This window comes from Leucopleurus acutus, assembly GCF_964270905.1.
Source record: "Leucopleurus acutus genome assembly, chromosome: 8".
NCBI lineage: Eukaryota > Metazoa > Chordata > Mammalia > Artiodactyla > Delphinidae > Leucopleurus > Leucopleurus acutus.
Window position 1 is genome coordinate 108,896,706 of NC_139151.1, and position 62,677 is coordinate 108,959,382.

The window sequence follows — 62,677 nt, forward strand, 5'->3', positions numbered from 1 at the left end:
CTTTTACCCATTTTCTAATTGGATTGTTTGGTTTTTAATGTTGTTATGTTGAGAGTTTGTTATATATTCTAGATACCAACCCTTTGGTGAATGTGTGGTTTGCAAATATGTTCTCCCAGTCAGTCCCTTCTCTTTTTATCCCGCAACAGGGTCTTCCACGGAGCAGAAGTTTTTAATTTTGATAAAGTCAAATTTACCTTTTATTTCCTTCTACGGATCATGCTTTTAGTGTCAAGACTAAGAACTCTTTGCCTAATCCTAAATCCTGAAGATTTTCTCCCATTTTCCTAAAAGTTTTAGAGTTTTGCATTTTACCTTTAAGTGTGTGATCCATCCTGAGCTAATTTTTGCATAACATGTGAGTTAGGTCCACATTCTTTTTTTTTTTTTTTTTTATGTCCAAGGCCTCCAGCAACTTGTGGAAAAAACAACCCTTCATCCACTGAATTGCTTTGGCACCTTTGGGCGTATTTGTGTGGGTCTGTTTCTGGGTCTCTTTTCTGTCCCACGGATCTATCTCTACCCCTCTACCTATACCACATAGTTTTGGTTATCCAGCTACATGAGAAGTCCTGGAATCAGGTACATTGATGTCTCCCAATTTCTTCTTATTCACAGTTGCTTTGCCTACACTAGTTCCTTCATGTTTCCATACGAATTTTAGAATAATCTTGTCTATATCTACAAATATCCTTGCTGGGATTTTGATAGGAATTGTATTGCACTTGTATGTTGATTTGAGGAGAATTGACACTTTCACCATGTCAAGTCCTCCAGTGCATGAGCATGGTATGTCTTTATGCGAGTGGGACCCTGTGGGGCCTTCCTGGGACAGACCCTGCCCTGTCCTCCGTCTGCCTCTTGTTTATAGAAACCTAGCTTCCTAGGCCTTCCCTGAGTTCCAAAGAATAAATTTAATCAGAGAAGTGAGAAAATGAAAAAACAAAGGAAAACAGTCAAACAAGATGAAATAATAATAGTTTAGCCATTAAACAAAGTCAAGGACCTTTAGTTCCTCCTCCAGGGCTATAGATAATATCCTGAGCCATATCCTTTGAGCTGTTTTGCAGATACAGAAACTGGCACTGAATGGAAAAAGCTGACTGCGTGGTGACCAGACTGTAGCCATGACATAAGCTGCTCCGTACTGATGTACTGATGAACTCTGTGTGCCGTTACTTGGTAAAACATTTTTGTATCTATATTTACGAAAGATGTTAATCTGTAGTTGTTGGTTTTGGCTTTTAATTTTTTTTGTACTGTCTCTATAATTATGGTATCTGGGTAATACTAACTTCATAAAATGAATTGGGAAGTGTCCCCTCCTCTTCTCCTTTCTGGAAGAAATTGTGCAGACTTGGTGATAATTCTTCTTTAAAAGTTTGATAGAATTCTTCACTGAAACCATCTGAGCCTGGATTCTCTTTTTGGAGTTTAAAATTATGAATCTAATTTCCTTAATAGTTATAAGGCTACACAAATTATCTATATTGAGTGAGTTGTGGTAGTTTTTGCTTTTTGAGGAATTGGTTTATTTCATCTAAGTTGTCAAGTTTCTGTGTGTAGAGTTGTTCCTAGCATTTGCTCATTACCCTTTTGACGACTGTGGGTTCTGTAGTGATATCCCCTGTTCCATTCCTGATATCGGTAACTTGGGTCTTCTCTCTTTTTTCTTTTCAGCCTTTCTAGAGTTCTGTAAATTTTATTGATATTTTTCTTTCTTTCATTTCATTTCTTCCATTCGAATGAGTTAAAATTCATTCATTTCTTTCCCATTTTCCTGTTTTCAATTTCTCCGGTTTCTGCTGCTGTCTTTGCTTTCTCCTTCCTTCTGCTTTGAGTCCCTTTTTCCCTTCTTTTCTTATAGGTTCCTGAGGTGGGAGCTTCGTGTACTGATACGAGACATTTCCTCTTTCCTAGTGTACGCCTTTACTGATATAAAATCCCCCCAGCACTGCTTTAGGTTTGTCCCTCAATTTTTGATATGTTGAGTTTTCATTTCTATTCAGTTCAGGGTATCTTTGTGCTTCCTCGAGCCTTCCTCACTGGTCCATGGATTATTTAGAAATGTGTTTCTGAGTGTTTGGAGATCTTCTTGTTAACTTTTGGTTACTGGTTTCTAACTTGATTCTATTGTTGTCAGAGAACAAACTCTGTGTGGTTTCCGTTATGTTAAATCTGTTGAGATTTGTTTTGTGTCCCAGGATGTGGTCCGTCTTGGTATATTTTGTGGGCACTTGAAAAGTGTGTGTATTCTGCTACTGTTGGGTGGAGTGTTCTGTAAATGTTGATTAGATCCTGTTGGTTGATGGTGTTAAGTTCTTCTACATCCTTGATGATTTTCTGTCTAGTTGTTCTATCAGTTGTTGAGAGACGGGGGTTGACATCTCCAGCTGGAATTGTAAATTTATATATTTCCCCTTTCAGTTATATCAGTTTTCAGTTCACAAATTTCGCAGCTTTTAGGATATATCTTATGGTGACAGATTCTCTAATTTTTCCTTCATCTGAGAATGGCTTGTCTTCCCCTTCCTTTCTGGAGAATATTTCCACTGGGTTAAGCATTCTGGGCTGGCAGTCCTTTTCTTTCAACACGTGGAAGATGTCATGCTTTTTTGGCCTTCATGATTTCTAACGAGAAATCGGCCGTCATTCAAATTGGTTTTTACCCCTAAAGGTAAAGTGCTGTTTCTCTCATTGCTTTCATTTTTTAAAATTTTCTTGCCTTTAGGTTTCAGAAGTTTGACTATGATATGTCTTGGTATGGCTTTCTTTGGGTTTAACCTGTTTAGAGTTCACTCAGCTTTTTCAATCTGTGGGTCTCTTGCCAAATTTGGGATGTTTTAAAACTTTATTTCTTTGAGTACTTTTTCCAGGTCCCCTGTGGCACAGATCCCACAGGTTTCTGAGTCTCTGTTCATTTTTTTCCCATGTATTTTCTGTTGATCGGATCGGGTAATTTCCGTTGTTCTACAATCCAGTACAGTGATCCTTTCCCTCCATTGTGCTGGGTTGGCTTTTATTTCATTTATTGTAATTTTCGGTTCTCCTTTATATTTTCTCTTTCTTTGCTCGCACTTTACGTTTTTTATTCATTTCAATGTGTCCATAACTGAAACATTTTCTGGCAGCAGCTTTAAACTCTTTGCTGGATAATCTAACATCTGTGTCATCAGTGTTGGCCTCTGTTGACCGTCCTTTCTCATTCAGTTCGAGATCTTCCTGCTTCTGGTCATGATGAACAATATTTTTATTGAAACTTGGACATTTTGGGTACTGTCATGAGATTCTGGACCTTATTTAAGCCTGTTTAGTTGGCTTTCTCTAGCGCAGATTTACCAGGGGAAGGGGAGAACCAGATGGGGGTCCAGCCCTCTGTTGACACCCAAGAGGCCTTCTCATTACTGCTGGGTGGACTGGGAGTCTTGGCTCCCCATGAGGCCTCCCTGGCTGGGGGGGCAGGTGTTCCTCATTAGTGCTCCCCTGCACAACCTCCACTGACACTCTGGGGGAAGGTGTTGCCTTTCCCCTCTAACTCTCCTGTGGCATGATTTTTAGATATGTCTCTTATAAACATGTAGTCAGCCTGTAAGTGTTTTTCTCCCTTTCTCACCCCACCTCCAGCTTTGTGTTCAGGGAAGTTGGATGTGCCTTTATTCTCACAGGTAAGAGTGGGCTCTCCAGCCACCCTGTTGGGTGCATCCCTGCCTCTTTCTTTGGCCTCTGTCCTTCTCGTGCCGTTTGGCTTATGTTTACTTTGCCTTTTCTGCCCCGTGGATGTTCACTGAGTACTGTTACCATAGAGGCTATCTTTTTCTATCAGCAATATTGAGTCACCCCTGTGGATGGCAGAGAAACCACCACCCTTCCATTCTCCCAGGCCTGGTTGGGTTTAAGTCTATCATCTTGCAATTTGTTTTGTTTTACCCACCTGTTCTTTGTTCCTCTTTCCTGATTTCTTTTCAGTTAATCAGGTTTTTCTTTTCTTTTAGACTAAACTTTATTGAGATATAATTCACACACCAGAAGATTAATTCACTTCAAGTCAATAGTCAGTGAGTTTTAGCAAATGTTTACACTCAGGAAACCAGCATCACGATCAAGACACATTTCCATAACCTCAAAAAATTACTTCGTGCCCCTTTCCAGTCAACCCCACCCTTATTCCTGACCCAGGCAGCCGCTGGTCTGAGTGTTGTCCCTGTACCTTATTCGTGTGTGTTCTGGAATGTTCTGGAATGTCACACAGATGGAATCAGAAGGAGTAGCTCCTGGTGCCTGGATGTTTCCGAGACTCACCTGTGCTGTGGTGTGTACCCACCGATCGTTTCTTTTCAGTCTTTTTTTTAAAAAAACTAATTTATTTATTTATTTATTTTTGGCTGCATTGGGTCTCCGTTGCTGCAAGTGGGCTTTCTTTAGTTGTGTTGAGTGGGGGGCTACTCTTTGTTGCGGTATGTGGGCTTCTCACTGCAGTAGCTTCTCTTGTTGCGGAGCACGGGCTCTAGGCGCACAGGCTTCAGTAGCTGTGGCACGCGGGCTCACTAGTTATGGCTCGTGGGCTCTAGAGCGCAGACTCAGTAGTTGTGGCACACGGGCTCAGTAGTTGTAGCTCGCGGGCTCTATAGCGCAAACTCTGTAGTTGTGGTGCACGGGCTTAGTTGCTTCACGACATGTGGGATCTTCCCGGACCAGCGCTCGAACCCGTGTCCCGTGCATTGGCAGGCGGATTCTTAACCACTCCACCACCAGGGAAGTCCCCTTTTTAGCCGTCTTTAATTGTCCGTCTTTCCCTTCTTGTTTCAGAGTCAATGGTTTCTTGAATTAATAGATACTTTCTAAAATATACTTTATTTCCCTGTCGTAACTTTTTTTCTTACAAAACTATGTGTCTCTCCTGTCTCTCATACCAGCTAATGACTCTTTCCAAGGGCCCCACTTCAGCTGGTTTTATTTGTTTGTTGTTTGCTTGCCATGAAGTGGCTTCTCCAGGCCTCTGGTACTTTCCTGTTGAGGGGACCACAGGGTCTACTGGCCCTGGGCTCACCAGTTGGTCAGTGTATCAGTCAGTTACTTAAAAGTCTGAGGCTTAAACTAGCCAAGCCCCACTCGGGACCCACGTGACACGTCTGTCGTGGGCTCACTCTTCTCGCTGCAGGACCCGGGCTGCTGGAGCGTTGCCATGTGCTGTGGCAGAGGGCAAAGCCTGGCCCAACAGTTTTACTAAAGATGTTCCTTTTTCCATATCTTTATTGCCCAGAGGGGTAAAGTAATCCTGAATAAGTGGAGATCTGTGCATGAATGAGAAGGCTGGGGTGCCAGGGAGGAAATGGCCCTCAAAGGGTTAAATCCTGAGGGGGCTGAGGTGGGACCTGATGGAGTAAGCATGTGGGTGATAATGACGCGGGGTCTCCAGAAAGTCTAGAGATACGTAGCCAGCACGGTCGAGATGCAAGGGAAACGACGCCCTGTGGAAAAGGCAGACCTGGCCCGGAGGGCCACAGAGAATTTCCAACGGTGCGTGCACAGCTGGGCGAGGAAAGCATGGAAGGTGTTCCTTGTGCAACGCCGAGCAGATACCGGCACGGTGAGGACCTGGTGGGCTGGGATGCAGTGAGGACGTGAGGGCATGCAAGGAGGAGAGATCAGAAGCTGGTGCGGTGCGCGCCGGTTCCCATACCAGAGGGTCGGAATTGCCTGTGGCAGAGGCTGGGCACCACTGGAGCACAGGGAATGGCAGCCAGGCGCCTGGGCGGCTGCATCACCTCACAAGCCCTTAGCAGGCCCCGCAGACGCTCCCCCGTTGTGGCCCCACTGGAGGAGCTCTGAGGCTAGTGGGGGGTGGGAAGAGACAGGAGCGGGGCCACATCCTGCTGGCTTCCTGGAGGAGGTGACCGCGAGAGGAGGAAGGGCCAAGCAGGGGCAGGAGGATGGCGGCAGGTTGGGACCACGGCCTCGCCTCTCCCCCCTCTGGCCTCTCAGTGGGTTCCAGGCTCCCACAGCCTCTGTGTCTCTGCCCTCCCCTGTGGGTGGGCGGTCTAGACTGCAGGCTCCTCGGCGCACCCCCCCTCCCAGAGTGACACAGGGCTGCGGCAGTCTCCCGGGATGCACGCGCAGATGCGGAGCTCGGCTGGAGGACCTGGCCTGGGAGCTTGTCCTCAGAGCCTGTTGCCCATCTGTGGACGAGGGGCGGGTGGGGTGAGGACGGACAGGGGACATGGAAGGGCTTCATGGAGGGTGAGACTTCACTAGGTGGACGTGGGGCTGGGAGGAGGCAGAGGTCCCGGGGACAGATCCAGAACGGGACTTTCAGGGAGTGAAGAAGTGGGGGACGGGGCTCAGCCTGGCCGGGGTGGGCAGACGAGGAGGGCCCCAACGACTACAGGTCTGTGCCCACACCAGCCTCCTCTGCCCTCCTGCAAGCCCGCCCAGGGCTCGGCCCCTCCCCCGGGCCCCCCAGGCCACCCTGGCTCCCCCCTCCCTGTCCATGGCCCTTCTCCTCACATCCAGCCAGGAATGACAGGAAGGCTGGGTGCCAACACCCTGCCGCTTGCGAGCAGGGCCCACCTGAGCGGTACCGACTGTCCGGCCACCGGCCCGGCTCTGTCCAAGTCCCCGTGTCTGCGTTGCTTTCCCCCAGTTTCCTCTCTGGTTTATTATATTTCCAGCTCAGTAGGATGAGGTGAGGTTCAAACCACCGGCCAGTGACCTCAGGCCAGGCAGCCGAACTCCCGACACCGCCTCCTCATTTGCTGGTGGAGGTCCCCTCTTGAGAATCCATCCAGACGGCATGTGGGTGCTCTCGGTCGCCCCAGGTGCCCCCAATACCACTGCAGACACTGCCCCGCTGATGCCCGAGGCCCCTCCCCACTGGGTGCCCTGAGCAGGCCGGGCCCCCCCAAACCCCAGCATCCCCCTCCCGGTCTCTGTCGGTGCCCCTGACACAGGAGCTCAGGAGATGCACGAGTGGATGTTCTGTGAGGACGAGCCAGGAAGGGCAGGCCCGATGGGGACCAGAGGCCGGAACACCAAGCAGTGGGCTCCCTGCTCCCCTCCACACCCTGGCCCTCCAGGCTCCTGGCCCCGCCACCTCCCAGCCATGGGGTGGGGTAGGGAACGCCCTCCTCACCTGGGCCTGTCCAGCCCCACCTGAGACAACATCCCCACTTGATAAGGCTGACTTCACTGATTTCACACACTGGCGCACACAGCGCTAATCTGCTTATCTGCGGGCCACCAGGCCACACCTGAGAGGAGCTCCTGGGCCTGATAGGGGAAGGGGAAGGGGCTCTCTCCGCTGCCCCAGCTTGGCTATCCTGTCCAGCAAAGGCCAGAGACGAGGGTCCAGCATGTTCCCCTCCCCCCTTCCCTGCGCCCCACACCTGCAGTCACGTCCACCTGCACGACAGCTGGGCCAGGAAGTGGCCGCCGTCCATGGTAGTGACCAGAATCTGGGCCGGGGTGCCTGTTTGTGGGAGGGAAGGCTCGGGACGTCCTAACGCCCTCCTGTATGGCTGGACGGTGTCCGCACAGCTCGGGCTTGCGCCCCTCCCCATTGGGCAGCTCTGGGCGGGGCGTGCTCATGGGTGACTTGGCCTCAGGCCCCGGGTGCACACACACATCGGGGCGGGTGCACACACAGGTCCGGCTGGCATGGGCACTGGCCACCCAGAGGCAGAGAAGTGAAGGCTGCCTGCTGCGTGGAGAGGGCTGGGAGACTGAGGGCCAGCCCCTCCCGTGGGGACCAGCAGGATGGTGGGCAGCTGGAAGGGTCCTGGGGGCAGCTGTCGAGGGGGCAGCAGGGCCGCACTTGAGGGCTACGTGCAAGTGGGTAGAGGTCCTGAGAAGCTGGACCCCCGTGGCCGCAGTAGTCCTGCGTGGTGGCCTGCGGGGTGCCACCTGGGCCCCTCAAGGACCACGCCCTCTCCCCCTGCCCCTGGCCACTAGGAGTGCTGGCTGCAAGGACTCGGCCATCCGTCCCCGGGAACTGCCCCCCCGGAGACCCTCCCAGCCCAAGGCCGAAACACCCCCACCCCGGGCACAGACGGCCCACAGAGCTGCTCCGAGCGCAGCCGAGGTCTCCCCAGATGGCAGGATGCAGGGCTGTGGGTACGCCCGTCGGGGATTTACTCTGCAGGTGCAGAAGTGAAGGGGGGCCGGGGCTGAGTGGGGAAGTGGCTCCGTCTCCAGTGCTTGAAGGACCTTAGTGACCTGTCACACAGCTCAATGGCCCAGGGTCTTTGTCCCAAAGGGGCGGGGCCTGGGGACTTTGCGGAAAGTGCCCAGTGGCCCAGGGGAGCTGTGACGGTGACCTGGCGGGGTCAGGCCTTGGGGCAGCGGGGGCCTCTATTCACACCAGGCTGTGTGGGATGTTCTCCTAGAGGGTGGACCCTCCTGAGTCAGACCCAGCTCAGGGCCCGGCTCGGGGAGGATCTCTGCGCTCAGCACGGGCCAGCCTCGGGGAGCTGCCAGGATCCCCCACCTGGGAGTCAGGCGCACCCCGCCTGGCCTGGGCTCAGGGGCGTCCGTGGGCCAGGGCCCCGGTGGGCAATACCTGAGCTGCTCGGAGCAGAGCCTGCAGGTCCTCCGAGTGTGAAGCCTCACTGCCTGAGGGGCCGAGCCCCCGGGGGGGGTTCCCTCCCATCCTGCCTGTGGTTGGATCGGATGGACTGCCTGCCCTGCCCACCCCGGGGACTGTGCTGTCTGGCTGTGAGTCCTGAGGTGAAGCCAGGTGAATGGCGGCCCCCAAAGGACATGCCCCACCCGAGCCCCTAGAAGCCGTGAGTGTGTGTATTCGGGAAAAGGATCTTCACAGGTGTCATTAAGTGAAGGGCCTTGAGGGACCTTCATCCTGGGCCCCAACTCCACTGGCAAGGGTCCCAGTGAGATCTGAGAAGCAGAGACCACGCAGGGGACATGGCCATGAAGACAGGAGCAGAGACAGGAGGGAGGCGGCCACGAGCCCAGCAGCGCCGGAGCCCTCAGGCCTGGGAGAGAGGCCTGGAGCGACATCCTCGGGGGCTCCAGCTCCCTGACCTCTGACCCTGAGGGCCTCCACGGGCTCTCCCAGGCCCAGGACCCTCAGGGATGCACACCGTCCTCCAGGTGCACAGGCCGGGAGGGGCTGGTCCCATGCAAAGCAGCTGCAGGCGCCCTAACGGGGGACAGGCCATGGAAGGCCACACAGCCAGGGAGCTGGCCACGGTCTACCCCCCTTGCTGTCCCCCGTCACCTCAGCCAACCTGTGCTACCCCAGGTCAGTGCCGGGGGGCCCCCATCACCCAGGGCGGGCAGACCTGGCGGGGAGACACTCCTGCCGTAGCTTCCGTGGCTGACAGGCCCCCTGGAACCAGGAGGCTCTGTGGGACAGCCAGGGCCGTGTGCTTGGGGCGGGCTCACCTGCTCAGCAGACACCACTCGCTCCCCCGCGCGCACCTGTGCTCACCTGCACTCGTTCACCTTCTCTCACCCATTTATTGCACAGTGTTTATGGGACCCCTCCCTCCAGCGCACACTGCGATTTGGGGGACAGACCGTTCACAGGTCGTGACACAGCAGTGTGAAGGGGAGATGCGGGGTCAGAACGGAGGGGCAGCAGGGCCCCTGCCTCAGGTGAGTCCTTCAGAGGCATGAGCCCAAGTTCTAGACCCCCACTGGGTCAGAGAGCAGGGGCTCACACCTCTGCTTGGACACCACGACGTTGGGTCTCCAGGGCCGGGAAGTCCTCTGTCCCTGGGGCAGGGGTGTCTCCCACCCCCGGCACACGTATGTCCCGGTTGCCTTCCGGGAAGCTGTGAGGATTGCATCAGCCCAGCCCGGTGGGGGTGGCCCAACGCCGGGACCAGAGGGGATGGGGCCAGATCACCCCGTCTGCACTGAGAAGCCCCTGCAGGCCTCGCCGGCCCCTCTGTCCGCTCCCCTCGGCATCACTGCGCAGAGAGTTTAGAAATTCCAACCCGAGGACAAGCACCCAGCGGGAGGACTCGAGCGCCCCGCCCCTCCCCGCTGACTGGGCTCATGGGAGCTGAGGAAGGTTGCCCTGGAGGGTTAGAGCGGAAATCAGAGTTCTAGGAGTGGGGGTGGGTCAGCGGGGGGCTGGAGGATGCTGGCCTCGTAGGAGAGAAGGCAGTACCGTCTCCCCAGGCCAGCCCAGCCTGGCACGGAGAGCAGCCGGGCCTGGGGCGGCTCTGAGGACACACAGGGCTGTACACAGCCCCTCACACGCTGGTCAGCTCTCGGTCTCAGCCGCCTTCGGCCCCGGGGTCAGGCCGAGGTGCACTGCTGATCTGAGAGCGGAACCTGGGGTTTTCAGGGACCCTAAAGCCCGTCCCAAGACCGTTGGCGGCTGACGCTGCCCCGCCTAGCTGCCCGCCCCGAGCCCACTGGCAGCGCCTCACAAGGCAGCGGTCCCCAGGGTCTCTTCCCAAACTGGCAAGACGTCGCAGGCCGTGGCCCCGCCTGAGGGACCTGACCCTCTGCCAGTGGCTGTGCTCCCACTTCCCTGGGGTGCCTAGCAACATCTGGCAAGGTGCTTCCAGCAGGGCTGAGCACATCCAGCTGGGCCCACACTGGGGGCTGCAAGCCTGCTGCTGGGACCCTCTGTGTTTCTCGCGTGACCTTAGATCACGCCGGCCTGCTCGTTACAGAACGTCGGTCCCTTGCACACCTGTGTTCGCGGCAGTGCTACCGTCACCAAGAGGTGGAGGCAGTTCAGTGTCCGTCCGTGGATGAGTGCATCACAAAGTGTGGTCCGTCCACATAGTAGGACATTACTCAGCCTTAAGAAGGAAGGAGATCCGGACACAGGCTACGACAGGATGGCCCCTGGGGACACTACACTCAGCGAAATAAGCCAGACACAGAAGGACAAATCCTGTCTGATTCCACTCCCAGGAGGTCCCTAGAGGAGTCACATCCATAGAGACAGGACATAGACGGTGGGGCCCGGGGCTGGGGGAGGGGAGGGGAGTGTTTCACGGGGACGGAGTGTCCGTGTGGGAGGATGGAGAAGTTCCGGAGGTGGACGGGGGTGACGGTCACACAACGAGAACGTGTTAGCGCTGCTGACGTCTCACTTACAAGCGGTTAAGGAGGTAAGTTTATGTTGCGTGTATTTTGCCACAATTCAAAAAAATAATTTAAAAATAAATCAACGCCCCCCTCCCTAAGCAGCATAACTTATAGGAAGCAGGGGCTCCCCTGGCGGCCCAGTGGTTAGGACTCCGCGCTTTCACTGCGGTAGCCCGATTCAGTCCCTGGCCCGGGAACTAATATCCCACAAGGGAGGGAGGGAGGGAGGGAAGGAAGGAATTGTGTCCCGGCGCCCTGCTCCTGGCACAGACCTTGCCCCGTCCACACCGAAGGACTCGACCGTGTGGCTCTAGACCGGGAGGACTGAAGCCTTCCTGGGGGCTGCAGTGGACACAGGTCCAGGGAGCCATGCACTTGGCTCGGTGGCAGTGAAAGGCCCGTCAATTCACAGGAAAGGAAGGGTCCCCTCCTCCCAGGTAAATCAAAGGCCCCAGGAAGGAGAGGAAGGAGGGAAACGCGGCTCAGAACGCAGCCCAGCACCAGGCCGCCTGCGGGTCAACCGGACGTCTCTGCAGCCACTGCTCCGGCCCTGTAAGGGGGTGCTGGTGGCAGCGGGGGAGGAACAATGGGGTTGGGGGCCTCTAGGTGCCCCACTCTTAAAGATCCCTCCTGGCAAACCAGGCTCTTTGGCAGCAGCTCCCACGTCAAGCGAGGAGGCCAGGCTTCCCAGACGGTAGGGGTTCTCCTTACACACCAGCCCTGGGCGCGGGGCTACCCGGCGCAGGGTGTTCATCAGGGTTCCAAGGCCACTTCCAGGCCTGTGTGGTCAGGGGGAAGCCCTATCAATTAGCGACGCCGGCCCAGGCACCGGAGGACAGGGTGGCAGCCACCTGCAAGCTGGGGACGCGGCCTCCTCCAGCTGCCTGAGGCCCCCACTTCTGAGGGCCTCGGAGACCCTGTGCCTGGCCCGCTGCCCCATGGGGACACCTTCTTCTTGTTCCACAGCACATATCTGCGGGTAGGGCTCGAGGGCCATGAGATGGGCACGGTCTGCCCTCCCAGACCTCACGGCAAACAGGTAGTGACCAGAGCGGTCAGCACAGAGTCTCAGATGACAGCCGCCCAGTGCCGGTGGGACGCTGGGCTCAGGGTAGTGGTCCTGCAGTCCCCAAGCACTTCCAACAGCCGCCTGGCTGGCCCACCCGGAGTGGGTGTCTGTGAATGGGGGATCGGCCCCCCACGGCTTTGCTCCCTCTTTGCCTTCAAGGCACCTGTGGGGCAGGAGCGTGGCCGTCCGTTCCCCCCCGCAGGCAACATGCCTGCCCTCTCAGGGCCTCCTATGACAAGGCCCACAGGTAGGGCCTCAGCGAGCAGGACCTCTCCGGCCCCCCATCACCCTCAAGGATGCAGCATCGGCAGGACAGCTGGAGGCAGGGAGGCCGGAGGTTGCAAGATAGGGGTGTGCGGTTTGCAAGAGGGCTGAGGGAAGGGTTTGTATGCCCAGCCGGCTGTGCCTGCGCCCCACTGGGAGCACCGCGGGTCACGGCAGGTCCAAAAGCTGCGTGCCCTCTAAGGTCAGGTCACCTCCTCAGGGTCCCACGGGAGGGGGGTGCGAGCAGGCCTGCCGAGGCCGGGAGGTCCTCTCAGAGGAATGGCTCCTCCTGTCTGCACCCTCCCCGCCTTGCGGCCTTGCAGGAGGGCTCCACGGGTCAGCCGACGGGGTGACGTGGCACTGTGACCCTTCCTCCTGGCACCCGGCCCTTCCCAGCAAGCCGTGAGACTGAGAGGCCCCTGGAACGTGGTGGGCTTGGCCCTGCCCGGTCCGTCTCCGGGAGGCAAGGAGACGTGCAGGGACAGACCAAGGTCAGGACAAGGCACATTGTCCCCAGCGGCGCTGAACACGTTCCCACCCAAGTATCAAGGATGGAGGGTGGACATGGATGGACAAAGGCCATGCCCGTGGCCGAACACCCCGCTGGGCAGCGGGCAGCGGGCAGCTCATGGTGGACAGAAGTGCGGTAGCTCCCTGGCTCTGATAAGTGTCTGTGCTTTTCTGAAAAAGGCACCATCATAAAGGGAAGCTCGGAAACCTCAAGGACGTGCTACCTGAGGGTCAGCGTGGGCCACGAGGCCACTGTCCCCCAAGTCTCCACACCCGGCCATGCCAGGGGCCGGCCGGCGGGACAGGCCTCGTGGCCCTTCTGGGGGAGGAAGGTGGCTGAGCTCTCGACCACCAGCCCCGCTGCACGCGAGACCCTGGGCTTGGAATCCCACGTGGGTGCTGGGCGTGTGGGGGTGATTCCCAGGCATCTGGTCCTCGTCCTGCGCGTGCGCGACCCACGCAGCTGCCGCGCGGCGACTCTGCTACAAGCACCGGCCGGCGTCCCGAGCAGGCGCTGCAGGGCCCGGCAGGAGCAGGTGGCCAGGGCCCAGGTTCAGAACTGACTCAGAACCCGGGGCGGAGATGCAGAGGCTGCCCCTGAGAGCCCGGCCACTCTGCCTCCAGCACGTGACCCTCGTGACTCCCCAGGACTCCCCAGCCCAGGCTCGGCCCCTCCTCTCTGTGAATCACCGCACAGCCGCTGCCCCTTCTGCTTCGCAAGGCCTCTGAGCCAGGAGGCGTCGGCAGGCTTGGAGGGAAAGTGTCAGGACGACGGGGTCTGTCCCGCCCTCCTCAGTAGTGGGGCAGAGGCCACACAGGTGCTTCTTGTTTGCACACAGGGCTGGCCCAGCTGCCTTATTTAGCTTTGAGATTTATGGGGTTTTAACTAAGCCCTATCTAATGACGCAGTCACTGGTCAGCACCCAGAGTGGGAGACAGAGTGAGAGAGACACAGAGAGAGACAGGGAGAGAGAGGCAGAGACACAGAGATGCTGAGAGGGAGAGAGCTCGAGGCTGCCTTGCGAGGTGGGGGGCTGGGCGGGTAGGGAGGGGACAGTGGGAGGCCGTGGGAGGCGGACGGGATGAAGGCCTTCTGGCCGTCTCTGGTCTCAGCCCTCAGCAGGCCCCTGGGCTATGAGGTCGGAGTCAGAGGCTGGCAGCAGTGTCCCAGTCAGCCTAGGGTAATGGCAATGGCAGGCAGGCCCGTGGACCAGCCCACCCAGAATCTCTCCTCCTTCCCTCTCCTCCAAGCACCTGGGCTGGCCGGTCAAGCCTGTAATGGCTCCTCCCCCAGAGGGTTCAGGTGAGGGTCTGAGCAGGAGGGGTCTGGTCAAGGGGAATGCATCAAGGTGCGTCTGAGGGTCTGGGCCCATCCCTGCTTTCTCCTCAGGAAGACCCTGGAGAATCCCAGAGCGACTGACAGCAGGCTCGCAGGCACTCATACGCCACGTTCACAGCAGCCCAGAGACAGAGGCAGCCCAGGTGCCCGTCGAAGGGTGCGTGGATAGATGCACCAAATGTGGTCCACCCATAAATGGATGTCAGCCTTAAAAAGGAAGGACATCCTGCCACAGGCTACATCCTGGGTGAACCCTGAGGACACGATGCTCGGTGAGATAAGCCAGACACAGAGGACAAATCCCGTCTGATTCCACCCACATGAGGTCCCTGGAGGAGTCACACCCATAGAGACAGAAAGTGGACGGTGGGCTCGGGGCTGGGGGAGGGGAGGGGGTGAGCGTTTCATGGGGACAGGGTTTCGGTTTGGGAGGATGAACAACTTCTGGAGGTGGATGGTGGTGAAGGTTGCACAGCAATGAGAAAGTTCTTCATGCCCCTGAGCTGTGCACTTAGACTTGGCAAGATGGTAAATTCTATATTATATGTTTCGTACCACAAATAAAAATTTTTTTAAATTTTAATGGAGGTGGCTTCCCTGGGGGCCCAGTGGTTAAGAATCCGCCTGCCAATGCAGGGGACACGAGTTCGAGCCCTGGTCCGGGAAGATCCCACGTGCCGTGGAGCAACTAAGCCCATGTGCCACAACTACTGAGCCTGCGCTCTAGAGCCCGTGAGCCACAACTACTGAGGCCCAAGTGCCTACAGCCCGTGCGCCGCAACAAGAGAAGCCACCGCAATGAGAAGCCCGCGCACCGCAACGAAGAGCAGCCCCCGCTCGCCGCAACTGGAGAAAGTCCGCGTGCAGCAACGAAGGCCCAATGCAGCCATAAATAAATAATTTTTAAAAAATTTTTTTATGCAGAGGAAAAGTGTTAAAGTAATAATGGAACGTTTTTCCCACAGTGGAAAACAAAAGACCTCAGAAGGAAGGGACTCAAAGGCAGCCCAACAAGAGAGAAACGGAAAACAGCCCCTGGACATGACCCAGTGAACCGTCAGGAGGGCTGCTGGCGGAGACGGACCGTTCCAGGTGCTGGCCCAGCGCCGAGCTGGTGGAGCCCCCGTCCCGGCTGAGAGGACATGCCCATCGCCAGGACCACTCGGGAAACCGTTTGCCTGACGTGGGACGAAGCGTTTCCAAGAGAGACGGTGGCTGCACCACCCGAAACACTGTGCCAATGATTATCGCAACTTTATTAACAGTAGCCAAACACTGGGTACGGCCGCGAGCCCTGACTGCCCGAGGACAGGGCACCGGGCACAAGTGGCTCGATCAACAGAAGTCATTCACTCCGTCCTGGGGGCGGGTGTCCCAGATCAAGGGGAGTGCGGGGCTGCGCCCCGCCCCGAGGCTCTGAGGGTTTCTGTCGAGCGCTCCCCCCTCAGCTCTGGGGTGTTTGCTCCAGTCTTTGGTGTGCTTGGCGTCTGGAAGCATCACCCCGATCTCCACCTTCATCTTCACGTGGCATCCATCCTCCCTGGTGTGTGTCTGTCTACAAATCTCCCCTTTTAATAAACACCAACATACAGGATTAGGGTCCAGCCAAGTGACCTCATTTTAACTCAATCACCTCCAGAAAGACCCTACTTCCAACAAGTCACATTCCAAGGTACTTGGTGTTCGGACGCTGACATATGATTTTGGGAGGGATACAGTTCACCCCATGGCACTGGGAGGAACCAGACGTCCACCAGTAGTAGGGTGAATAAATAATTGTGGTAAAGCTGCAGCACAGTACCACTCAGTAATGAAAAGAATGAACTTCTGCTACTCACAGCACGCATAAATCTCACGGACAAAGGGTACCTACTTACAGTTCTGTGGGCGTGAATCCTAAGAACAGGGGAGACGGTGAGAGAAACCAGAAGGACCCTGCAAGGCACCCGAGGGGCTCCGGGTACCGGGTCGGGGGACGGCAAATTCCTCAGGCCTCTTGCTACCAAGCCTTCATCGACCCTCAGCTACCAGGGTGCAGGGGGTAGAAGACGGTAGGATTCTGAAAGAGATGCGGTCGGCCTTGAACTTCTCCATGCGCACTGGTTACGGGACCAAGGAGTGATATGTTTAGATGCTGAAAGAAAAGAACTCTGAACTTTATTTGATATTTGACCCAATTGTTGCTCCAACTCGAGGGCATTAAAGGACCCTCGGGGTCGGGGGTCCCGGGAGAGCTCGCCGCAGACGTGTGGGTGCTGAGAGCCCGCGTGAGGGGTGGGGGTTGTGACACCCCGGAAGCACTCACCACCATCCTGGACACCGCAGCCAAATGCAAGGAAGAGCTAGACTCACGTGAGCTGCAGTTGGAACTCCAGACCCTTGAGCATCGCGGCCAGCGGGCCGCTTGGGGCCCTAGGGGCCCTCACCCAGCACCACCCCCGGACACCCGACGGGCTCTGGGCAGTGGCTGGAGATGCCCCCGGCACAGCCACCCGGGGGAAGCGACAGAGGAGACAGCCGTCCCCCACCCCACCGAGCGCCGGCCCTCAGGTTCAAAGGTGAAGTCGGCACTGGCCCTCCCGGCGAGCCTCTGTCGGGCCTCTCAGTAAAATACGGCAACGCCTCACCGCCAGAAGGACCGGCAGAAGACCCCGCCCCTGGGTAAACTTCCGTGGTCTGGCGCTTGGCCCATCTCTGACCAACAGGCCAAAGGGCCCTGGAATGCCTGCAGTTTGGCCAAGGGCTGCTGCTTGGGGGCTGGGTTTGTGTGAGCCCTGATTTCACGACGGGAGGCCGCTGTGAACACTGGTGTCCTTACAGGACGCCTCCCCCGAGACCCCTGTCCAGGCGTCGTTCTCAGGAAGAGTCCTGAAAGCTGACACTAAGTAGGGAGCACCCGGGGCCCACTTTGTGGGGTTCCCCCTGCAAGTTCTCCGTGTGGGGCCCCATCCTCAAGCAGAGGCGGTAGAGGGCAGCCCAGGCAGTGCTGGGGGGCGGGCGGCATCCAGGCTCCCTGGGGTGGGGTCTGGCCGGGCACTAGAGGCACGGCCTGCCCTGCAGCCTGGCCCAGAGCCGCTGTCCCCCGAGCAGGAAGTGGGAAGATGACCGGCTCGCTCACTGCCCTGGAGATGCTGCGGAACGGCCGCTTCCTGGCCCTCGGGGCAGCCCAGGGACAGCCGAGAAGAGAGGACACCGCTGGCCCCATGCCACCGGTGGGGGGCAGGCCTCCGATGCCAGGTGGCAACGCCCCCGATCTCCCTGGGGCCTTGTTAACAGGCCTGCTGACGCCGAGGACGTTGGGGATGGAAAATGCCCAGCTACCCCCCGCCACCCCATAGCACAGGAGGAGGTGGCCTGGCTGCAAGGCCTGGGTACCCGTTTCTCAGCCACGTGGTGCAAGGATGGCCGCGGGTCCCAGCTCTGCGGCGGGCGGGTGGCATCCCGACCACGGGAAGAGCGGGAAATCAGGGCTTGGAAGCACTTCCAGCCAGGACAGAGCAGGCGTTTTCTGTGGCATGACTGGGCCGGGAGGGGAGCTGGGGAGGCCCTGGCCTTGTCCCCAGGGCCCCCTCCCTCGCCCAGCCCAACCAGGGTCTCCGGGGGATCAGCGTGGTGAGGTGCTGCCTACCCCAGCTGCGTGACCCCCAGGGTTGCTGGCCCACCTTGGCAGATTTTGCCGTCTGTTAAATGAAGTAATAGTCAACCCCCCCCCCCAACACCAAGATGTCCCCTAGAGGAAGCTGCTTCACCCTCGGCCGGGATCACTGAGCCAATGACACCTCCCCGTCACTCCCCTAGCTTGGCAGAGGGTGGACTCTCAGGGGGAACGCCAACAGGTGATGGCCCGAAAGCCCTATGTCCTCTCTGAGCGCCCATCCTGTCCACCTGGGTCCTCCCTCCGTGTAGCCGCAGGGTTGATCAGGGTGTGTTTCCTGGGGTGACTGGAGCAACATTGTTCGTTGTTTTTTGTCTTCAGTCCTGAGGCTGGAATCCCAGATCCAGGTGTGGGCAGGGCTGGGTCCTCCTGAGGCCTCTCTCCTCGGCGTGTAGACGGCCGTCTCCTCACTGTGTCCTCACGGGGTCGTCCCTCTGTGTGTGTCTGTGTCCTGACCTCCTCCTCTTTTAAGGACACCAGTCACACTGGGGCAGAGCCCACCCTCGTGACCTCATTTTACTTTCCACCTTTTTAAAGACCTCATCTCCAAATAGTCACATTCTGGGGTGCTGGGGGTCAGGACCCCTATGTATGAATTTGGGGGACACAGTTCAGCCCACGACAACCTATAAGAACAAAAGGAGAGAGAGTGAGTCAAAACTCACTGCACAGGGAGAAAATCCCAGGCTCCTTTCAGGGACCGGCAGGCAGGTGGGGTTCAGGGAGCAGCCAGCAGAACCCTAAACAGACAGGATCTGATTTGATGCCATCAGCAAACCCTGGCGGAGCTTCTCCTGAGGGTCCGAGGGCGCCATGAGGCTCTCAGAGCCCGGTGACGTCCGTGGGGCCCTGCTCTGGCCTCCTGGTCGCAGGCTGTGGGCTCGGCCTGGCTGGCTTGGGCAGGGAGGGACTGACCACACCACTGACGACCTCAGCAGCCTGAGACCTGGGACGCCCTCCCCCCACCGCAGCACGTTCCCTGTGCTCCTGCCGCGGCCCCAGGGGCTGCGCTGGACGTTGCAGGGCCCACTCACCAGCTCCCATCCTCCCACCAGTAAAGATTTCAAACGTACCATCGAGAAGAGACGGACACGTGGGCGCCGTGTACCCGCCATCCAGCTTCAACTAACATTAGCTCCTTGACCTTTGTGCTTCAGATATGTTTTCCATCGAGAAATAAAATATTACGGACAGAACCGGGTGCCTCTCCCCACCCACCCCCTCCCCAGAAGTGGCCACAATCCTGAATTCCATGGTTCTCAAAAGTTTTTATAGTTTTACCACGTTTGTAAATGTGCAAGTTATAAAGCAGGGATAACGCGTGAATCCCCAGTGATGGAATCAGGGTCTGCGTGAGCCTGCTGTGGCTCCGGTTCCTGCAGGTTTAGTGGCCGTGTTGCATTTTGGGGAAGGGTGGGGGTCTCACTCCTGCGAGAGGGCTGTGACACCCGGCTCGGCCAGCGGCGGGACGGCCCAGGCAGAAGCGCCGGCGGGCTGACGCGGGTCCCAAGGGCGGCTTCTCTCGCGTTTCCAGGATCCCTGTGGCCAAGCTTCTTGGCTTGCTGCTAATTTTCGTCATCTGTGCCTGAAAGGAGGTGAGCTGCCCTCGGCCCCGAGGCAGCAGGTGGGCGCCCTGGACTCTCCGTCTAGGCCGTGGGTGGGCTCAGCCTCCCCCGTCCTCCCCTTCCCCTTCCTTCTCCTCCCCTCACCCCATGAGGGTCCAGCAGGTGGTGGACATCACGGGCATTCCTTAGCTCTTTGGACACTGGTCCTCATGAGTCATCCTCACAGAAGCTTCCTTCCCTCTTTGGCCTGTATTTTCACTTTGTTAGGTTGTCTCTTTGCAAACAGGATATTACCAAGTGTCTCCATTGCAACATCGACGGCTTGGGATTTTACTGACTTGGTTAAGAAACCCTCCCCTCCCCTGAGGTCATAAACATCACACCTTTAATTTCTCCTGAAAGTTTAAAAGTTTTGCTTTTCACATCTAGCTATTTAAGCCACTTGGTATCTGATCTTAGTTTGGGGCGTGAGGTGGAGACCTCATTCCTACTTCCCCACTGAGAGAACGCTGTCCCAGCAGCTTCCACTGAAGGTCCCCCCTCCCCGCATATGAGGAGTCCCTCCCACCGCAGTCACTGTCCTGGCGTGTGGTCTGTTCCACCTGCCCACTTGCCTATCCCTGAGCAAGCCCACTCTGCTCGGTGAGAAGAGACCAGCCTTCCCACCTCGTGCTTCTTTGAAAACTCTCAGCTCTTCTTAGCTCTTTGGTCTCACGTGGGCTGTTTGAGCAGCCTGACAAGTCCATGAAAAACTCTACTGGGATCGTGAAAGGCATTTTGTTAGGTTTATACAGCTGCTTGCCAAGAAATGGTTTTATTTTTCAAAATTGAATCTTATCATTCGTGAGCAGGGTATCCCTCTCCATTTAATAAGTTCTTCCTATTTGCCTTCCAGTAACTATAGTAATTTTCTCTTAATAGCCTGGGACATATTCTGTTTGATTTATTCTTAGGAATCTGCGTGGGTTTGTGGCTGTGTTAATTATTATTTTTTCTACTTGGTTTTTACTGGCATAAATAAATGCTACTGGTTTTGTGTACTTGTTTTCATTAACCTTGTATCCAACAATGTTACTGAGTTCTGATTGGCTTTTCCATCTTGATAATCACAGTATCTTTAAATCAGGACAGTTTTATTTTTTCCAATCCTGATACTTTTTTTTTTCTTGTTTTGTTGCTTTGGCAAGAACTTCTAGACCCCATAGATTGATGGTAAAAGAATATGAAAAAGAACATATATGTATAACTGGGTCACTTTACTGTATAGCATAAATTAACACAACATTGTAAATCAACTATACATCAATAAATATTTTTTTAAAAAAGAAAGTACTCATTGTAGACAACCTCCGCGTCCCCTGACTTTCATGGAATGACCTAAAGCTCTAGCACTAAATCTGACGTTTGCTGCCGCTTTTTGACTGACACCCACTAACAGATGAGGAATGTTTCCTTCCAGTCTTAGTTTGCTTTAAAAAAAAAAAATGAAGACAAGCTGTTTGCTTTCATGGGGTGCTTTTTCTGCATCTCTTAATGGTTTTTCTCCTTTAATCTGTCCATGGAAATCGCCAAACGTTGCTGGCTCCCCTCCTGCTGGCAAAGCCACATCTCACGTCCCAGCCCTGGCAGCTGGGATGACCCAGGTGACCCTCTGTTCTGAGGGTTTAGACACCGGGCAAGAGGCTCCGTGTGACAGACGTGATCTCTGAGATGACAGCTGCTCCATCACTTGAGGTCCTGGAGAGAAGATGGGAGCAGAGCACCAGTCCAGGGTGCCTGGAAACCTCTGCTGTCACAGGCCACCAAGATCTGGGGGCTCTTGTTCCTGCAGCACAGCAGAGCTATCCTGACTGAGACATTACGTCAGTAGATCTTCTGCTGTTGAACGATACTTGACTTGCTGGGTAAGCCTCCTTGCTCACGGTTTCTGGGATCTTAGGGGAGCTTCATACACAGCCCTCCCCACCTGAAGGCTTGAACCAATTGAAAAGGAAGGAAGGGGAGCTGGTGCGTGCAGGACAAAGCCTCGTTGCGTAAATTATAAATTCTTGGCCGGAGACCGTGGATCGCGCTTGTGGGTAAGTCGGCTTCCTTACTCTGACCCCTCGAATTAAACAGACAACCCTCCAATGGCCGGCCCTGACAAGCCCCCTCCTTGGAGAAGCAAAGGAGAACAGGTCAGGCCCGGGAGGAAGGAAGAGAAGAGAGGAGGGATGCCCACGCCCTGTTTCTCTTTTCAGGTGTGGATTAAGCCTTTAAGCCACTGCGCTCTCCCCGAGATGGAGGACGTAAAGGACAAAGGGGCAGGAACAGAAGGACCAGCTCCTCATGGAAAGAGATGTGGCCGCAGAGAGAAAGGCAAGCCCCACAAGGACTAATACATGCTTCAGGGTGTCTGCAATTTCCTTTCCTTGGGCTGCTTTTGAGAGATTTTTGTATCACCGTTATCCTAGTTTCAGAAATGAGAGGCCTCGGCCTCCCACTTTTTCTGCCTTCTGGGAAAGTCTGTGTGACACGACGTGGTCCAAGGCCCAGCTGTTGACACCCCTGTATCCCATCCTCACCGATCTGGGCTTGCTGTGTCCATGGTAGTTATAGCCACTGGAACAGCAGTAAATCCAACACATGTGGAGGCACGGAAAAGAGCTTGTGCCCTCGGGTCTCTCGTGCCTCTTGGGAACGGTGACCGCCATGGGAATAGCCACCTTCTTCTGGAGAAGGAGCGACTCATGGATACAGGCGCCAGTGACCCAAGCTACTCCGACCATGTCCAGTCCTGCAGACCCACCAGCTGACAGCAGACACGTGACAAGCAGCCTGATAACTTTTAGTAACTGTGTGCAATCATGTACTCACCACCAAAATCCAGATGGAGGAACTCAGAAAGCTTATTTGTGCCGTTTTGCAGCTGGTCCCTTTCCACATCCTTGGTCCCAGGAAACCACCGCTGTGCTCTCCATTCCCCCCAGTTTTGTCATTTTTAGAATTCTGTGGTACAAAATCCTGCAGTCCTTTATACCTGACTACTTTCAATTAACACAATGCTTTTGATACTTATCCCAGTTGCATACAGCGATACTTGTCCATTTTTATTGGAGAGCAGTATCTCAACATACGGCTATATTGGGTTGGCCCAAAAGTTCGTTCGGGTTTTTCATGTTATAGAAAACCCGAACGAACTTTTTGGCCAAGCCAATATTTCCGTTTGTCTCTCCATTCAGCAGTGGACGGGCAAGTACATCACTTCTCGTTTTCAGAAATCTTGAATGATGGTGCCTCAAACGTTCACATACGTCTTCTTCAACCATGTGGTTTCTTTTGTCCTGGGTAAACATCTACGAGGGAAACTGGTGAGTCACATAGTAAGTATACATTTAACTTGGTAACGTTTTGTTTTCCAAAAGGCTGTACAATTTCACATTCCTTCCAGCAACGTCTGAGAGTTCCAGTTACTCCATGTTCTTGCCAACATTTTGTTCTGTCCATGTGTGAAGACCGACACATCTTTGTAGTTTGTGCGTTTATTGGAGGACCAGTGACGTTGAACGTCCTACTGGCCGATCCTATATCATATTTTGTGACGGATCCTATAAATCTTTTGCCTATTTTTAATTGAGTTAACTTATTTTTATTGAGTTGTAAGAGTTTTTTTATATATTCTGGATGTAAGTACCTTTTCAGACATATGTTTTGCAAAAATTTGGTAACCATGTCTTTCAAAAAGCAAAAGATTTTAATCTTAATAAAGTCTATTTTATTGGTTTTTTTCTTCTATATTTTGTGCTTTTTATGTCTGGTTTGAGAAATCTTTGCCTATTCCAATGTCATAAATATTTTCTTCTGTATTTCTCCTATAAATTTAATAGTTCTTGCTCTTGCACTTAGGTTATATTTGTATATGGTGTTGGCTAAGGGTCAAGGTTTATTTCTTTTCCACACAGATAGACATTTGGCATTATTTGTTAAAAAAGACTACCTTTATCCTATTAATTACCTTCGTGTTTTTGTTTTTGTTTGCGGTACGCGGGCGTCTCACTGTTGTGGCCTCTCCCGTTGCGGAGCACAGGCTCCGGACACGCAGGCTCAGCGACCATGGCTCACGGGCCCAGCCGCTCCGCGGCATGTGGGATCTTCCCGGACCGGGGCACGAACCCATGTCCCCTGCATCAGCAGGCGGAGTCTCAACCACTGCGCCACCATTCTTGGACTCTCTGTCTTGCTGCATTGATCTGTATGTCTATCTTTATGCCAATAGAACACTATTAATTATATAGGCTATATCTTTATAATAATATAATTAATATAATATAAATAATAAATAATATAAAACTGTATTTATACAACATTTTCCTGCAATCAGGTAATGCTAGCCCTCCAACTTTGTTCTTCAGAATTGTTTTGACTATACCAGATTGCCTTTCCATATGAATTTTAAATCATCTTGTCAATTTCTTCAACAAAGCCTGTTGGGGCTTTGATTGGTATTGCATTGAATCTTTAGATAAATTTGGGAAGGGCAGCCATGCTCCCGATATTAAATCCTCCACCATGAGCATGGTATAGTTTTCCATTTACTTCAGCCTTTATGTTTTGCTTTGTACTGTTTTGTAGTTTTTACTGTGCACATCTCATACAACTTTTGTTAAATCTATTCCTAAGTATTTTATTTATGATGCTATTGTAAATTGAGCTGTTTTCTTTAATTTCATTTCTAATTGTGCATTTATACTATATAGAAATGCCATTGGTTTTTGTACATTGCCTTATATCCTGCAATGTTGATAAATTCATTTATTCTTTCTAGTAGATATTTTGTAGGTTCCTTAGGGTTATCGCCATACATAACTATATCATCTGCAAATATAGACATCTTTATAAAATATACCATTCAGACCTTTCCAACCTGAACATCTTTCATTTCTTTTACTTGTCTTATTGCACTGGCAAGGGCCTCTAGTTCAATGCTAAACAGAAGTGGTGAGAGCACACAGACTACTCTCCTACCTGATCTTGGAATAGGCTTTAATCTCTGAGTGTGATGTTAGCTTCAGGTTTTTGTAAATGTCCCCAATCAGGTTGAAGATGTTCTCTTTTTTTCCTAGCTCTCTGACAGTTTTTATCATTAAAGTGTTGTGATTTTTTTCAAACACTTTTTCTGCATATAATATGATCATTTGTTTTTCTCCTTTATTTTATGAACATGGGGAATTACACTGATTGATTTTCATATGTTATACCAATCTTGCGTTCTTGGGGTAAACCTCACTTGGTATTAGCCTGTGTACGTATTGTTGGATTTGACTTGCTAATATTTTGTTATGGATTTGTGCACCTATTTTCATGAGAAGAATTGATCTGTGATTTGCTTTACTTATGATATCTTTGGTTCTGTAATCAACATAAATACGAGCCCCATAAAATGAGTGGAGAAGTGTCCCCTCCTTCTTTATTTCCTGAAAGAATTTACGTAAGATCAATATTGTTTTTTCTTTAAATACCTGATAGAACTCACCAGTGAAACCACCTGAACCTGAACTTTGTGGAAAAGTTTTTGAGTTTTAGTTTTCTAGAATCAACATAGGGCTGTTCAAGTTTTCAATTTCTTCTTGAACAAAGTTTGTTAACTTGTTTCCTTCAAGACATTTGTCTACTTAATCTAAATTATCAAATGTATTAGCATAAAGTAGCTCATAATACTCCCTTACTATCCTGTTAATGTCTGTAGGATTTGTAGTTATGTCCCTTTTTAATCTTGATATTAATCATTCATGTCTTTGCTCTTTTTTTCGTGATCCACTAGAGATTTGTCAGTTTTATTTTTCATCTCTTCAAAGAGCCAGTTTTCTGTTTCATTGACAATCTCCATTGGATTTTTGGTTTTGTTGTTTGTTTTGTTTTAAATTTTATTTATTTATGCTCTTTCTTATTTGCTTCTTTCTATTTGCTTTGAGCTTCCTTTTCACTAATACAAACATTAAATGCATAAAAGTCCATCTAAGACATGCTTTAGCTACATTTCACAATTTTTGATAGGGTTTGTTTTCATCTGTATTCTATTTTAAATATTTCCTGATTTCTTGTGGCCTCCTCTGTCATTCATGAGTTAGTTAGATGTCTTAATTTTTAAATATTTGGAATTTTCCAGATATCTCTCTCTCCGTTGTTGATTTTTAGTTTAATTCCATGTGTCCCATGTGTGTAACATACTTTGTATGATTTTTACTGTTTTAAACATGTTTCCTTTTGTGACTGGAGTACGGCCCATCTTTGTGAACGGTCCACGTGCACTTAAAAAGAACGTGCTTTCTGCTGTGTCAGGTGGAATATTCTATGTCAATCAGGCTCGTTTCCAGTTTAAGACACCGGGAAGTGTTTCCCTGGAAAGAGAAGCAAAGAGACAGCCATGGAGGGACTTGGGGTCCCCTGAGAAGGGAGCAGCCCTCCCCGGGCCCCCTCCCTACTTGCCCAGAGCTGCTTCTCAGAGAAGGTTCTTTTCTGGAGTTCCAGCTGGAAAGCCAGGAACTGGTATATTAAGACTATTCAGAGCACTGTCTGTTGAAGGAGGGGCCACCCCGGCCCCTCAGCATTGACGTCCCGCTTTGGGGAAGGGAAAACCCCAGGACCATTTCGATTGCAGGCGCAGTTTCAACACACTCCCACAAAGGAAGTAAAGTCACAAGATTTATTACCTACGGGCCCCAGAAACAAGGGGCGGCTGGTGCGCAGGGTCGTCTGTCCCAGGTCACAGTTGAGCAGCTAGTACTCACAAGGCTGTTGGGGCAGAGGTCACTAACCTTCACAGGCTCAGCTCTGAGTGGTCTTTTTAAAAGTGCCCCGGAATGAGCAGGGAGGCCTGGGGAGGGCGAGTCCGCCAGGAGACTCAGCCCTTGGCTGCTGGCAGGTGGCCTTTCTGGCTTCTCAAAGGCAGTGGCTCTGCCTGGGACAAGGCCCACGTGTCTGGGGCAAAGCGCCTTGGTTCGTTTGTTCACTTCCTTCATTCCATGAACCTTGTTGAAGGAAAACCCCACTCCTGCGGTACTGCCCCCCCCATGCCCACCCAGGGGCCCAGTGAACTTCCAACTCGGGAGAGCTCAGGGGCCAGAATCTCTGCAGCCCAGACACCTGTCGGGGAGGACAGAGAAGGCTGGGCCGCTCGTCCCCAAGGTACTGTGACCCTGTGCCTGGAGCCCAAAAGGGACACACAGCCCTGTGACGGCCTGTGGCCACAAGGTTCCCGCTCTGCCCCCACTTTGGCCATGGTGACATGACTGTGCCTCCTTTGTGTGCTAACTTTTCCCATTACTACCTCGATATTCCCACTGATTTCCTTTCCTGTTAATGTCTTCAACTTTAAAATACTGTATTGAGAGCAGTTTCCTAAGTTACCCCGAATCCTATTCAGAACAAGGATGCTTCCCGAAGTTGGGATGGAGGGGAAACAGGCACGGTTGGGGAAGGCTTCTGCTCCAGAAGTGTGTGGATGTGGAGCAGCCCTGCTCCACAGCGACTGGTTTTGTCCTGCTACAGTTTAAAATTGAGGCATACTTGACATAACAAATGCACAGACTTTAAGTGTGTGGTTTGAGGGGTCATGACCAATGTCAACACGCGTGTAACCATCCCAGCCAAGGCAGAGGTGAACATAAAAGATTTCTATCCTCAGTGGGTTTTTTTTTTTTTTTTTTTGGTCGCACTGTGCAGCTTGCGGGATCCTAGTTCCCCGACCAGGGACTGAACCTGGGCCCCAGACAGTGAAAGAGAGCAGTCCTAACTGCTGGACCACCAGGGAATTCCCACATCTTCAGTGATTTCTGAAAAGAATTTCTGCTGTTAGAATGCGTGCTCGTGGTAGAACACGCCGATTGTGCAGAGAAATCCAGGGCAGGATGTGACAGGGTCCCCTCCACGCAGCTCCCAGATAGAGGCTCCCCGCCTGCCTGGCGGCATCCCACCACCCAGACAGCCACTGCTCGCATTTTGGTGTATTTTCTTCTGTTTTTTGTCCATGCACCTATATACATATGTTAAAAATTTTTTTCTATGCATACTTTTTTGCATATGACATCGGATCAAATTTAGTATTTAAAAACTTACTGTAGGGCTTCCCTGGTGGCGCAGTGGTTGAGAGTCCACCTGCTGATGCAGGGGACACGGGTTCGTGCCCCGGTCCGGGAAGATCCCACACGTGCAGAGCGGCTGGGCCCGTGAGCCATGGCCGCTGAGCCTGCGCGTCCGGAGCCTGTGCTCCGCAACGGGAGAGGCCACGACAGTGAGAGGCCCGCGTACCGCAAAAAAAAAAAAAAAAAAAAAAAAAAACTTACTGTAGAACAAGCATTTCCTATATTGTAAAATATTCTGTAAATACGACTTTTGAGAGGCCTTTGGGGTTTACTTTGTGATATTTGGTTCAGCTAGCGTCGTTGTGATAAAGAGGTGATGTTAGAGAGATAAATAAATAAATAAATAAAAGGTGCCCCGGGAGGGACTTCCCTGGTGGTCCAGTGGTAAAGAATCTGCCTTCCAATGCAGGGGACGTGGGTTCGATCCCTGGTTGGGGAACTAAGATCCCACATGCCGTGGAACAACTAAGCCCGCGTGCCACGAGAGAGGCTGCGTGCCGCCAAGTACAGAGCCCACGCGCCACAACTAGAGAGAGAAAACCCTGCACGCCACAACTAGAGAGAAGCCCGAGCGTCACAACGAAAGATCCCGCATTCCTCAACTAAGACCCGATGCAGCCCCCCCAAATTAATTAATTAAATACATAAATATTTAAAAATAAGTAAATAAAATAAAAGGTGCCCTGGGGAAAGCAAGGTGGGAACTCGTGATGGAAATCCTAAGTCCGGTCCTTATCTAATGTCCAGGCTCTGGGTGTGCGCAGGGCTATCACACCATGGGAGGCCCGGGCAGCATCTCAGAACGAGGCTGTGTTCTCACCACTGGGGTCTCCACCGCAGCCCTGCGATCGAGGGCCAGGCTGTGGGCCCAGGGCTCCCCTCACCGGTGGAGCCCCACAGAGCCCGAGAAGTGTTGCCCCAGGGTTGACAACCTGCGATCCCGCAGGGTGCCTAGGAGACCCCATCCCTCCCGGGCCCCAGCAGGGGTCTTGGCTCTGCGGCCTTCCCCTGTGGTGGGGGCAAGTGTCTGGGGGCGAGCGTAGCCTCTGGAAGGCCTGGGTAGCAGCAAGCCAGGCACTACCTGTCGGTTGTTATGGTCACAATCCCGCTGTGAAGTGAGGACCTGAAGGGGCACAGCAGGCACAGAGTGGCCTGCACAGCTGGAGCCCGAGTGGGCACCATGGCCATGGGCACCCCTGAAGGCCACGCTGCAGGCCCGCCACCCCGGACAGCGTGGGCCAGCCGGCATCCAGGGGTCGAGCGTAGCTGAGCTGCAGTGCCATGAGGCCTGGTGGGAACCTGTGGGCCCTGCCCTGGGGCCCGTCCAGCATCAGTGAGCTCGAGGGAACGGCGGGGGGTGGGGGGGTCACCTGCTGGGGTGGGGCGGGGGGGGAAGGCGGCATGCAGCAGAAGGACCCATGGCCTGGTCAACTCTGCCTCGGGGTCCACTTGGTGGCCTTGGGAGCCCCTTGCCCTCCAGGCCTGTTTTCCTACTGAAAACAGGGTTGGAGTGAACCCTGTGTCAGGGCCCTTGTAGTGTGAGGGTCCACGGGGGCAGCAGGAGAAACAGGCACTTAGCCAACAGTGAGGTGTTTTATTCTTACATAGCCTCCTGGCCAGGGGCAGAGGTGGGCAGGCTGCGGGAAGCGGGGAGGAGCTGTGACGACCCAGGGCAGGTGGGGCAGCATGGAGAGGGGCAGTTACTTTGTCCCAAGCCTGGCCCTGTTCCCACGGCACCCAAGACAGTGGCGGAGACCTTGTAGCCCAGCTTCCAGGTCCCCGGGGCAGGGCCGCCCACCTGCCTGACCTGGTCCTTGTCTCCTGTGCCCTGGGGGCACCCCAGACAGGGGACAGCCCACCATGGGCCGTGGGAGAAGCAGATGGCCGTGGCTCCAGGGGCGTACCCCTAGGGAGTCCTAGGAGGACACAGCTCTGGGTGGTGAGCCAGGTGAGGAGGAAGAGAGAGCAGCTGGAGAGGGGAGGGGGCTGCAGGCTGCCCGCCCTCCTCCCTCCCTGTCCCCCATCCTGACCCTCCAACGCCTCTGTGACCTGGGTGGGCCGTGTGCAGGGGGAGGGGGCAGGCTGTCCGGACAGGGACGCATCTGTTCTGCCAAGTCCCCATTTACAGAACGTGTCCCCCGGGCCACCCAGGTGGTTGGGAACATCTGCCGCCTCTGCCCTGGCACAGCGGTGCCTGAGAGCCTGGGGGGGCAGAGGCGGTGGAGGCAGGTGGAGGCCTCTCTGCCTCTGGTCAGAGGAGAGATCGGCCCCAGAGGCGTCAGTGGAAAGGGGAGCTCAGCCCAGAGACCCAGACCAGGAGAGGGGCCGCGGACTGGGGAGCAGGGAACCACCTGGCGTCCGGGCTTTGCATCCATCGGCTGTGTGGGCCCGGCCTGGGGTCTCCATGGGGACCCCTCCCCAGCTAGAAACCAGGTCTGGGGCAGGCGGGGAGCACCTGTGGAGCAGCCCCAGGGCCTGGGGTCTCCGCAGGATCGGAAGGCTGAAGTGGGAGAGGGGCTGGGCTGGGAGCGCGGAGGGAGGGGCAGGGCCCAGGCGGTTGCTCTCTGAGCAGAGGGCCGGGTTGCCACCCACCGTACAGGTGTCCGGCAGACAGCAGAGCCCTCAGAGCCCGCATCTAAACAGGGGGGTGGGGCAGGAACCGTTGGCCTGACGGAAGCGAAACAATGAATCGGTACCTGCCCCCCCCCGGCCCCCCCGCCCCCGCCTGGGTCTTCGTGGGCCTGGGGTCGTGCGCAGAGGCCGGCGTGTGGATGGTTCCTCTGCTCACGCGCTCCCTGGTTCATTCGTCCGTGAGCGCTCGACGTGCGGGGTGGGCGGGAGGCGCCCGCGGGTTCCTCTCGGGGGACAGGGCCGCGGCCTCCCGCCATCTGGCCATCTGCCGATGATTTTGTCGAACTATTTTTTTTAATATTTATTTATTTATTTGGCTGCACCGGGTCTTGTTGCAACATTCGGACTCAGCTGCGGTGTGCGGGATCTAGTTCCCTGACCAGGGATGGGACCCGGGCCCCCTGCCCTGGGAATGCAGAGTCTTAGCCACCACTGGACCACCAGGAAAGTCCCTGTCAAACTATTTTTAAGCCAAAAACCTCTTTCCAAGCAAAACTTCATGGAAATTCCGTGTCCAAGAGAAAAAAGCCAGGGCTGTTCTGCTTAAATCAGCGGGCCTGGGGGCACAACCCACCTTTGCCCACCCCTGGTCACCCGGGAACCCCCGTTTCACAGCTGTGAGGCCAGGGCTAGTGGGGCAGCAGTGGGGACCTGGGAGGCCAAGGAGGTTGCTGGCCAGAGCCTGACACCACCCCCTGACCCAGCACCGGCCCCAACGCCCTCCCCCCGGGCCTGTCCTACAGGTCTCGCAGCCGGGGCTGGAGCTGCCGGGCCTGGGGCTCGGGTCCAGGTCCAGGCAACAGGCCACACACTGAGTGAATGGAGCTCACAGCCTTCATGGCCCAGGAGGGACAGAGGAAGAGCTGAGAGCCTGGGGTGGGCTCAGTGACCGCTTACCAGCAGGGCTGGCTCTGAGGCACCCAGGACCCCACGTGGCCACAAAGCAGGCGTGGGCAACCCCTCTGTCCCCTTAACAAATCTGCTTTAGGAGGGGACTTGGTGACTCCAAGTCCATCCCAGGCCAACTGACCACCGAGGAGTCCATGGGCTGGGCCAGGTGCAGTATGAGCTCCTGAAGTCACCAGGAGCCCGGGATCCAGGGTGGTACTGCTGTGCTGGGGTGTCCTGACCTGGTGTCAGGTGGGGGCCAGGTGGGGGAGGGGTCAGGTGGCTGAGGGGAGGGCAGTGGCAGGAGGCGGTGGGTGGAGGGGAGGTCGGGGGCCTGGGTCCGCCCTGTGCAAGCACGGCTGGGCCCTGGGCAGCTTCGTCCAGCACCCATGAGCCAGGGGTAACTGTGGCCGACAGGTGTCAGGTGTAAATGTGACAGCAGACTGTACCTGGGCCCCGGGGGGAGAGTGCCCTCCCCTTAGGTCTCCAAGGCTGCTCACAGGTTGGATTACTACACCTGGGGGTCCTCAGCCCAGGAACCCAGGGCCCCCACTCCCCCACCACCTGGTCAGAGAGAAGCAACTGCTCCCCTCCCAACCCCGTGGGTCTCCACGGCTGCCAGCCTCGCTCTACGGTAAAAGGACCAGAGGGTCCCTTCCCTAGAATTCCCATTCTGGTATCTCAGCCAGCGCACAGAGCAGCTCCCCAGACACGCGTGGGCGTGTGGACACGTGGACACACGCACGCACACAGGGCCGCTTCCTGGCCTGGTCCCCAGAGCCAGCCGGAGGCCCTGCGGCCAGCTGCGTTACGGCAGCCCGGAAGGACCCATAAGGTCACTTTTTGTCAGTTTTTGCAGCAGGCGTCGGCATGCTGCCCCCATCTGTGGACCAGGACCTTCTCTATTTTCCCCAGGGGTTGGTGCATTTCACACACACATGCAAACGTGTGCACATTCACACACAGGTCACATATGCGAACACACACTCACACGCACGCAAACAGGTGCACAGGCAGCATAACGGCTGCGAAAGGGACTGCGTCCTTCTTCACAAAATCGGGCTCGGGGGCTTCCTGCAGCGGGGGGCCACCCGCATCTCGGTGGCCCCGCCAGGGCTTTGTGCATGCCAAGGGCAGGAGAGGGCAGGACAGCGCCTTCCAGGGTTTGCCGAAGCCAGGCCAGGCCCCTGGGCACTGTGTCCCCCTGATCCTGTGTGCAGAGCCTGGTGGCCGGAGCCCACCCGCTCCCCAGGAATCAGCCAGACCTCGGCCGTGCACGGCGGCCCACCCGACGCCCAGCCTCTACTGAAACACAGCAGCGCAGTGTCTGCCTGAGTTTATTTCGGAAAAGCAGAGAATCGAACAAAGGCTTTTGGAGAATAAATATCTGCAGAGAGAAGGTCAGATTAGGAGGCGAGGAAGCTCAGAGGGTCAATAGAGGGGGTGTATGGACGGTGGAGGCGGGGCCTGGGTGGCCGAGCGCTCCCCGCTCACCCCCGCCCCGGGCCCAGGTCCCTGAGGCCAGAGCGCCGGGCCCTGCGCCAGGGGGGCAGTTCGCACATGGTGTCCTGGCACAGACAGCTGTCGATGTGGGTGTAGGTGTGGTTGAGCCCGCGCCCGTCCGGGCACTGCAGCGTCACCTCCCGCTGGCTGGTGCGCTGCTCCTTGCAACAGGAGCACCTGTGGTCCAGGGACTGGGCCTTGGCCGAGTACCTGCAGAGCAGCCGGGGTGAGGCGCCACTGCCTGCTGGCGCGGACGCAGCCCCCGCCCCCCCCGCGGCCCCCACCAGGGCCACTCGCGGCCTGGGCCTCACATGGCGAAGGTCCCGCAGGATCCCCCCCGCCGCCCCCACCAGGGCCACTCGCGGCCTGGGCCTCACATGGCGAAGGTCCCGCAGGATCCCCCCCGCCGCCCCCACCAGGGCCACTCGCGGCCTGGGCCTCACATGGCGAAGGTCCCGCAGGACCCGGAGCAGTCGTTCATGGTGACCAGCTTGGTGCAGCCGTTGTGCGAAATTTCCCTGACGACAGGGACAGTGGAGCAGGGGACCCTGGTCTCATTGCGAGGGAGGCCTGGGGAGAGGGGGCAGAGGCTCGGGGGGTCTCCACCATCCAGGGCCCTCTCACTCCCCCTCACTGCTTCCTCTCCCCTCCCCAAGCACCCCACCTCGGCCGCCCTCAAGTAAGCTGAGCTCTGTCCTGCTTCTCAGGAAGGGATTCAGGCTTCCTGGGCAGCCCAGGTGATGCCTTTGAACTCAGCGTCCAGCTGAGAGTGGCACAGAGGGGACGGGATTCCCGGGGCACCACCCCCTCGTGCTGTCCTCCCTCCAAGGGGCCCGGGTGGAGCCCGCTGCCAGGCCGCCGCGCCCCGCGCCCCAGGAGCCACCCGCCAGAACTCACATTTCCTGCAGCAGCCATTGGGCATGAGTGTGATGGAGCCCTGGCGGGAAGGAGAAGCAGCTGGGACTCGCAGGCCTCCCCGAGCAGTGACAGCCCCCCGCTTGCCACGGGGGTGCACGCGGCCGTTCCTGCATAAGGGCCCACAGCAGACCCTCCAGGCTGGAGGCTGCTGTCCTGGTGCTGGCGGGCCAGCCGCTCAGGAACATCGGGGACCCCCACTCCCAGCAGTGATGGGCCCGCTCACCGGGAGACAGGTGCTGGGGTCAAAGTCGGGGCAGGTGATGCTGGAGATGGATGAGATGAACTGGCCATGTATCTTCATGCAGCTGAAGAAGGTACAGTTGTTCAGGGGGTCTCTCTTCATGTCCCCGGGCTGTGGGGCAGAGGAGGGTCTGTGGGAGGCCTGGCAGGAGTCCCACCCAGAAAGGCAACTGGAGACACCTGGCAGCTCCCCGAACACCCTGCCGAGTGCAGCCCACAGGCCCGGGGCCACCAGGCCGGTGGCACCCAGGAGGGGCCCAGGGACTACCAGCCTGTAGTCCACAGACAGGTCCACGACCTAACCCGCACATCCCGCAGAGGTGACCTGATCTGGAAAGGGTGTCTTTCAGAGGGAGCTGAGTTAAAGATCTCCAGGTGAGACCATCCTGGATTACCCGGGGCGTGGGGGAGGGACAGGGGGCCAAAATTCCATGGCAGGTGTCCTGATAAGAGACAGGACGTGGACAGCCTTGCAGCCCCGGGGAAGACTCAGCCTTGCCCCGGGCAGGGAAGGACAGGCATGTGCACCTTCAGGACCACGCTCTGGCTGCCGGGCTGGTTGATGACGATGCACTGGGTCTGCTGACACTTCTTGCAACACTCGCCGGGGACGTCCACCAGCTCAAAGCCCTGCAGGACACCCGGGCAGGCTGGCATCGAAAGAGGAAGGGCTGCGCGGGGACGGCGGTGGGCGGGCCGCACTTGTGTGGGCATGGGGTGCTTACGCGGTTGCAGGAGGTGTTGCAAGGCACGTGGGTGCAGGAGATGACGTTGAGCTGCGTGGCATTGTCCCTGCGTTCGGTGCACGTGCAGTTCTGGCACTTGGAGGAGAAGACTGGAGAACCGGGCTTCGGGCACAGGGAGGGAAGGTGAGGCGGGGCCTCCAAGGCACCTCCCCTCCTCCAGGGCACCGCCCCCCATCACCAGCAGTTGAGCTGGGCGCCCCGGGGCCAAGAGCCCCCAGAGCAGGGCCCCTCACCGGGCCAGCCAAGAGCCTGCCAAACCCCATGCCCTCTGTGCACCCGGCCCCACTCCCCGCAGCCTGTCAGGGCTCACCTGGTACTCAGCGTTCTGGAGAACACACACGCCCTTGGGCACTTGGGGGGAAGAAGAGGAACGAAGGTCAGACTGTCCTGCCTGAGCCCACGTGGACGCAGAGCCAGCGGACTGGGCTGGGTGCATCCGCTGGGCAGAACTTGAGCCCCCAGGCAGGGGCCACTTCAGCCCCACACCCCCACCTCCCCATCCCCCCATCACACCACTGCCCAGCCCCAGCCCGGCTGCCCGGCCTAGACCTCCTTCATCCCCCACCCCGGCCCACCTACCACACGAGTAGAAGGGGCAGCACCTCCCAGGGACCATTTTGCTCTTCACCTCTAAGCCCAGCGGGCACGGCGGGGGGTTCTCCCTGCACAGGCTGGTGTTGCATTCTGAAAACGGGGGAGACACCCCAGTGAGCACGGCTGCTAGCTGGCCGAGCCCCGATGCCACCCTGCACAGGGCGGGGGCCTGCAGCAGAGGGACCCGGGGTCTGGACCCCCATGGCCCCACCGACGCCCACCTTCCTGCGGACACGCCCTGAGGCCCCCACCTCCAGAAACCACAGCAGGGCCAGGCCCGCTCCCTGCCCCGCGGACGCCTTACTGCAAGAGGTGATGTTGCAGCAGACGTTGGCGGGGTCGACCTCTGTGACAGTGTAGGTGCCGTGCTCCTTGCACTCCACGCGGGGCCTGGGGTGGCATGTCTTGGGCCTGCAGATGATGCCGCTGCCCCCCTCCAGGCAGATGCAGTCCTTGCAGTCGAACTCAAAGTGCTCCCCAAACTGCAGGGAGGAGGGGCGAACAGGGGGAGAGCAGGCGCCGGTCAGCCTGAGGCAGCACTGCACCCGGCAGCCTGCGGGAAAGCCCGCGCCCTCCCCGCTCTGAGCGCACAAGGCAGGTCCTGGGCCAGGACACTCACATCACAACCGAGACCTGCTCACCAGCGTGTGCACACACAGGCCTGGTGCGGGGCAGACGCGCCACGTGCCTCTGTGGGGCTCACACAGCGTGGAGCTAAAGAGCCAACCACGCGCAGGAGACACGCTCAACACTGCAGACGCCGCCGCAGGTGTAGACAGAGCATGAAATGGCTAGTGGGTGGATCCCCCTGCTAGCTCAGCCTTCCAGGACTTAAATCACTCATTACTCATTATAGCCTCCAAGGGTCCCAGGTTCTAATTCCAACCCATCCCACCTCCCAAAATGCAGGACTCGTGGGACTGTCCAGTCCCAGCACCAAGGGTGTCGGCCTACCTCTCTGGGCACGTTGTCGGGCCCCACGCAGCCTAGGAAGGAAGGAGACAGGCCCCGTGAGCACAGCCCCGTGAGCACAGCCCCAGCACGTGGGAGCTGGCCTCAGCCCCAGGGAGGAGTAGTGGCCTCTGGCAGGCAGCCTACCGCACAGGTCCACGCAGACGTCGAAGCCGGGCGCGTAGCTGGTGGTGCCCTTGGGACAGAAGCAGCCTTCCGCCAGGCGTGGGCTGTTTGCCTGGGTGGGGCTGGGGGGGAGAGCATCATGAGACGGCGAGGGGACAGACTGGACGACCAGCCCCGACACACCGGCCAGGAGCACGGTCAGAGGGACAGCCCACCGCCCCGACGCATCCACGGTGACTGACCTGGACCTGCAGGTGGGCTCCTCCACGGGACCACAGGCCCGGTACTCGCGGTGCGCCGGGCACGTCACCGCTGCGGGGAGGGGGCAGGAACCAGAGTCAGAGGGGGAAAGCCTGTGTCCCCCACCCTAACCCCCAAGTGACATCGTGCCCAACCCCTCCCAAACAGGACCCCACACACCCGCACGGGCTGAGCGTGGCCTCAGCCCCCCGTGCTGTCCCGAGCCAGGAGGAGGGGGCCCAGCCCGCCGGGTGCTGAGCAAGGCGGCTCTCCTGGTGGCCTGTCCCCCCACCCCAGTCTGGCTCCCGGCACAGCGCCCAGCAGAGCCCGGGACGGGGCGGGCAGGCACTCACGGCAGGCCCCGCCGGTGTGGCTCCGCCAGTCGATGCAGATGCCCTTCTGGGCACAGAGGGCAGCGTAGGTCTGCAGGCTGGCACACTCCAGGCCTGAGCCGGGCACGGCGAAGCTGTCGGATGTGCAGCCTTCGTAGTAGTGCCTGGGGGATGCCACGGTGTGGCACCGGGCGAACAGGCTGCGGGTGGAGGGCTGCAGGTCACGGTCTGGCCAGTGCCCCAGCCTCTCTCACAATACCCCCTGCCCAGGACCTCCACCCGGGCTGTCCCCCGGGGCCCGGCTCAGCCTGCACCACCAGACAGGTGCCCGTGGGCTGAGGGTGGGAGCAGAGCGGCGGGGCTGGCCTTGGGGTAGGGGGGCCAGCACTGTGGCCCGAGGATGAGGTGCTGTGCTCGGGCCCGGAGATGGAAGCTTCGTGTCTAAACGGCCACGGGGTGCCAAGACCCCCCTCCAGCAACACCAGCAGGGAACCTCCCAGCCCCGCCTCGCCCACCTCTGGGGACAAGCTGCTCGCTCCCGGGGATGCCAGCTTTGGGAGCGCCCCCTCTCTGTCTAAGCCCAAATACCCCTCCCCAGCATCAGTCCTGGATGCGAACTCTGTCCCGAGTCAACTAGTCTCTACCCAGGATTCAAGCCCAACCGCCCCTGCACCAGCCCAGGAGGCAGGAGAGATGGGGGGGGTCACAAAGGGCACAGGGATGCCTTACGGGCCACTCAGCCCCATGGAAATCAGGAGCCCGAGTCCTGGGCCCCACTGTGACCTCCTTCTGCCTCCCCAGCCCCAGGCTCAGCCCTTGTGGCCTCTTCTCCGCAGACCAGCAGGGGTGCAGCTGGGCCCGGGCCGGGATCACCTGTCCTTGATGAGCTCGCAGAGCGGAGACGGAGAGCGTGTCCCGGTGGTTGTGCTGCTGCCCACCGACGGCCAGGCGGCCGGGCGCTCGGTGGTGAAGCCCCTGTGGGGACACTGCGGCTCCGAGGGGTCGTTCACCACCCAGTGGCCAGCCGCGACCTTGCAGCTGGCAACGGCCTCCCCACCGGGCAGCATGCAGTCATCCGAGGTGCTGTTGGTGCACGTGCCTGTGTCGGCAGGAAGGCCACGTGTCCCTGAGCCAAGCCCAGCCGTCCAGCAGGCTGGGCAAAGCCCCCAGGACCCAGCCCCTCCCAGCCCAGGTCCCTGGTGGCCGGCTGGCCGGGGCCAAGGGCACAGACTAGACTAGGCTCCTATTGGCTTCCCACAGGAGCCCAGCCCAAATAAGGCAGTGGGGGCCTGCACGGCGCTGAGAACCACAGCCGTGGGGGCAGGCACCCGCAGCCAGCCGCAGCCCGGACACCCTCCCTGGGGCAGCGCACGGGGGGCGAGAGGCTCACCACACTGGCCCTTCGTGTTGTTGCCGAACCGGTGGTAGGGCAGCCAGATGGAGAAGGAAAGGCTGTCGTAGGAGATGAGGGCACCCAGCTCAGGGATGTCCACCACATAGTTGATGCCTGACTGGTACACCTGCAGCCCGTACTTTCTATAGGGCAGCGCCACGGCCTGCCTGTTGACCTGCACCTGTGGCCGAGACATCTGGGGTCAGGGAAGGCCAGCAGGGCGGGACGAGCTGTGCCTCCGGAGGCACCTGGGGTCACCCTCCCCCGCCTGTCCTCAGGCTGAGCGCCCAGTGCAGGGATCTCTGCCCGTCCCTCTCCCCCTTCCCTCTTCTGATCCTTGTCCTGACTCGTCTCAGGGGCAAGGTGGCAGGGCCGCTGTCCTCAGAGTCCCCCAGAGACCTGGGGGCCCCCGTGCAGGGGGTAGGACTCCCCAGGCCACGGGAACCAACAACTCCGTGCAGTGTGTTCAGGGCCCCTCCCCACTCACCCCTGTCCTCAGGGAGGGAGCTTCTGCCACAGAGACCTGTGCCCAGGGTGGGTGGCAGGGGCATGAGAGGGGGAGGTCAAGAGGTCCCTGAATGCCTCCAGAGGGCCAGACACAGAAATGTGTCCGCTGAGCACCGCCCTGCCCTCTCCAAGCCTGGCTCTGTGGGAGGAAGCCCAGCCTCCCACCAGCTAAGGGAGCCCACATCAGTGCGCCCCGCCGTGGACACCCTTCCCCAGCCAACGTACCTGCACCCTCATGGGCATCGTGTGCACGGTCTTGATCAGCACCTCCTGGGTCTCATGGCGCACGATGAGTGTGCGGGGGCAGGACACTTGGCTGTCGATGTCGCAGTGCTGGTTGTCGATGTAGACCCCGAAGTTGTCCATGGTGGGAGTGATCTCCTCCACCAGCACGTACGTGCAGTTGCCCTTGTAGCTGTAGTAGAGCCCATCGAAGGTGACGTAGTGCAGGTCCCCCCAGCCCGTGCAGTAGCCTGCAGAGGGAGCTGGGGTGAGCCAGTGCCGAGCCATGGGCTGGGGGCTGGACAGGGACAGGGTCAAGGACAGGGACCAAGGGTCAAGGGTCAGGTGGGAAGGGCAAGCAGAAACTGAGGGAAGCCCCGGAGTCTGGTTCCTGGGGCACGTGGGACATCTGGGCCCCAAGAGTGCCTTCCGCACTCAGCCCGCAGTGGCCAGGCCTCGGTTCCAACTCCAGCTCTGCCCCACCCCCACCCCAGGCCCCTTGGTGGTGGCCATGCTCCACCAGGCAAGCCCCTCTCTTCCCCCCGGACCCCTGGCCTGAGATGGGGAATAAGCAGGAGGCGTGAGAAACTGCTCCAAACATGGGCCTGGCTCTCCGCGGGTGCTCAGCCATCAAAGCCATCACGACAGCCTGGGGTCTGCAGCCCCCACACACACAGTGGGGAGCAGGTGGGGTGGGTCTCTGCGGCGTCGGGCTTACAGTCACACTCCCAGTGCCAGCAGCACTTGTCGGGGTCCTCGACGCGCACAGGCATGAGGCCGTTGGAGCAGGTGGGCATGGGTGGGGGGTCGCACTTCACCTCCACGAGCTCCACGGTGTTGTTGTACTTGCAGATGGCCATGGTGCAGTTACACAGCCACCAGGTCTCGTTCTCCTGCAGGTGGGGAGGGCACAGGGTCAGCGGCACCAGCCTGGCACCCAGGTTCACACAGGAGGGGTGGGCCGTGCAGGCGAGGCCCCAGGTGAGCACCTAAGAGCCCTGCCCAGGAGGCTGAAGGCGAAGGGCAACCCCGTCCAGGAGGGCAGCCAGCCACCTCACTACAGCAAGGGGCGCGTGGGAGAGAAGGTAGGAGGGCCACAGCAGACCCTGAGCCCAGCAAGCTGCCTAAAGCCTTCGCCCAACTGGGGATGTGGGGCATAGGGGCAGGGGCATGACCAGCAGAAAGGTAGCGCCTGGGGCTTTGGATGCCCAGGTAGTGGGGGGGTGTGCCCGAGGGGACAAAAGCCACCCACAGACACAGACCTGTCTGGGAGGATCGAAGTCCAGGCACGCAGGGGGCTTGGTGGTGGGCGGCACACTGGATGTCATGAATGGCTGGGTGGTGGGTGTGGATGGGCAGGACCAGTTGAAGATCTCAAGGGTGCAGTTCAGCGAGCAGTTCACGTAATAGCAGGTGTCCCCATGTGTGCTGTTGTACACTAGCTCACCTGCAAGGGGAAAGAACCAGTCCTTACCCCAACCACACAGGGCTGGCCACCAGAGTACCCAGGCGGGTCCCCACAGAGGCCACGAGAGAGAAGTCCACACCACCCTCACTCAGCCCTGATTTGTGGTGGCAGCACACGGGGCTGGCCATGGAGACATCCGCCCGTGCTGGCATCCAGCTTCCCAAGCAAGCGTCCAGTTTAGACCTTCAACTGACCCCTGGGCGCTGGGAACGCAAAGTCCCGCCAGCCTGCATTGCCTGAGTCAGAATGAAAAGCTTGGATACCTGGGGCATAGTACGTGTCATTTAAATAGCAGCATATCTTCTGGGGCTTGGTGGTGACTGAGACGATGCTCGTGGTGATGTGGGGTGAGGTTAATGGGATCACCGTAGGGGTGGTCACACTGGAGGTCAAGGTGCTGGTGGTCTGTGGCGTGGGTGGCATGGTCGACAAGTGTCCTATTGGTGTGGAAGTTCCCATGGAAGTCGTTGACACAGTCGCGGGAGTGGGTGTGGGTGTGGAAGGGGGGCCTGTGGTGGATGAAGGGGGCCCAGTCGTGGTTCCATGGGTGGGAGTGGTCTTCGAAGAGGTGGGACCCGAGGTTGGCGAGCCTGTAAGAATGGAGGGTGCAGTCAGGGCTGAGGGCGTCCACCCATCGTAGATGCACAGGCAGCCTGGTGGCAAGTGCATGTGGGCAGCTCACTCGAAGGACGTGATACCTGGCGTGGGAGGCCTCACATCCATTTCCCCAGCCCTCAGTCTCAGGGTTGAGCAGAGTGTCAGGGCCCACAGTCTATGGTGTATGTAACAGGGGGGCCACGGGGGTGAGGCACCAGCTCCAGGCAGCACAAGAGCCACAGGACATTGGTCCATCAAGAGAGGCTGACCAGCTGCCCTGCAAAGCCCCAGGGAGAAGTGCAGCTGGAAGAGGGGGGACAGAGGGAGGGTCTCCCATGGCACCTGACTGGCAGCCTCTACTCCCCATGAGGCCACACATGCCTCGGTGGTCTCCCCTCAGGATGGCTTTGCCCACGTAGCCCATCTTACAGCCATAGGCTGAGGGATGTGGGCCACAGGCAGCCATGCCCAAGGAGAGACGTACTGTGGGGTCAGCAGCTTCCTGAACACTCAGCATCGGGACTTGGGGGGCAGGAGAGGCAGGCGAGCCCTCCTGGAGCCTTCTTGGGGACCGCTCTCACTGGGTAGGGTGGGGGGCACCTGTCTCAAGTTCCAAGAGTTGTAAAGCTCCCCTGGCGGGAGAAGGAATGGTAAGCGCATCACCAATAACCACACAAGTTCCATGGTCTCTGTGTACCTGGAGGGGTGGTGCCAGGTGTAGGTGGAGAGGGCGTGGTTCCTTCTGTTGTAGTGATGGCTGATTCTGTCGACGCTGGGGTCTGTGGTGTGCTATATGTCTCCACAATTGTTGAGGCAGTGGTCACAAGCGTGGTAGATTCCATGGAAGAGGGATAGGTGGACTGGGAGGTTGGAGGGGAAGACGTAGGAAGAGATTTTGATGTGCTGCTGGTAGTGCTAATGTTGGGAGGTGGGGTTGGAGTCTCTGTGGATGTGGCAGTGGTCGGGGAGGGGATTTCTGTGGTGGTGGATGCTGGAGTTGGGGCCTCTGTTATGGTGGGTGTAGATGTTGGAGTCTCGGTGGAGGTGGTGCTAATGGTGAGGGTCGGAGTGGGAGTCACCGTGGAGCTGGTGGTCAGTGGTGGTGTTGGGGTCACTGTGGTGGTGGTTATTGGTGTTGGGGTCTCAGTGGTTGTGATAGTGGTGGGGATTGTCTCTGTAGTGGCGGTGGTCGGAGTTGGAGTCCCAGTTGAAGTGGTGGTGGGTGTTGTGGTTGGGCTCTCTGTAGTGGTTGGAGTTGGAGTCCCTGTTGAGGTGGTGCTGGGAGTCAGAGTTGGAGTCCCAGTTGAAGTGGTGGTGGGTGTTGTGCTTGGGGTCTCTGTAGTGGTCGGAGTTGGAATCTCTGTTGTGGTTGTGCTGGGGGTCGGAGTTGGAGTCCCAGTTGAAGTGGTGGTGGGTGTTGTGGTTGGGGTCTCACTGGTGGTTGGAGTTGGAGTCCGTATTGTGGTTGTGGTGGGAGTTGGAGTTGCAGTCCCAGTGGAAGTGGTGGTGGGTGTTGTGGTTAGGGTCTCTGTAGTGCTTGGAGTCTCTGTTGTGGTTGTGCTGAGGGTCGGAGTTGGAGTCCCAGTTGAAGTGGTGGTGGGTGCTGTGGGTGGGATCTCTGTAGTGGTCGGAGTTGGAGTCTCTGTTAAGGTTGTGGTGGGGGTCGCAGTTGGAGTCCCAGTTGAAGTGGTGATGGATGTTGTGGCTGGGTTCTCTGTAGTGGTCGGAGTTGGAATCTCTGTTGTGGTTGTGATGGGGGTCGCAGTTGGAGTCCCAGTTGAAGTGGTGGTGGGTGTTGTGGTTGGGGTCTCTGTAGTGGTCGGAGTTGGAATCTCTGTTGTGGTTGTGATGGGGGTCGCAGTTGGAGTCCCAGTTGAAGTGGTGGTGGGTGTTGTGGTTGCGGTCTCTGTAGTGGGTGGAGTTGGAATCTCTGTTGTGGTTGTGGTGGGGTTCGGAGTTGGAGTCCCAGTTGAAGTGGTGGTAGGTGCTGTGGTTGGGGTCTCACTAGTGGTCGGAGTTGGAGTCCCTATTGTGATTGTGGTGGGGGTTGGAGTCGGAGTCCCAATTGAAGAGGTGGTGGGTGTTGTGGTTAGGGTCTCTGTAGTGCTTGGAGTCTCTGTTGTGGTTGTGCTGAGGGTCGGAGTTGGAGTCCCAGTTGAAGTGGTGGTGGGTGTTGTGGTTGGGGTCTCTGTAGTTATCGGAGTTGGAATCTCTGTTGTGGTTGTGATGGGGGTCGCAGTTGGAGTCCCAGTTGAAGTGGTGGTGGGTGTTGTGGTTGGGGTCTCTGTAGTGATCGGAGTTGGAATCTCTGTTGTGGTTGTGCTGGGTGTCAGAGTTGGAGTCCCAGTTGAAGTGGTGGTGGGTGTTGTGGTTGGGGTCTCACTAGTGGTTGGAGTTGGAGTCCCTATTGTGGTTGTGGTGGGAGTTGGAGTTGCAGTCCCAGTGGAAGTGGTGGTGGGTGTTGTGGTTAGGGTCTCTGTAGTGCTTGGAGTCTCTGTTGTGGTTGTGCTGAGGGTCGGAGTTGGAGTCCCAGTTGAAGTGGTGGTGGGTGCTGTGGGTGGGATCTCTGTAGTGGTTGGAGTTGGAGTCTCTGTTAAGGTTGTGGTGGGGGTCGCAGTTGGAGTCCCAGTTGAAGTGGTGATGGATGTTGTGGCTAGGGTCTCTGTAGTGGTCGGAGTTGGAATCTCTGTTGTGGTTGTTATGGGGGTCGCAGTTGGAGTCCCAGTTGAAGTGGTGGTGGGTGTTGTGGTTGGGGTCTCTGTAGTGATCGGAGTTGGAATCTCTGTTGTGGTTGTGATGGGGGTCGGAGTTGGAGTCCCAGTTGAAGTGGTGGTGGGTGTTGTGGTTGCTGTCTCTGTAGTGGGTGGAGTTGGAATCTCTGTTGATGTTGTGCTGGGTGTCGGAGTTGGAGTCCCAGTTGAAGTGGTGGTGGGTGTCGTGGTTGGGGTCTCCATACTGGTTGGGGTTGGAATCTCTGTTGTGGTTGTCGTGGGGGTCGGAGTTGGAGTCCCAGTTGAAGTGGTGGTGGGTGTTGTGGTTGCGGTCTCCGTAGTGGTCGGAGTTGGAATCTCTGTTGTGGTTGTGCTGTGCGTCGTGGTTGGAGTCCCAGTTGAAGTAGTGGTGGGTGCTGTGGTCAGGGTCCCTGTAGTGGTCGGGGTTGGAATATGTGTTGTGATTGTGGTGGGAGTCGGAGTTGGAGTCCCAGCTGAAGTGGTGGTCGGTGTTGTGGTTGGGGTCTCTGTAGTGATCAGAGTTGGAGTCTCTCTTGTAGTTGTGGCGGGGGTCGGAGTTGGAGTCCCTGTTGTTGTGGTGGTGGGTGTTGTGGTTGCGGTCTCCGTAGTGGTTGGAGTTGGAGTCACTGTTGAGGTGGTGCTGGGGGTCAGAGTTGGAGTCCCAGTTGAAGTGGTGGTAGGTGCTGTGGTTGGGGTCTCACTAGTGGTTGGAGTTGGAGTCCCTATTGTGGTTGTGGTGGGAGTTGGAGTTGCAGTCCCAATTGAAGTGGTGGTGGGTGTTGTGGTTAGGGTCTCTGTAGTGCTTGGAGTCTCTGTTGTGGTTGTGCTGAGGGTCGGAGTTGGAGTCCCAGTTGAAGTGGTGGTGGGTGTTGTGTGTGGGATCTCTGTAGTGGTCGGAGTTGGAGTCTCTGTTAAGGTTGTGGTGGGGGTCGCATTTGGAGTCCCAGTTGAAGTGGTGGTGGGTGTTGTGGTTGCGGTCTCTGTAGTGGGTGGAGTTGGAATTTCTGTTGATGTTGTGCTGGGTGTCGGAGTTGGAGTCCCAGTTGAAGTGGTGGTGGGTGTTGTGGTTGGGGTCTCTGTAGTGATCGGAGTTGAAATCTCTGTTGGGGTTGTGCTGTGGGTCGTGGTTGGAGTCCCAGTTGAAGTAGTGGTGGGTGCTGTGGTCAGGGTCCCTGTAGTGGTCGGGGTTGGAATCTCTGTTGTGGTTGTGCTGTGCGTCGTGGTTGGAGTCCCAGTTGAAGTGGTGGTGGGTGTTGTGGTTAGGGTCTCTGTAGTGGTCAGAGTTGGAATCTCTGTTGTGGTTGTGGTGGGGGTCGGAGTTGGAGTCCCAGTTGAAGTGGTGGTAGGTGCTGTGGTTGGGGTCTCTCTAGTGGCTGGAGTTGGAGTCCCTATTGTTGTTGTGATGGGAGTTGGAGTTGCAGTCCCAGTTGAAGTGGTGGTGGGTGTTGTGGTTAGGGTCTCTGTAGTGCTTGGAGTCTCCTTTGTGGTTGTGATGGGGGTCGGAGTTGGAGTCCCAGTTGAAGTGGTGGTGGGTGTTGTGGGTGGGATCTCTGTAGTGGTCAGAGTTGGAGTCTCTGTTAAGGTTGTGGTGGGGGTCGCAGTTGGAGTCCCAGTTGAAGTGGTGATGGATGTTGTGGCTGGGGTCTCTGTAGTGGTCGGAGTTGGAATCTCTGTTGTGGTTGTGATGGGGGTCGCGGTTGGAGTCCCAGTTGAAGTGGTGGTGGGTGTTGTGGTTGGGGTCTCTGTAGTGGTCGGGGTTGGAATCTCTGTTGTGGTTGTGATGGGGGTCGCAGTTGGAGTCCCAGTTGAAGTGGTGGTGGGTGTTGTGGTTGCGGTCTCTGTAGTGGGTGGAGTTGGAATCTCTGTTGTGGTTGTGGTGGGGGTCGGAGTTGGAGTCCCAGTTGAAGTGGTGGTAGGTGCTGTGGTTGGGGTCTCACTAGTGGTCGGAGTTGGAGTCCCTATTGTGATTGTGGTGGGGGTTGGAGTCGGAGTCCCAATTGAAGAGGTGGTGGGTGTTGTGGTTAGGGTCTCTGTAGTGCTTGGAGTCTCTGTTGTGGTTGTGCTGAGGGTCGGAGTTGGAGTCCCAGTTGAAGTGGTGGTGGGTGTTGTGGTTGGGGTCTCTGTAGTGATCGGAGTTGGAATCTCTGTTGTGGTTGTGGTGGGAGTTGGAGTTGGAGTCCCAGTTGAAGTGGTGGTGGGTGTTGTGGTTAGGGTCTCTGTAGTGCTTGGAGTCCCTATTGTGGTTGTGCTGAGGGTCGGAGTTGGAGTCCCAGTTGAAGTGGTGGTGGGTGTTGTAGTTGGGATCTCTGGAGTGGTCGCAGTTGGAGTCTCTGTTGAGGTTGTGCTGGGGGTCGGAGCTGGAGTCCCAGTTGAACTGGTGGTGGGTGTTGTGGTTGGGCTCTCTGTAGTGGTCGGAGTTGGAGTCCTTATTGTGGTTGTGGTGGGGGTCCGACTTGGAGTCCCAGTTGAAGTGGTGGTGGGTGTTTTGGTTGGGGTCTCTGTAGTGGTCGCAGTTGGAGTCTCTGTTGAGGTTGTGGTGGGGGTCGGAGTTGGAGTCCCAGTTGCAGTGGTGGTGGGTGTTGTGATTGGGCTCTCAGTTGTGGTTGGAGTTGGAGTGCTTATTGTGGTTGTGGTCGGGGTTGGACTTGGAGTCCCAGTTGAAGTGGTGGTGGGTGTTGTGGTTGGGGTCTCTGTAGTGGTCAGAGTTGGAGTCCCTATTGTGGTTGTGGTGGGAGTTGGAGTTGCAGTCCCCGTTGAAGTGGTGGTGGGTGTTGTGGTTGGGGTCTCTGTAGTGGTCGGAGTCGGAATCTCTGTTGTGGTTGTGCTGGGGGTCGCAGTTGCAGTCCCCGTTGAAGTGGTGGTGGGTGTTGTGGTTGGGGTCTCTGTAGTGGTCGGAGTCGGAATCTCTGTTGTGGTTGTGGTGGGGGTTGGAGTTGGAGTCCCAGTTGAAGTGGTGGTAGGTGTTGTGGTTGCGGTCTCACTAGTGGTCGGAGTTGGAGTCCCTATTGTGGTTGTGGTGGGGGTTGGACTCGGAGTCCCACGTGAAGTAGTGGTGGGTGTTGTGGTTCGGGTCTCTGTAGTGGTCGGATTTGGAATCTCTGTTGTGGTTGTGCTGGGGGTCGCAGTTGGAGTCCCAGTTGAAGTCGTGGTGGGTGTTGTGGTTGGGGTCTCTGTAGTGGTCGGAGTTGGAATCTCTGTTGTTGCTGTTGTGGGGTTCGGAGTTGGAGTCCCAGTTGTAGTGGTGGTGGGTGTTGTAGTTGGGATCTCTGGAGTGGTCGCAGTTGGAGTCTCTGTTGAGGTTGTGATGGGGGTCGGAGCTGGAGTCCCAGTTGAAGTGGTGGTGGGTGTTGTGGTTGGGGTCTCACTAGTGGTTGGAGTTGGAGTCCCTATTGTGGTTGTGGTGGGAGTTGGAGTTGGAGTCCCAGTTGAAGTGGTGGTGGGTGTTGTGGTTAGGGTCTCTGTAGTGCTTGGAGTCCCTATTGTGGTTGTGCTGGGGGTCGGAGTTGGAGTCCCAGTGGAAGTGGTGGTGGGTGTTGTGGTTGGGGTCTCCGTAGTGGTCGGAGTTGGAGCCTCTGTTGCAGTTGTGGTGGGGGTTGAAGTTGGAGTCCCAGTGGAAGTGGTGGTGGGTGTTGTGTTCGGGGTCTCTGTAGTGGTCGGAATTGGAGTCTCTGTTGAGGTGGTGCTGGGGGTCGGAGTTGGAGTCCCAGGTGAAGTTGTGGTGGGCGTCGTGATCGTGTTTGTGCGACACTCATCCGTCACCAGGCAACAATAGACGCGTATCTCGTAGTCATAGCAGACTTCAAAAGGTCCTTTTCCAAACTGGTCTTCGTTCTTGCAGATGAACCCGAAGGAGACATTGCACTGAGCCTCCTGGCCCAGCTCCTCCCATCTGAGGTGCGGCTGTATGGCCACCCTGCACTCGATATCCTTGGGGGCCCTGCAGACATGGTTGAATGTCTCTCGGTCTCCACCATCACTGCCGATTCTGGGATGGTTATCGTTGATCCAGTCGGACCAGGAGCAGCATAGCCCTAGGCGAGCAAGACGCAGCGCTGGTCAGCCAGGCTGGGGCGTGCCTTTTGGGAGATCTGTGGGACTCGGAGAACCGAGACCCCTGGGACCAGCTGTCCCCATCATCACCAAAGGGTGCAGTGTTGGCTCTGAGGCTCTAAGCTGAGCCCTAACTTCCACCCTCCACTTCTCCCCTCCTTCTGCAGCTAAAAACCCAAGACCCCAATGCCATGCCAGTGACAGACCCAGGCCTCAGAGCGCCAGCCTAGCGCCCCTTCCTCAGCTACCTTCAAATCCTTATGTCAAACCAATAAATAAGGAAAGGGCCACCCAGTCCAGCGAAGAAGCGTGCCGGCAGGGACTTGGTCTGGACTCTTGACCAATGTTTTCACCCTGAGCTGGTCAGGTCCCCTGCACGTGTCCCTGGGCTCAGCAAATCGGGAATCAAGTCACCAAAATACAGCATCTTCAGTCCGCGAGCCGCTGGTCCAGCCCACCCAGCCCAGCCCCGTGTCTGGGTCTCGAGGGAGGCGCCCAGCAGTTTTCTGCAGGTCCTCGCCCTGTATCATTGGGAACGCCGTCAACGTGACTTACTCTGAGTTGTTGAAGAGGGAGATGGCACTGCAGTAAAATGGGGGGAAAGAGAATGTCATTCTATGGCTCTGAGGTTTTTCAAACCTTTTAATTTTACCGGTTTCTTTTCCCAGTGGCTGGCGGCTGGCGGCTCGTTCAGCAGTAGCTGCAATTTCAGCCCGAGCAAATGCACAGGGACTAGAGGGTGTCTCTCTGCCTCCTCTAACCCTTAGGGGTAGTTTCCTGCGGGTCTGGGGAGACGGCCCCGAGTCGCCATCACTGCAATCTGGGCTCAGGGGTGTGGTCAAGATGCTGGGAGGCGGGGGACACTCCCTGAGTTGAGAGGCATGTCGGCATCACACCCATCTACCTAGAAAGGCCACCCTGCTGGGATCAGGGGAAGACCTTACCTGTACTGGCGGTCAGAGTGGTGCTCGTGGTGGTGGAGGGGGTGATGAGGGAGACAGAGGTGGTGGTGGCGGGTGTTGAGGGGGACGAGGGTGGTGGGGTGGGCTCGCATATGCCGAAGTGCTCCTCCACCGTCCCGTTGGGGCCACAGGTCACCCAGTAGCAGAAGGGGCTGTCCTCCTTAGAGGTGACATTCTTCCCTGGGGGGAGGCCAACGTCAACATGTCAGGAACAAGACAGAGACACACAAGGCCTTCCTCTGTCTGTCCCAATAAGGGGAAGACTGGTTTCCCCCACCTCCAACCACTGGCAAACCAGTGCCCGTCAGGACCCCATTCCCAGAATCCTAAGCGGTGCCCATCGGGACACAGAAGCTACACCACAGATGGGGCATCTGCTCCCCATCAGGAGAAATACAAACATTTCAGGTGAGCCCGAGGGGCTGCTGCGAATCAGAGGCACATCTGAGCTGGGAGCCCCAGGGAAGCCACACGGAAGATAAGGGGGAGGGGGAGGGCCAGGAGGACAGTCCAGGGGCGGGCAGCTTACCTACTTCTGGCTGGCAGACAACTTGCGAGGAGTTGTTACACACACTGAAAAGCAAGAGCAAGGCTGCAGGCCCGAGGAAACACTGGCCTCTCCCAGCCGCCTCTGCCGCCGGCCCAAAGCCTCAGGGCGCTACCCCAAAGGCTGAGTCCAGGAGCCCCCGCCTGGGTTCCCACTGTGGGCAGAGAGGGGACGAGGCAAGGGGAGCAGAAGGAAGGAGGGCCCACTTCTCCCCTTCCCGTGTTTCCTGTGTGCGAGCGGCCATGTGTCCACATGTGTGTACATGAACAACACTGTGTGCCAGTGTGTGTGCGTGGATGTGGGTGCGTGTGTACGTGTGCACTGATCTCCCCCGGGGCCCCTGCGATGTCAGCTTAGATACCAAGAGTGGCAGATCTGCTCCGTGGGCACAGACTCTCCGGGTGCGTAGTGAGTGCCATTGACATAGCAACCACATTTGTCCCGTGTGACACACTTCTTCAGGTCCTCGTCGTAGATGGGACTTTCCTTAGGGCACCGGGGGTAGCAACCTGGTGGGCACAGGGCACTGGGCTTGGACCGGCACAGAGGACCCCACATCCACAGACCCTACCCATCTTCCCCACCCTGGCAGGTCCTCTTCTCCAGATGTCCTCTGGGAAGGCAGGGGCCTGGACACCGCCCCCTTCCTGGGGCCCTGACACGGCCCTGTGGCCAAAGGGACAGCCAGACCCCGCCCAGCCTCCTGGGGGGCACGCCCACTGCTCCCTCCCCAGATCTCCGTGTTTGGGCTCACAGACGCTGCAGAGGACTCCCTAGCCCCCACCTCGCCCTCTTCTGCTCTTTCCCCACAGCAGCTTCGCCCCCGACCTCACACGGTCTCCTGACCTTACGTGGCGTGTTAAGCTGCCCCTTTTCTGCCTCTCTCCTCTAGGGCGGGGTCTCGACTCAGGCTCCCAGCCCCCTGTCAGCGCGGCGAGCCTGGCCCACCCTGGCACGCAGGGTCCCGGGCCCCACAGGGCGCCTCACCCTCCAGGTGGGACACGGAGATGTTGGAGTGAACGCCGCTGATCGTCCTGCACGTCTCAAAGCTGTGGGTCCCGCAGGGTTCGTAGTGCCACTGACACTCGTTCGGGGGGTTGTAGTAGTCACAGAATATGGCTGGGGGAGGGGGGAGGGGGGTCAGGCTCGGGGAGGGCCGAGGCCGGGCGGGGGAGGCGGGGGGGGGGTCACAAACACCCCATCCCCCGGCGCAGCAGCCTCCGGCCCGCCACACTGGCACCCCAGGCCCAGGACAGGCGGGCACTCACGGCACAGCTCGGGCGTCCTCCAGAACACGCAGGCCCCCTCCTTGGTGCACTCCTGGGCGTAGGCGGCCACAGCAGAGCAGAAACACTCACAGTCCCCGCCCGTGTCGCAGGAGCACGAGTCGTGGACACAGGCTTCGTAGAAGGGCTTGGGGTCCACCTAGGGGAGGAGCCTCCATGTGCCCGGTGTCTACACCGCCCTCATGCGGACAGGCCTTCCCCTGTGGCCCAGGAAGCTCGGGACCCCAAGGCCGACTCTGCGCCCGGGACAGGGTGTGGTCACCCAGCCCTAGCCCCCCAGTGGGGCTGGCAGGGGAGGTCCAGCAACGGTTGCCCAACCCTGCCCACCTCCCCCCACCACTGCCGGGAGCTAAGGGCCATCTGGGCCTCAGGGGCTTGTGTCCTTTCTCCCTCCCTGGAAGGTCCAGAGGCCGGGGGTCCAACCAGGGGTCTCAGAGGGAAGGCTGGACCTCTGGTCACGTGTCCAAAGGACACAGAAGGTGGAGCTGAAGCTGGAGAACAGATGGCACAGGCTGACGCAGCCCCGCCCTCGGCCCCGCCCTCGCCCACTCCCCGCCCACCTTGCTGTGGCAGACCCCGAAGACCGGGCCCTTGATGATGCTGCACTGCTTCTCGGCCCAGGAGAGGCGGTGCGGCCTCAGGACGCATGGCTCGGGGGTGGCGCTCACGTCCGGACAGGTGGGGGCCTCCTTCCAGCTGTTCCCAAAGTCCAGCTCACTCTCCACCACCATGTGGTCCCGCGTGGTGAAGTCGTTGCTGGATCGCTGGTCAAAGTTCCCACACAGGCCACACACAGTGCCCTGCAGAGACAAGCCGGCCGGGGGCTTGACCAGGGGGCTCGCAGGCGGGAGGGGCTGGCCGCTCACGAGCCTGGGGCCCCGGGGGGAGCACAGGCACGGACTGGCTGGCGGGCAGGCGGCTGCGCACCTTGTAGGAGGGGGCAAGCTTGATGAAGACGCTGGTCCTCTTGTCCCAGATGACGAGGATGCCGACGCTAGCCTCCACCACCAGGTACTGGCCCACTTCCCGCGTGGTGTAGGCCACATGGTGGCCCACGTCACGCTGTATCACCATGCAGTGTTTGTCCTCCAGCTTTAGCTCCGTCCTCTGTGCCCAGGGGAGAGGCCCCGTCACTGGCCAGGTCTGAGGGTCCCCAAGGGACCATGCGTGCCCAGGGGAAGGCAGCACTCACCCCCAGGAAGATCTTGATGGCCTTGGAGCAGGTGACGCCCGTGGTGCCACAGGGGACATTCTCGGTGGTGACACTGAAGGAGCCCAGTGAGGAGTTCTGGCCACAGTAGTCCTGGGGGCCCACGGGCACGTGAGCCAGGCCGGCCCGGCCATGAGGGTCCTGGGCACCTCCCCCCAGCTGGACCTGGTCGAGCCTCAGCCCCTCATCTGTTGAGAGGGGCCTTAACCCCCCAAACACACACGCCCCTCTGCACCCCACACCCCCGGAACCCACGGGAGGGTCATGGAATGGGAGGGCCACGGAAGGGCTCCCGTCCCGCCCCAGACCCCTCCACTCGGAGCCTCCTCACTGGTCTGGAGCAGCCCAGGGCCAGCAGCGCAGGGGCCACGAAGCAGCGGCAGGCTCTGGCCATGCCCTCGGCCTCACCTGAACGGCCACGTAGGAGCAGTGTCCATCGAAGTCATAGTACTTCCCATCGAAGGTGATGTGGTGGCTGTTCCCATAGATGGCACAGGTGCCGTGGCACACGGACTGGGTGCATGCCCAGCGCCCTTTCTGGCAGGTGCTGAGGAGAGCGAGATGGGGGGCCTGGAGGGGCTGCAGGGGCCCAGGTCCCCCACCCCTGCTCAGCGTGTACCCTGGCGCTGTGCGGAAAGCCCTCCAGCAGCTCACAGAGCACACCTCCAGGCCCTCCTATCCCAGCGCCCACCCAGGCCAGGGCCCTGCAGACCCCGGCCAGCCCCGCGGAGGAGACCCCCGTGGAGGAGGCCTGTGGTCCAGGGCCGGCTCCCCACGGAGCGCTTGGGGGTCGGGGGCCAGGGTGCTTACCAGGTGTTGCAGTCCACCCTGATCTTGTCCCCGGGGGAGTACAGGTCCTTGTTGTGCACACACGGGCACGCCTCCTCCACCACGCAGCCACCCCGGCCATCGTCAATCAGCCCTTCGGGGCACACGCAGCCGCTGCTGCACTCCATCTGGTACTGGTGGGCGGTTGGAGAGCGGGTTCGGGGATCAGGTGCCGGGCCCAGGGTGGCCGGCCCCTCTTCTGTTGCTGCAGACACCCCTCTTGCCCTGCCCCCCCACCCTCTGACGCTTGACGCCTCTCCCTGGTCCAGCCTCCGGAGCCCTGCCCCCGGGCTCACCACTGGGCTGGGAGATGGGGGAGAGCAGCCTGCCAGGGGCCCCTACACTGGTCCCTGTGCCCTCAGCGGTCTGGGTGGGGACCCACAGGTGGTCACCTCCCCCGAGGAACGGGGAGGGCCGGCGAAGCGCATGTGTCCAGAGGACCTAGGGCCCAGAACCGCAGGACCGGCCGTACGGGAGCCCGCCTGCACCCCCGTCCACAGCGCCCCCACCCAGCACGCACGTAGCCGGCAGCCAGCGTCTGGCAGCTGACGGGCCTGGGGTTCCGGGTGGCCAGCGCCGTCCGGTTGTTGCAGTCGACATGGATCTTCGGGGCCGGGCAGCCTGCGGGACGGAAGGGGCCACATCAGCTCAGGTGAAGTTGGGTGCAGGGCTCGCGCAGGCGATGGAGGGGGAGCAGGTTGGGGGGCGGCAGGCCATGCACAGGGCAGCAGCCACTTACGCTGGTAGGGCTGCTTGACCTGCAGGCAGTGCAGCCTCCCGTTCTGGCAAACGCTGTGAGGGAGAGGTGGGGGGTGAATGGGGCCCTTCGGGGGCGGGCCCAGTGGCTCTGTGGGACTGGGTGGGGGTGTGGGCGCCCTCAGCAGAGCCGGCCCTCCCTCCCTGGCCCCAGGCCACACACCATCGCTCCTCCTGCCTCAGGATGGTCTTCCCTGCCTCCAGGTAAAGGCCATCGTGGTAGCAGGAACACTTGGCCAGGACCACGCAGCGGCCCTTCTCGTCCAGGAAGGTGTGGTCGGGGCAGCCGCAGCCGTCCACGGGTGCGAAGCCCTTGACACAGTGGGTGTCAGGCTCAGACAGCGAGCGGCAGGTCGGCTGGCAGGTGGTCAGGTTGTACAGGAAGACCTGCGAACTGGGGCAGGAGCCCACGTCCTTGTCTGCAGAGGGGAAGGGCCGGCCTGAGGGGCGGGAGGACGGCCCGCAGCTCCCTTCCCCGAAAGCCAGCCCCGAGCCCCACGTCTGGCCAGGACACCCACCCAGCCAGGGGGTCAACGAGGGCAGTCACCCCGGGACCCCTGGCCACACAGGTGCCCCAGCCCCCCCGCACGCACCTCCCCTCTGAGCTAAGGCATCGTGGCCACAGTTCCAGGCCCCTCCCTGCAAGCAGAGTGGCCCAGGGCTGGTTTCCTGCTGCTTCCTAGCCGAGGAAGCTGGGAGTGAGGTCGGCCCCCTGCACCCTCAACCCTCGACGGCCAGGGTGAGCTGCCACCTGGGACAGCAGTGACCTGGAGGCCGGCCCGGGCCCAGGACACCTGGCACTCACTGCAGATGCGCTCCCGCCAGCCCCACAGCGTGACGCCCTTGATGGTGCAGGCGCGGGCGTAGGAGGACAGGGCCGCGCACATGCAGTCCTCCGTGCTCTGACAGTTGCACGTGTCGTATTTGCACCTCTGTGGGGGCAAACAGGGCAGTGAACGGGGAGAGCTGGCTGGGGGACATCACGCCCGTGTGAGCACACAGACACGCAGCATTTACGCACGTGCACACACACACCCAGCTATACACATGTGCTGTGCACACACACCCAGCTGTACACATGTGCTCTGCACACACACCCAGCTATACACATGTGCTGTGCTAACACACACCCAGCTATACACATGTGCTGTGCTCACACACCCAGCTATACACATGTGCTGTGCACACACCCAGCTATACACATGTGTTGTGCTCACACACCCAGCTATACACATGTGCTCTGCACACACGCAGCCGTTTCGCACAGGAGCCACGCAGGCAGCGGGGAGGGCAGTGCCTGGGGGCCGCCCACCTTGTAGTACTCGGCTGGGTCCACGGCAGAGTGACACTTGCTGAACGGGCTCTCTGTCTTCTTCAGCAGGGAGCACCAATGCTCAGCGTAGTTGGCTGGAGAGGGTTCAGCCCGTCAGTGCGGACGGCCCCTCCAACAAGTCCCCCAGGTCAGGCTGCCCAGCCACCCAGGCTGGAGCAGACACTGTCCCCTCGGTGGACCGAGCCCAGGCCCCTCCTTTCAGGGCAGGTCAGCACAGGACGGTGCCCCTTTGTAAGGCAAGGGCTCCCACCCCTCTCCTCTCTCCACCTCGTGGACGTGGCAGGTGACCTGGCAGGTGTTAGGGTGTCCTGTCAAGGCACCAGGCCAGCCCCCAGATGAGGGCCACCAGCCTGCGATTAGTAGCCCCGGCCCCTCTGCCATGTCACTGGGCAGGCTGCCACCGTGGGCCACCATAAACCAGCCGCAAGGCAGACGGCAGCAGGTGGACGGCTGGCTCTGTTGCCTCCACACGACACCCGCCCGCCGCGTCCCACCAGGAGCCCTGTGTGCGCAGGGCCAGCTCCCCAGCGGCCAGGCCTCACCGCTCTCGATGCTGAGGGAGCAGGGGTCATCCAGCCAGTCCAGCTTGTCGCGGCAGCTCGACTGGGCCTTCCAGGAGTTGGCGAGGCCAGCGCCCGTGGCCTCCACCAGCCCACCGGGCGTCTTGAAGTCATCACCTTCCAGGCCGTTGAAGTTCCCGCAGAGGCCTGAGGGGCCAGGACAGGGTTGGGAAGGGTCGGGGGTCAGAGCGCGCAGGCCCGAGGGTGGCCTGCGTGGGGGGCGCTGGGCGGGGCCGCTCACCCTGCACCAGCCCCTGGGCGGCATGGTCCAGCGTCAGGAAGAGCTGCATGACCGGCACCAGCTGGACCTGCAGCCTGAGGCCGAAGGCGGTGGTCATGACGATGTGGTGGGAGGACGGTTGAAGGATGGAGAAGCTCGCTGCAAGGCAGGGGAGGTGAAGGGCCGTGGAGGGCTTGTGGGGAGGGCTCCCCTCTTTTCCCGTCCCCCTCCCCCGTCTCCCTCCCCCCTCCTCCCCCCCACCCCGCCCCCTCCCCGGCATGGGCGCCCTGGAGCTGGACTCACCCGTCACATGGGGCAGGTTCACCTTAAGTTCATTCAGCAGGACGCTGCCGTCCAACTTGAAGGCCACCACCTGTGGGCAAGGCCGAGTGTACACGGGGGCTGAGAAGGGCCTTGGGGCCCCCGGGGGTGCTGGGAGGGCAGGGGGCAGGGGCACCCACGTTCTTCTTGTTGTCAGCCAGCAGCACCACCGTCTTCAGGCAGGTCTGCTTGTCGGTGGAGCCGCAGGGGGTCAGCTCGCCCAGGACGGCGTAGGAGTCGTGGGTGTCCTGCGGGGAGGGCAGAGGGCGTTGAAGCCACACAGCGGGTGGGGCAGGGGTCCAGCTCCACCCACATGCCCACCCGGGTGCCAGCCACCTTGGTCAGCACGTAGTAGCAGTCCCCGTGGAACGTGTACTTCCTCTCGTCGAAGGTGGTGATATGGGCACCACCCTCCAGGGCACATGTCCTGGGACACTGCAGGTCCTGGCACACCCAGCGGCCGGCGTTGCAAACACTGTAAGGCAACAGGGCCAGGGTCAGGCTCGACCGCCACCCCTGCCCTCTGGGACCCTCAGCCCACCTGGACTCCCCTCCCACTGGACCCCAGCCCATGGGGACGCCAGCCCACCTGGACCCCAGCCCACCTGGACCCCAGCCCGTCGGGACCCCAGCCCACCTGGGCCCCAACCCGTCGGGACCCCAGCCCACCTGGACACCCCACCTGCTGGGACCCCCAGCCCACCTGGACTCTCCTCCCGCTGGACCCCAGCCCTTCAGGACCCCAGCTCCGGGACCCACCACTGCTCGCAGTTGTTGGTGATCTGTTGGCCAGGCGCGTACAGGTGTCCATGCAGCTTGCAGTGACACTGGTTCACAGGGATGCAGCCGTCACCCTTGATGTCATCGTACACAGTGCCTGGGACAGCGCGGGACATGTTCCATTCAGCCGGCCCGAACAGCGCCAGCGTCCCCCCTGGCGGGGCTGCCGCTTCCAGGGCCACAGCCAGGGGCCGGCCTCCCTGAAGGGGTGCTGCCAGCCAGGCCTCCCAGCCACAGACACCTATGGTCCTTTGGGGACAACTGTGGTCCCCACACTGTATCAGAGGGACCTGCTTCCAGGCTCAGAGCCACAGGCCAGGCAGGAGGAGGTCTGTCCACGGGTGAGCAGGAAGGTGACACTGCTGTGTGTATGTTGGGGGGTCTTCAGCCCTTGTAGCCCTTCTACCTGGACCTTGTCCCCGATGTCCCTGCAGGGCCCCGAGCTGTCACTCTCCCTCAGCACGGCTGAGAGCCGAGGCCCAGGCAGCGAGGCGGCCGTCCCGCCAGGCACAGGCGGCGGGCGGTGCTTCAGGGCAGCGCTCTCCACTCCGCTGCCTGCGTGCGTCCCCCGCACTCACCTTCCGGGCAGAAACAGCCGTCCATGCGATGTTCCTCACACAGGCTGCTGACCTCCAGGTGTGAGCAGGTGTCCATGCAGGGCGAGCCGCTCTCCAGGTAAACCATGGTCCTGGGGCAGCTCTTAGCTGGACAGGCAGAGGCAGGCCCCTGAGCCGAGGGCAGGGCGCAGCGGGTGCCACGAAGGGTCCGTGCCGGCCTCGCGCCCCGGCTGAGCTGGGCACAGCATGGCTCCCAGTCCAGGGCGCAAAGGGCACCGCGCTCCCCGCGGATCATGCCCCACGTGCCCCCGACTCCTGCCCGCGCGGCACTTACGGCAGAGCGAGGCGGTCCTCCAGTTCCGCGGCCTGCCACCGGCGTGCGAGCACTGGCGGGAGAACTCGGCGATGGTGCTGCAGACGCAGGCGGCACCATGCGGGCACTGGCAGCGGTCCTGCACGCAGGCCTGCACATACAGCTCCAGCGGCACCAGGTCCCGGCAGTCCTCGAAGGCCGTGTCTGTCAGCAGCCTCTCGCACTCGGCGCGCTGGCGGGCAGTGGGTGGGGCTGCTCATGGCCTCCTCTCCCCTCCGCGCCACCGGGGCGGGCGCGGGGTACCCAACAGAGGCCAGCGGGCACGGCTCTGGGGGGAGGTGCAGGCTCTGCTCCCACGGCCCCCTCCCCCCCGAATGGCCAGCGACTCACATGCTCAGAGCAGGACGCGGGGGTCGGCACCTCCTGGGGGCCCTCGCACACCTCCTCAGGCTTGTTCACCTTCTGCATGTTCCCAAATTCGACGGGACTGAAGAGCACGCCTGGGGGGCACAGCCGTTCAGCGGGGCCGGGCGGGGAGCCTGCCCGCAGCCCAGCCGCCAAGGCCCGAGGAGGCCCTCACCATCGGAGAGGAACTCAGAGTAGGTCTGCAGGCCGTTGTAGTCACCGCAGAGGCCACACGTGTGGTTCCGGAACTTACTGTCCAGCTCCAGCTGTCCAGGGAAGGGAGACAAGTGAGCAGGCCGTGGGGCAGCCAGGTCAGCCTCAGAACCCTGCCTGAACGGGTGTCAGCCGTGGTGGGAGAGCTGGGGTTAGCTGGGGGGAGGGGCAGGGGAAGGGGCAGGGCCAGCACACCACCCCGGGCCAGAGCGTCCCCTCACGGGGTGGACGGCCTGACCCCCGCTCTGCCTCCAGCCTCTCCACCCGCCCAAAGGCCACACAGCGCCCCAGCCCGCCCAGACCCCCTCTTGGTCCCCTGGGGTCCCCGAGGCCCGTGACACACCATGAGCGAGTCCTCCCGGTTCCACATGAGCGTGAGGCCAGCACGGGAATAGACCTTGGTGTAGGCGCCATCCTTCTCGATGAGCAGCCCCGGGCTGTAGTGCGGGCTGCTGACCCTGGGGGTGGGCACCGGGGTCACGCCGGCCCACGCAGCACCCACGTGGCGGAGGGGCTGAGGCTGGGGGCGTGGGTGGGGTGGCCGGCTCCCATCCGGAGCCACAAGCAGTGTGGCCACCCTCTGGGGGCACTCGAGCCGTGGCCCAGCCCCTGTCCACCTGCCTGGCTAGGTCCTCCGGGCCAAGCCACACCCGCCGACCCAACGCCCTCTCCACACCCCCTCCCTGGGCTCTGCTCTGGGCAGGGCCCCCAGGGAGCCCGTAAAGCCCTGGGAGGAGGGGGGGCCAGGCTGGAGAAGCCCCACCCGCCCCATCGCCCAGGGCAGGCGCCATACCCACCCCACGCTGCCCCTGTGGGCCCTGTTCCCACCCCCTACTCTGAGCCTGGGCTTCGGGGAATCAAAATCCCTTGCAGCAGGGGAAGGGCAAACCCTGCAGGTGGGGACCCCCCCTGCACCCCAACCCCGCCCGCCCGGGGCAGGAATGAGCTCAGGGCCCCTTTGTTCCTGAGACAACACGGGACAACGTGGGGCTCCTGTAACCCTAGCCTGGGCTGCCAGGCCACCCTGCCCAGCACCGTCCAGCCCAGAGCCTGGTGGGCTGCCAGCAGCGGGGCTGGAGGAGACTCACTGGTTTAGTAAAGCTCTCTCCCCAACACTCTCCTTCTTAGCCGGCGGGGCAGTGGGGGGAGGTGGGGGGAAGGGAGGGCAAGCGGGGGCACTGGCTCACAGGACGTGGGAAGGGACCCTGCCTGGCCACTCACACGGCGCCATTCACCACAGCGAGCTGGCTGGTGAGGTAGATGGCATCACCCTTGATGGTCAGCAGGATGTACTCGACCTGGGGGTGGCCCCCACTGCGGCCGGGGGCCCGTTTCAGGTGCACAGCGAACTCCTGGTAGGTGTCCCGGCAGTCAGAGGCGAAGTTGTAGTCGCACAGCCCGGGGAAGCGGAAGACGTCTCCGTCGAAGGTCTTGTAGTGGGAGTTGCCCCACGTGCTGCAGACGCTCTGGCCGTGGTTCCAGGTCCTGCCTTCTGGGGCGCAGCGGGTGGGCACGTGAGCAGCCCATGTCGCCAGGAAGCCCGTCCGTCCGAGGCTCTGGCCTGGCAGCGGCCCTCTGAGGACCCTCCAGAGGCGCCCCGCAGCAGCTCAGAGCCCGTCGGGGTCTCGGCCCAGGCCCCAGGGAGGATCGTCCTGCAGGGGTCCTCTGCTGGACACTGGCCACCCCATCCACGCAGTCTCAGCCCCCTGAAAGGGCGTCTCCAGCCGCCGCGCCCTCCCACCCTGACCCTGCGGGGGATGCGGCTGTGTGCTGAGCGGGGAGCAGGGCCAGAGGGGCTGTCGGGCTCCCTGGCACCCTGTCAGCCTGGCCCAGCTCCCCACCCCGGTCTCCACCACACTCCGTCCATCGACACCCCAGCCAGCACCCCAGCCCCGCTCCAGCCGCCCCTCATCCCGCAGAAGATCTGTGCCAGACCCCTCAGAGGGAACCTGCGTCATGTTCATCCGTATGGGGCCAGCTCCCCCTTCCCCCAGCCCCGCCACCACCCTGTCCCCAAATGCCCTGCTGGGACAGAGATGTCCCCATCCTACATCTGCATGGTCTTCTCTGGCTGAAGCCACCCCTTGAGCAGAGACCCAAACAGCTGGCTCTGCTGAAGGGCCCAGCTTGGTCTTGACCCCCAGTCCCGGTACTGATACCGGGACTGGGGGCCTCCCCTGGCCCGGCCCCTCCTGGCAGGCCCCTGCCTCCCCTAGGCCCACAGGCAGCCACCCAGACCGGTGCGTCCGCCTGGGACTGTCCCCTGGATACACACTCTGGCCAGGCAATCACCTTCAGAAGCATGGTGGGAACCCAAGACCCCCTTCCTCCCTCCCTCCCTCCCTCCCTTCCTTCCTTCCTTCTTTCCTCCCTCCCTTCCTTCCTTCCTTCCTTCCTTCCTTCCATCCCTCCACCCAAAGTCAGCAGGGGTAGGGCTGCAGGAGGCCTGGCCCACGCTGTCCACCCCAAAGCCCGGGCCGAGGGAAACACCTCTACCCCAGGCAGGACCATGTGCCCTGGGCCGCCCGGTCTTCCTGCCAACATCCTCTCACCTCTCCGGAGTTCTGAGCCCCCGGCCCAGGTCAGAGTCAGGCAGAGGGCCACCAGGAGGGCTAGTGGCAGCCCCATGGTGGCCAGAAACCTGGTGTGGGAGAGCGACCGGGGCAGGGTCTGGGCCTTATATGGCCCCGCAGAGCAGTCGGAGGGTGGGGAGGGCAGGGGAGGGGCGAGGGGTGGGTGGGGCGCTGCCAGATTATCAGGAAAGCAGCTGCGGGGGCTCCAAGGGCCCTGGTGGGGAAATATTGATTCAGGTTATCTGAGGTGTATTTTTTATTGCTCCCGGGTTAGAGCTGGCTCTGCCCAGAATGTGGCAGCCCCAATTACCCGATTCCAACACACACCCAAGGCGGACCTCCGTCCCTCCCAGCCACTAGCGGAACCAGGCCCGGGACAGGGAGGACCTGGCCCCCCACTTTTTTAATGTGGACTCTAGTTTTTTTTTTGGCCGCGCTGGGTCTTCGTTGCTGCGCGCGGGCTTCCTCTAGTTGCGATGAGCGGAGGCTACTCTTTGTTGCGGTGCACAGGCTTCTCATTGCGGTGGCCTCTCTCGTTGCGGAGCACGGGCTCTAGGCGTGCGGGCTTCAGCAGTTGTGGCTCACGGGCTCTAGAGCGCAGGCTCAGTAGTTGTGGCGCACGGGCTCTAGGGCGCAGGCTCAGCAGTTGTGGCGCGCGGGCTTAGTTGCTCCACGGCATGTGGGATCTTCCCAGACCAGGGCTCGAACCCGTGTCCCCTGCATTGGCAGGCGGACTCTCAACCACTGCGCCATGAGGGCTGTCCAGAAGCACGTCCTGGCAGCCAACAGGCTCCCCGAACCCCACCCCACCCATTCAGCATCTCTGGCACGGCGAACGTCAAATGGGGTGCCTCCCAAGGGGCCCCGACGAACTACTGCCTGGTGTGGGCTCCCACTCTGGGGGCCTGTCGGAGACCTCCTGGACCTCAGCCTCCCCAGCCAGGGGCCCGAGCTCCGGGTCAGGGTAAGGGGGCCCCTGCTCTCCCTGAACCCCGCTGCCGAGGCAGGGAGGGCATGGGCTCCTGTGGGGTCCAGGGGGTGCCCCATTTCCGCACCAATTCCTTCCCATACCTCGTTGAGCTCAGTCAGGGCCCCCCGGCTCCGGCCCACCCTCTAATCCCCTCCTTTCCCAGGCCAAGCCAGCCTCTGGAATTACATGTAATTGGGACTTGGGGAGCCCAGCCAGGGGATGCTTTAACAGAATCACATCCTCTGGGACACAGGGCACCTGGCTCGAGGCTGAGAGTAGCCGTCCCCAAGGGGAATGGGGCCGGGGCCGGACACGAGCACGGCCTGGCAGGCACAGGCCCGGCCCTGCAGCCTCCCCAGGGCGGTGGGGAGAACCAGGGAAGAGGGTGGGGCAGCCACGCAGGTGCTCCCGGGCCGGGCCTCTGGTGGGAAGAGGGTCCTGCCCCAGAGAGGAACTATGGCCTCCAGGGCATCTCAGACCCTCCAAGTGAGCCCGAGCATGTCTGGAAATGCCTTGAGGACGTGGCATTTGAGCTGCGCTGGCCCCAAGCCTTAGCAACCTCTGGGTGGGCACCCATGTCGCTGGTGGGTAAACCGAGGTCGGGGCCTCCCCTCCCTGCATTCCTCCATTCTGAAAACAAACATGCATCTTGAATTCGACTTTTGACTTTGGCCAGCGCAATTGTGGAGAACAGCTCTGATGGTCGGGGGGCCTCGGTCTCCAACCTCGGGGCCCCTGAGTTTCAGGGGCAAGTGGGAGAGGTTCATCTCAACTGTTACTCTGGACAAGGGGGCTGCCCAGTGGTGGGGGCCATGGGACCCTGAGTCCGGCGCCCCTGCAGAGGCAGTGACCAGAAGCTGGGACCTTGGCCTGGCACCTCCCGGGGGCCCTTCCTCTGCAGACAGGCCCTCCACACCACTGCAACAGCACCCAGGGCCACGAGCTCTGCTCACAGCACCTGACGATTCCCGGGGTCCCCGCGGAGCCAAGACATCAAAGGACGGGTACCCCCAGGGTCAAAGAGAGTGACTGGGAGCCATGGTCCCCAGGCCTGACCCTCCTGGGGGCCTGAGGTAAAGCCCCTCATCCTGTCCTGCTGTGCTGCCAGCCCCA

At 59.1% G+C, this 62,677-nt stretch overlaps 1 protein-coding gene across 1 annotated transcript; it reads right to left on the reverse strand.

The window, feature by feature from the left end:
- Positions 1–32,601: 32,601 nt before the first annotated feature.
- LOC309965540 (mucin-2-like) lies at positions 32,602–60,649 on the reverse strand (the record flags this gene model as incomplete). Its single annotated transcript, XM_082845049.1, has 53 exons — positions 32,602–32,824; positions 33,058–33,184; positions 33,512–33,551; positions 33,756–33,884; positions 34,301–34,402; positions 34,498–34,620; positions 34,829–34,869; positions 35,098–35,202; positions 35,417–35,594; positions 36,067–36,098; positions 36,211–36,301; positions 36,422–36,501; positions 36,783–36,961; positions 37,635–37,860; positions 38,152–38,335; positions 38,887–39,134; positions 39,602–39,776; positions 40,146–40,330; positions 40,615–40,671; positions 40,718–40,941; positions 41,326–41,386; positions 41,646–46,660; positions 46,722–46,997; positions 47,046–47,348; positions 47,429–47,711; positions 48,675–48,872; positions 49,222–49,265; positions 49,601–49,748; positions 50,227–50,358; positions 50,508–50,664; positions 51,086–51,325; positions 51,453–51,632; positions 51,718–51,828; positions 52,144–52,282; positions 52,546–52,697; positions 53,084–53,184; positions 53,303–53,355; positions 53,483–53,738; positions 54,125–54,251; positions 54,632–54,726; positions 55,195–55,359; positions 55,454–55,591; positions 55,736–55,805; positions 55,894–56,001; positions 56,090–56,228; positions 56,513–56,630; positions 57,112–57,237; positions 57,425–57,635; positions 57,794–57,903; positions 57,984–58,074; positions 58,365–58,479; positions 59,243–59,513; positions 60,574–60,649. The coding sequence occupies 53 exons, from the start codon at positions 60,647–60,649 to the stop codon at positions 32,602–32,604; spliced, it is 12,558 nt and encodes a 4,185-aa protein (XP_082701175.1).
- Between the last annotated feature and the right edge of the window lie 2,028 nt (positions 60,650–62,677).